General features: G+C 40.0%; 1 protein-coding gene across 1 annotated transcript; it reads left to right on the forward strand.

Annotated features, from left to right (window-relative positions):
- Positions 1-28,792: 28,792 nt before the first annotated feature.
- On the forward strand, positions 28,793-50,277 carry ASB15 (ankyrin repeat and SOCS box containing 15). Its single transcript, XM_006859335.1, has 9 exons — positions 28,793-28,899; positions 31,205-31,257; positions 31,347-31,478; positions 32,586-32,744; positions 34,768-35,013; positions 36,056-36,227; positions 38,325-38,895; positions 41,226-41,379; positions 50,105-50,277. Exons 1-9 carry the CDS (start codon positions 28,793-28,795, stop codon positions 50,275-50,277), a joined length of 1,767 nt encoding a protein of 588 aa, XP_006859397.1.
- Positions 50,278-69,590: the final 19,313 nt, after the last annotated feature.

The following is a 69,590-nucleotide window of genomic DNA, read 5'->3' on the forward strand; positions in this document are numbered from 1 at the left end:
ATGACCTCTAAATTCAAGTGGGAGATGTTCAAGGTCATATTTTGACTCTCACGGACTCATTTTCTTTTTCTTCAGCTTCGACCTGAACTTGCATATGAGAAATTGATGGTCTGTTTCATTGTTGGTGCATAAATTTAAATAATAATGCTATTAACTGGTCTTTCTTATTGTTGTTGTTGTTGTGAAGTGCCATCAAGCCAGTTCCAACCCATAGCAACCCTGTATAGGGTTTCCTAGGAGCGACTGATGAGCTTGAACCGCCGATCTTGCAGTTCAAATGGCTTTGCAGTCTGGTGCATTAACCCACAGGGTCACACTTGTTGTTGTTATTAAGTGCTGTCAATTCATTGCTGACTAAAAGCAACCCTGCATAGGGTTTCTGAGGAGCCTTTTGTGGATTTGAACCAGGATGTGGAAGAGGGGGATTTTCACACAGATATATTGGTGTAGGGATGAGCACTGGACTGCAAACTCAAGGTCGGTTGTGAGAGCCCACCAGCAGTTCCTTGGGAGAAGGATAAGGCTTTCTGTTTCTACAAATATTTACAGCCTGGGCAACCCTACACATAGTAGCTATGAGTTGGAACCTACTTGTTAGCACTTAACAACAAAAACATATTGATATAAAATGACCTTAAGAAATGTTCTTTTCATAATAAGGATATTGGAACAAAGCTTCAAAACAAAACACCTTGAACTTCTAAAGGTTTCATGTAAGTAAGCAATTTATAAAAAGAGAGCTTCAGTTCTGCTTCTTTATTACCAGCTGCTGCTTCAAAGACTATCTCCATCAACTTGGACATTTTTATGACTTGTTCTGAGAAGTATACATTGTAATCATTCTGATATTATTAGCGTAAATTTTGTAGCCCCACCTTTTCTCACTTCTTTAACTCTCCCTTCCTTTTGTGATCCCAATCAAAACAAACCTAGCAATTACTTAATTTTAATCTCTGTTCCTTCTTCTCTAACAGCCCCTCTCAGGACTCACTCTGAAATCGCCACGTTTTTGTCTGTGTAAACCAGTGATTTTCCATCTGGATGTTTCTCTAATGCTGAATAAAGCCTCTTAGTCTTCATTTAAGGTCTAAGTGGTTTCCCCCTGTGACAGTGTGCATGATTAAGATTTTATATACTATGGTCTACTCTTCTCATAAAGGCTCAGGCTACGAAATCATTACTGTCTTTTCTTTAAACTTTATGCAGTCTTATTTCTTTTATTTAAGCTACTTCCCTGAAATACAAAACACAAAAAATAGGTTTGTGTTTCTTCATGAACATAACTCTCCGATGACATAATTTGTGACTAAGTTATTTTGTATGCAGAGTCAAATAATGAACAATTTCCAGTGTATAAAGTTGACTCCTGGTGTTGTGCTGTGGATCAGCACTAGATTGTGAATCACAAGGTCAGTGGTTCAAACCCACTAACTGCTCCTCAGAAATCCTGCACAGGGTAGCTATGAGTTGGAATGACTTGATGACACTTAACAACAACAACAATGTATAAAATGTGAGTCATATTTATTTCACCAGTTGTATTTGAACACATCAATTCCATACTAATAGTATATTTTCCCTTGGTAATTTCAGAGTTTAATTGGTAATGTCTTAGACAAAAATATTTTCATTATAATTTATGAAAAAGGATTATAAAATTACTTTTAATACATTTTTTTGTGTGTAAGTATTGTTAAATTTTTCTGTTGTTTACTTCATTGCTGAGACTACAATTGGTATATGTTCTATGAATTATTTTTTTATTACTAATTCACTTGACTGCAAAATAAACTCTCCATAGTAATTCTCAGAAATACCCTGATTGGGTTTTCTATTTTTTCCTTTTAACCTAATTTCTGCTTGATTCTTGCCTGTGTGCTTGATAGATAATTGTTGGCAAACAAGTTAAAAATTAACTAAAAACTAGCTTGCAACCTGCTTGGTACTCAGGGATTTTCAAATCTATAATTTCTTCATCTCCTGAGAGCTGAGCTAATTATGGTGAATCACCCTAATTAAATTATTCACTAAGTCTTTATTAAAAACAAGTCCATCATGCAACTGAGTGCCTTGTGGATTTGGCTTAAACTCCTACTTTGCCTTTTGTGAAAATCCTATATAACTGTTTGGTTAAACGTGAGTCTGGAAAGAGTGCAGCGGGGTCATCTCTGGCCCCAGGCCTTCAGTTCAGCTCAGGTTTTGTTGATAGCCCCATTGTAAGAAGCCTGCCCGTCACACTCCCTCTCCTCAAAAAAGTAAGAAATTTGCATAATTGATTACCACACACGGCAAACAAACAAGATATCATAGGAACATAAAAGCATTTATGTGATCCTAGGAACTCTGGAAGCATTGGAACAACTTCATGGAAATGGAGAAGAGAGACTAGGTCTTAATGGAAGAGTCAGCCTTCTACAGGAAAGGGGGTAAAAGTTGTCCTCCAGACATTTCTGACTCACAGGACCCCATAAGTTGCAGAGCAGACCTGTAGTTCGTAGGGTTTTCAAGGTTGTGACCTTTTGGAAGTACATCATCAGGTCTTTTTTTCCCAGGCACCAATGGGAAGATTTAAACTACCAACCTTTCCGTTGTTAGTCAAGCACCAATACTCAGGGTATCGGAGTAGAACTGCGCTCTGTAGGGTTTTCTATGGGTGTGATCTTTTGGAAGTAGGTAGCCAGGTCTTTCTTCCAATGTACCTCTTTGTACCAATAACTCAATTAAAATTAGTCATCATTGCAATTATGTAAAACACTTGGTTAGAAGTCAGTAGGGAACCATCTGGTTAAGTCTGTTATGAAATGACATCAGAACACTGTGTTCACAATAGGTATTGAAGTTGTAGAAAAGAATTCAAAGCACTGACTTGAAAGGCGAACCGTTCCTGTGTGACCGTCCCCCCACTAGATGGCGCTAGCTTTCAGGCCTAAGCAACTGCAGCCTGTGATAGAACTGACTTCAGGTTAGAACGAACTCCAGTTTACCAATGACAAGCACACATTTCCTTCTGCTCTTTAGGGGGAGGTGGTGTTACATCTCTCCCAGGGCATGGGTATTTTACAAGGCATTTAAAACACTTCTCAGAAGGTGTGGTACTGTGGGTTAATGCACTGGACTGCAATATTGGTTTGAATTGCAAGGTCAGTCTTTCTAGCTCACTAGCCATCTTCAGAAACCCTATACAAGCTTACCATGAGTTGGAACCCAATCCATGGCACTTAACAACAACAACAGTTCCTGCTATGGCACTGTAGATGTGCACTAGACTGCTAACCACAAAGTCAGTGGTTCAAACCCACCAGCCACTCCTCAGAAACCCTACACAGGGTTGCTATAAGTCAGAACCAACTGGACAACATTTAACATGAAGAACCAGTTCCTCTGTTTAAGCACTTGGCTGCTTACTGAAAGGTTGGTGGTTCAAATCCACCAGTTGCTCCATGGGAGAAAGATGTGGCCATCTCCTGCTATAAAGATTTACAGGTTTGGAAACTCTATGGGGACAATTCTACTCTGACATACGGAGTTGCTATGAGTGGGAAACAACTCAAGGACAACGGATTTGGGTTAGGCAGAAGGCAACAGAGTTTCTGACAGAAGCTATGGGGAAGATCCGTGAACTTCTTCACACTTAAAATTCAAAGCCAGAGCATCATCAATAACTAATTTACTAAATAACAGCAGCACATTGCTGTTTGATCACCTTGGCATTGTTAGAGGATGGGAGTGGAGGCAGAAGGTGACAATTTGGCTGTGTAATGAGGAAATAAAGTATGCTCCATGTATCGAATATCCACGCCAAGCACGGGGACATTGTTCAACTTAGGTCCAAGGATATATTCACTTTTTCTATCTTCATCTTTCTGATGTATCTGATTCTGCAGGACTTGTCAGCAATTCTTCATAGTAGATATGTTTCTGATAGTCTCCTAGTTGAACTTGTGTACATGAAATTATAAGGCAAACTTGCTATTTAAGAAATGATGTAAATAATGACTATGAAAAATGAAAATTTTCTCTTTTATTGTTGTTTTAGTCTAGTTTTAAATATACCATATCTACTTGCATATTTTCTCCCTTTCCGTCACACCCCAAGTTGGACAAGTTTTAAGGAGAAAATATGAGGTCTCCAGAGTATTTGTAAAAATGTTTCTGCAAACCACTTAAAGCAATAGGAATGAGCATTTTAGGTAAAGCAAATGGAATGATTCACGAACTGTAAAATGCCTTTTACCTTTCACCCTTTACCCTGCATTCTGGGGCTGAGCTGGCCTGAAATTGTACCGCTGCTGTTTCTGCTTCATGTTCATTGCTGAACAGAGAGCAAAGCCCCAGGCCAAACCCAATGTGACTCACAGTGACCCTATCGGATAGGGCAGAACTTCCCTTCCCCCAAAAGGTTTTCAAGGCTGCAGTCTCTACAGCAACACACTGCCCATCTTTTTCCTGCAGTGTGGCTGGAGGGTTCAAAATGCCAACCTCCTTTTTAGCCCACCACAGTTTTCCTCCTTGGTCTTATTGGTTCCTCCTGCTTGTATCTTCTATCTCTTAGCTTTGGTTAGCCCCTGGGATTGCACACTGAACCTTTTTGAAAGTTTATTTAAGAGCTCTGGTGGTGCAGTGAATTAAATGTTGGACTGTGAACTGAAAGGTCAACAGTTTGAACAGGCTGCTCTGCAAAAGAAAGATGAGACTATTGACTCCCATAAAGAGTTACATTCTCAACCTCTGGCAAGATGGCGGACTAGGCAAACACGCTACGTGGACCCTCTCCAACAAAGATATGAGGAACCAAAGGAAACAGACACTGATGAAAATCTGGCATCATGAACTTCACAGGAAAATTTAGAGCTGATCAGGGACTAGGAGACAGGGATATTGACTAGTGAATGGCTCATCAGATGCAGCATGACCATCTTGTGTACAGCTTTGGCAACAGAAAGTGGCCTGGCAGAGCAGATTCACCAGGTGACAGGAATGGTACAATTCTCCACCCATACTTCCCTGGTGACCAGAGGTGTGGCTAGCTCCTACCATCATCTACCTTTTCATTGCTGATTCCTGGTTTGTTTATTGTGTTTTGTTTTCTTGTGTACAGGGAGGAGTTTCTCTTTCCCACGCAAAAGGTGACAGCAATCATGCCTATACAGCCCAGCTCAAAATGTAATCTCCACTCCACCTACTGGACAAGAGCCAATACTAACTCCTATACCATCTGATTAACTATAGACAGTGGCCAACACGAGCCACACCCACTCTACACTGAGGTGCACAAATGGCAAATGACAACAGTGTACATGTGTCCATTCTCTAATTTTATCCACAGGCAACAGTTGGTGAGATCCTAAGAACACATTAACATGCAATCATCAATTAAATACAAATACAACAACCCCATAATGCCCTGGAAACAGCCGATAATTTTAGCTCACATGAAGAAACAAGAGTGAAGTCTCAAACAAATGACGCAGAAACAGAGCCAGAAAACATTTCTGAGAAAGAAAAGGTAATGGAACTAACTGAAAAAGAATTCAAAAGAATGATATTTCTGTACCTTCAAATAATTGACAAGAAGATTGAGGAAAGCAAGGAGAACACAGAAAACAAACTTTAGAAGAATTCAGGAAAACACAAAATAAATGTAAAGTTTGAAACAATACAAAGCCTGTAATTAGAAATCCAGAAAATTAATACTGAGATCTCATAAATAGACAATACATTAAAAGAGCAAAGGAGTAGATTCACAGCAATGAAAACCCACATTAGTGAGCTTCAAGATAAAGCTCTTAATACTAATGTGCCAGAAAAAAGTATGAAAAAAATCTGACGAAAGCCTAAGGATCATGTGGGACTCCATGAAGTGGAATAACTTACAGGCGATCAGAATTCCAGAACAGGATGATGCAATAAAAAGTACAGAGAAAATCGCTGAAGTGTTGTTGGAAGAAAACTTCCCTACCATTATGAAAGACGAGAAGATAAGCATATATGAAGCTGAACAAACCCAAAACAGGATAGATCCCAAAAGAAAATCACCAAGACATATCATAATCAAACTTTCCAAAACCAAAGACAAGAACAGAATCCTGAAAGCAGTTTGGGAAAAATGATAAGTACCTACAAAGGAGAACCAATAAGACTAATCTCTGATTTCTCAGCAAAAACCATGCACGCAAGTTTATACAAAACTTTGAAAGAGAAAAATTGTCAATCAAGAAGCATATATCCAGCAAAGCTGTCCCTCAAATATGACAGAGAAATTAGGACACATCCTTATAAACAAAAATTAAAGGAATTTTCAATGACCATATTAACTTTACAAAAAAACGCTAAAGGATCTTCTTTGGACTGACACCAACAACAGCAAACAACAACCTGAGATTACCATACGTGACAACATTACCCATAACTCAATCCAGATACAGATGTATTTAAAGTAAAACAGACCTATAAGACTAAAAATAGGAAACCAGATATATCAATTTATAATTATGTAAACTACAAAGTAAAAAGAGGGAATAGTGTTATACAGAACTTCCAAATGGCAAGGAAATCAAGTAAATTTCAAGATAAAATGGACTGTTTTAACTAGGGGAATAAATAAGTTATAGGGTAACATTAAAGAAAATTAATACAACTATGCATCAAAAAATTTTAAAAAAGAAAATAAAAAGATTTAGCATACATTGTTGTTGTTGTTGTTGTGAAGTGCTGTCGAGTCGGTTCCAACCCACAGCGACCCTGTATAGAGTTTCCAAGGAATGACTGGTGAACTTGAACTCCCAACCTTGTGATTCAAACCTACTTTGCTGTCCAGCACATTAACCCACAGCACCACACCAGGACTCCATTTAGTATAAATTATGTATACATTTAGTATACACCAATGTATAAATTTAGTATACATAGTTGTTGTTGTTAAGTACCATGGAGTCGGTTCCGACTCATAGTCACCCTACAAAGAGTTTCCGAGGCTGTAAATCTTTACCAGAGCAGAAAGCCTCATCTTTCTCCCATGGAACTGCTGGTAGTTTCAAACTGTCAACCTTGAGGTTAGCAGCCCGATTCGTAACCACTATGCTACCAGAGTAAGGAGCTCTGGTAGCGTAGTGGTTACGAATCGGGCTGCGAACCTTAAGGTCAGCGGTTCGAAACTACCAGCTGCTCCGCGGGAGAAAGATGAGGCTTTCTACTCCCGTAAAGATTTACACCCTCAGAAACCCTATACAGGGTCGCTATGGGTCGGAACCGACTCGATGGCACATAACAACAACAACAACAAATGCTACCAGAGTATACATTAGCACAACAGGAATGGCAGTGAAAGGAAAACCCACAAGCAATATGGGCCCAGCACAGAGAAACCAGCAGCATCACAAAAATACACACAGCAAAAGGACAGGAATCAATTCATAACTATTGATGATTCCTTAAATGTAAATGGATTAAAAGCTCCAGTCAGGAGACAGCAGAATGGATAAGAAAACAGGATCTTTCAATATGCTATCCATAAGAGACACATCAAAAAGAGGGAGACAGCCTAAATGCTCATTAACAGAAGAATGGTTAGATTAACTTTGGTACATCCACGTAAAGGAATAACATGAGATGCCAGAGAATAACGATGAATCAGTAAAACGACTTGTAACTTGAATGAACCTGGAGGACACTATGCTGAGTGAAATCAGTCCATCACAAAAGGACAAATATTGTAAGAGACCAATGGTGTTAAAAGTTAGGAAAAAGGTTTTTTGATAAAAGAAACAGTCTAGGATGGTTACAAGGGGAGGAGAAAGGGGAAATCATTTGTGGTTTAGAGGGTAAGCACAAGTTAACATGGGTGACAGGCAGGCAATACCCAACAAGAGGAAGGTTAGTAGAGGAAAGATGAAGGTAGTGGGAGACAGAGGAATGCAATGGTGAAGTGACTAGAGGTAGATACTGCTGACTGTTGGTACATGGATGGGGTTGCAGTCTTTGTAATGAAGCAAAGTGCCTGATTTGTTGAATGTAAAGCTGAAGATCTGCTCTGTAAACCTCCACTCAGTTCACAATAAAAATTTTTTTTTTAATTTATGTTCTTGGAAACCGTATGGTCTACTCTGTTCTAGAGAGGGTCACCATGAGGCACAACCAACTTGATGGCAGTGAAGGCAGTGGATTGTGGTTTTTGTTGTTATTGTTGTTGTTAAGTACTGTGGAGTCAATTCTGACTCATAGTGAACCTGCACAGGGTTTTCAAGGCTGTAAATCTTTACGGGAGCAGAAAGCCTCATCTTTCTCTTGCAAAATGGCTGGTAGTTTCCACCTGCCAACCTTGAGGTTACCAGCCCAAGTCATAACCACTACATTACCACAGCTGCCATCAAATTGGTTCCGACTCATAACAACCCTGAATAGGGTTTCCGAGGAACTGCTGGTGGGTTTGAACTGTTGACCTTGTGGTTTACCATCTAATGCTGGTCCTACAGCATCATACCAGGAATAATGGGTATTTATTTGGTGAACTCATTCAGCCTCAAGGCTTTAAATATCATCTCAATTACTTCTCCAGCTCAGACTGTAATTTAGACTCCACGTTCACTTACGTACTTTAATTTTCCTCAGAATTTAACAGGTTGTGTTGATTGAATTCTGCTCCTGTAAAGATTTACAGCCTTTGAGTCAGAATTAACTATGAGTCAGAATCAACACTATAGCACTTGGCAACAACAACATACATTGAATTGTGTGTCCCCCAAAAGATCCATTGAGGTCTTTACTCTTGGTACCTGTGAATGTTGCGCTGTTTGGAGGTGTTACCAGTTAACGTGAGGTTCTCCTGCAGTAGGATAGGTACTCATCAAGTATGACTGGTGTCCGTATAAAAAAGAAGACACACAGATGGAAGAGGGTCATTGGAAGATGGAGTCAGAGATTGCCATTATCTTGTCACAAGCCACGGAATAACAAGGATCCCAGGAACCACCAGAAACTAGGAGGAGCCAGGGAGGTCTTTCTCTAGAGCTTTCAGAGAATGTGACCTTGCTGACATCTTGGTTTCAGAATCTCAGCCTCCAGGGCTGTAAGACCATACATTTCTGTTGTTTTAAGCCACCATGTTTGTGGTACTTTGTTATAGCAACCCTAGAAAAACCAATACAATAGATATCTCAAACTTAACAGGATCAAAACTAAGCCCCTTCTCCTTCCATACAAACTGGCTCCTTCTGGAACCTTCTTCATCTCACCTGAACTCTGCAACTGTATCTTTCCAGTCATTTAGCCTCAGTCCTGATTTTTCCATTCACAAGCATTACTTTCTATCCAAGACATATATTGTCAGTTTTGCCTTCAAATAAATAAAAGCCTGGGAGCATTAGATGGGGATGTTTTGTTCATTGTTATACCCTGAGTTTTTAGAATATTGTTCAACAAATATTTGTTAAATGAATTCATAAGCTTTTGAAGTCAAGTAGGAACAGGAATAGGTAAAAATGAGATTTTTCTATAAAACCAGAAATTAAATAAGTGAAAGAAGAAAGTTAACAATTAGGAATGGAAGAAATATGTTTTTTGCCTGACCGAGTCTGTTATTCTAGATCACTCTCTATAGATGGTTCCCAAGTTTGGTTACTCGCTAGAATCTCTTGACGCCTAGGAGTTATATCAGAGGACCTGGGGTTGGGGTCCAGTTCTGGTGTTATCTAAAGCTTTCCACATGATTCCAACGTGAGCCAAGCTTGAAAATCACTGCATGATAGAAATCATACTGAGAGCTAGTATGTACACATGATTATTTGTTCTCCATATTTCATAGAAGAATCTATGTCTCTCTCTGTCTCTCTGTCTCTCTCTCTCTCTCTTGCTCACGTTTTTCTCCTAGCAAGCTAGTCTAATATTTCTCCTAAGATTTCTAGTCACTGAGCATTGGAGCAGCAGACACAGAAGTAAAAATCCAAGAAAATTAACTTAAAATCATTAGAACAAATAAAAGTTCAGACTATACATATGAACTTCACCATATGGTACATGCATAAATCAAATTGACTACATCTGTGGAAAGAGATGGTGGAAAAGCTTCATATCATCAGTGAAAACAAGGCCAGGCAGGAGAAGACTGTGGAACTGACCATCAATTGCTCATATGCAAATTCAAACTAAAGCTGAAGAAAATTTAAACAACTCCACGAAAGCCAACATGTGACCTTGAACATATCCCTTGAACATTTAGAGATTATCTGTAGAACAGATTTGATGCATTAAACACTAAAGACCGAAGACCAGAAGAGTTGTGAGATGACATCAAGAACATCATACAAGAAGGAAGTAAAAGATCATTAAGACAAGAAAGAAGCAAAAGACCAAAATGAAAGTCAGAAGAGACTCTGAAACTTGTTCTCCAGTGTAGAGATACTAAAGCAAATGGAAGAAATGAGGAGGTACAAGAGCTGAACAGAAAATTACAAAGGCCAGCTCCAGAAGACAAAGTAAAATATTACAATGAAATGTGCAAAGATCTAGAATTAGATAACCAAAAGAGTAGAACACGCTCAGCATTTCTCAAGCTGAGAGAACTAAAGAAAAAATTCCAAGCCTCAACTTGCGGCATTGAAGGATTTTTATGGGCAAAGTATTGAATGATGCAGAAAGCAACAAAAGAAGATGGAAGAAATATACAAAGTCACTGTATGAAAAAGAAATGCTCTATGTTGAGCCATTTCAAGAGGTAACATATGAAACTGAAGGAAGAAGTACAAGATACATTGACGGCATTAGCAAAGAGCAAAACTCTGGGTATTATGGAATACAAATTGAAATCTTTCAATAAAGTGAGGCGGCACCCACTCATCTATGCCAAGAAATTTGAAAGACTGCTACCTGGCCAATTGGAAGAAATCTGTATTTGTGCCCATTACAAAGAGAGGTGACCCAATGGAATGTGGGAATCATCAGACAATATCATTGATATCCCTTGAAAGCAAAGTTTTACTAAATATAATACAAAAATGGCTTCAACCATACAGTGACAGAGAACTTCCAGATTTCAAGCTATATTAAGAAGACAATGTGAAATTCTTATCTGATAGCATTGCTGATGTCAGATGGATCTTGGCTGAAAGCAAAGAATACCAGAAAGATGTTTACCTGTGCTTTATTGACTATGCAAAGGCTTTTGATTGTGTGGATCCTGAAAAGCTATGTACAACATTGCGAAGAATGAGTATTACTGAACACTTAATTGTGCACATGAGGAACCTGTACATGGACAAGAGGCAGTTGTTCAAACAGAACAAGGGAATAACAAATGGTTTAAAATTAGGAAATATATGTGTCAGGGTTGCACTGTTTCACCATACTTATTCAATCTGTATGCTGAGAAAATAATCTGAGAAGCTGGATTATTTGAAGAAGAATGTGGCATCTGGATTGGAGGAAGACTCATTAACAACCTGGGATATACAAATAATAAAACCTTGTTTGCTGAAAGTGAAGATGACTTAAAATACTTACTGATGAAGACCAAAGACCTCAGCCCTCAGTATGGGTTACACCTCAGTGTAAAGAAAACAAAAATCCTCACCACTGGACCAATAAACAACATCCATATAAATGGGGAAAAGATTGAAGTTGTCAAAGACTTCATTTTGCTCAGATCAACCATCAACACTCATGGAAGCAGCAGTCAAGAAATCAAACAATGTGTTGCATTAGGCAAATCTGTTGCCCAAGAGCAAAGTTCTCAGTTTAAGGACTAAGGTGTGCCTGATCGAAGTCATGGTATTTTCAATAGCCTCATATGCATGCAAAAGATGGGCAGTGAATTAGGAACAACATAGATGAATTGATGTATATGTGTTATGGTGTTGAAGGAAAATATCAAAAGTACCATGGACTGCCAAAAGAACAAACAGGTCTTTGTTGGAAAAAGTACAGGATGGCCAGACTTTGTCTCTCATACTTAAGACATATTATCACAAGGGACCAGTTCCTGGAGAAGGGTATCACGTTTGGGAAAGTGGAGTGTTGGAGGGAAAGAGGAAGACCCCCCAAAACATGGATTTGCACGGTGGCAGCAACAATGGGCTTGGGCATAGCAGCAGTTTTGAGGTTAGCGCCTGACAGGGCAGTCTTTCATTCTGTTGAGTCGGTACCGACTCAATGGCATCTGTGAACAACAAGTGAGTCAGACTCAAAGGCACTAACAACCACCACCACTAAACAACAAAACAACAAGAGAAAACGGAATGGGGCTTTTCCAGCTATTTGGATAATAACATTATGCACAGAAGGCAGTGTGAACGCTTCAGTTCTGATGACCTTTTATCAAGAAGGGGTAGCATCAGAAAGCAAAAAGGAACAGAAGGAATGGATTTGTGGGAGGCTGGGTGTGGCTAATCATAGCCAGAGCTCTATGTTGCATTCCCAGTCAAAAGCAGCAAGACATTCTTGTGTTCAGGAACAGAGTCCATGTGGGCAAAGAAAAGTATAGCAGCATCATACATCTTAAACACTAAGGTTAAGCTCTGCCACATTGCTCTGTGGGAATAAAGTCATGTAAATGCTACCCAAGTCCCTTGTTCTGAAAATAAAAATGGGTGGTGCCCTCTAACACTGTGCTGTAACGTTTCAATCTCAGGCTCCCACGCCAGTTGCTATAATTGACATCTGGAACAAAGCACACATTTTTGGCTATTTATAAATAGTAGGGATGTGTATTTGGATATCAACCTCAAACAACAGTATGAACAAGGGGAGTCGTCAACAGTCCCTCACTGTTTAAAGCACGCCCATCTCTGAAAATCACTCTCACCAAACAAAAGAGAGGCAGGCTGTCCAAAAGTCTTTGATTCATTTTATTACCACAGTGCCATGGTCATTGTACTATTATTGCTACTGTCATTTACATATTAAAATGAATCAATTAAACCTCAGGAAATTTAAATAACTAAGAGGACAGAGACTGTGTTAGAGCAAGACTTGTTCACAGGTCTATGTTTTCAGAAACCTGATCTTAATTCTTTTTCCACATAATTTCTGTTTTTCCATTCTATTTATTTCAAATACTGCATGGTAAGTAAGGAGCCTGGTAGCACAGTGGTTAAGCACTTGGCTGCTAACTGAAAGGTCGATGGTTTGAACCCACTAGTCACTCTTCAAGTGGATATGGAAATGGTTTGGTTTAAGATACAAGTCGGTCTATGTTGTTTTGATGCTAAGTGCTATCATGTCAGTTCTGACTCATAGTAACCCTGTACAGGGTTTCCAAGGATCCACCGGTGACTTCAAACCACCGACCTATAGTTCAAATGGACCTTGCAGTCTAGTGCTTATCCTACAGTGCTACACCATGACTCCTATGTAGATCTATATTGTTGTTAAGTGCTGTTGAGTCCATTCCAACTCTTAGCGACCCTGTATAGGGTTTCTGAGGAGTAGCTGGTGAGCTGAACAACCAACTTTGTGGTACAAACTGACCTTGTAGTCTAGCTCATTAATCTGCAGCGCCACACTAGGACTCCTAGTAAATCCATAGTACCTATTTTATAATTGCGTGGTGGTGTTAGGTGCTGTCCATTCCAACTCATAGTGACCCTATGCACAACACAAAGAAACAATACCCCGTCTTGTGCCATCCTCACAGCACTTGGTATGTATGAGCCCATCATTACCACCAGTCCTTGTTGTTGCATCTCTTCCTCCTTTTTCGCTGACCCTCCTCCACTTTACCAAGTCCCCTCCAGGGACTAGGCATCCAAGAGTCTCACCATCCTCTCTTGTAGGGAACATTCTTACTGTACTTCTTCTGAGAGATTTGTTTGTTCTTCTGGCAGTCTGTGGTACTTTCTATATTCTTTGCCAGAACCATAATTAAAATGCATCAATTCTACAGTCTTCCTTATTCATTGTTGAAATTTCATAAGCATATAAAGCAATTGAAAACAGCATGGCTAGGGTCATTCGCATCTTAGTCCTCAAAGCAGCATCTTTGTTCTTTAACGCTATAAAGAGAGCTTTTGCCACAGATTTATTTAATGCAATAAGTCATTTGTGTTTTTCACTGCTGCTTCCATGAGAGTTGATTTGGATCCAAGCAAAATGAAATCTTTTGTCCTTTCATTATGATGTTATTTATTGATCAAGTTGTAAAGATTTTTTGTTTATTTACACTGAAGTGCTATTCATACTGAAGGCTATATTCTTTGATTTGCATCAGTATTTCAAGTTCTCTTCATTTCCAGCAAGCAAACTTGTATCATTTGTTTATTACAGGTTGTTTATGAGTCTACCTCCAATTCTGATACCATGTTCTGTTCAATATAATTCAGTTTCTTTGATTAGCATGCAGATTGAGTAAGCAGGGTGAAAGGATACAATCCCAATGCACACCTTTCCTGATATTAGCCATTCAGTATCTCTTGTTCTGTTCGAATGACTGTCTCTTGGTCTGTGTACAAGCTCCTCATGAGCACAGGTAAGTTCTGGAATGCCCATGCTATGCAATATTCTCCATAGTTTGTTATGATCCACACAGTTGATTGATTTTGCATAGTCAATAAAACATAGGTAAACATCCTTGTGGTATTCTCTGCTTTCAGACAATATCCATCAGACATCAGCAAAGACATCCCTAATTCTATATCTTTTTCTGAAACTGATTTGGATTTCTGGCAGTTTCCTGTTGATATATTGCTGCAATTATTTTTTAATTATCTTCAGCACAACATTACTTGCATGTGATATTAATGATATTGTTTGATTCTTTCAACATTCCACTGGGTCACCTTGCTTTGGAAAGGGCACAGACATAGTTACTAGGTTGCTGTTGTCGTCAAGTGCCATCGAGTCGATTCCAACCCATAGCGACCCTGTATAGGGTTTCCAAGGAGCAGCTGGTGAGCTTGAACCGCCGACCTTGCAGTTTAAACAGCTTTGCAGTCTGGCACATTAGCCCACAGCGATGGTTACTAGGTTAGTGTCTTCCAAATTTCTTGGCATAGACAAGTAAGGGTCTCCAGTGCTATTTCAGTTTGTTGAAACAATTCGATTTATATTCCGTCCATTCCTGGAGCCTTGTTTGCAATGCAACGTGGGCCTCTTCCCTCAGTATCATTGGTGTTTGATCATATGACACCTCTTGAAATGACTAAACATTAGCCAGTTTTTTTTGGTACAATGACTCTGTATTTCTTTCATTTTCTTTTGATGCTTCCTGCAGCATTCAATATTTTGCTCTTAAAATCCCTCAATATTGCAAACCAAGGCTTGAATTTTTTTCTTCAGTTCTTTAAGTTGAAGAAATGCTGACCATGTTCTTTCCTTTTGGTTTTCTACCTCCCGGTCTTTCCACATTTTATTATAATACTTGACTTCATCTTCTCGAGCTGCTCTTTGAAATTTTCTGTTCGCCTCTTTTACTTCCTCAGTTCTTCCATTTACTCTGAAGAGCAAGTTTCAGAGTCTTCTCTGACATTCACTTCGGTATTTTCTTTCTTTTCTGTCTTTTGAATGACCTTTTGCTTTTCTTCATGAATGATGGTCTTCATGCTATCCAAAACTCCTCTTTGTCATTAGTGTCTAATGCATCAAAACTGGTCTTGGGATATACTCAAGGTCACACTTTGGCTGTCATGGATTTGCTTCTGCAGCTGAAGTCTGAATTTCTATATGAACAATTGTCAACTCAGTCAACTCCTAGCTTTCTTTTAGTTGATAATATTGAACTTCTCCATTGTCTTGTCCCACAGTTTGATCCCTGTGTGTTCCATCTGGTGAGGGCTACATGTAATGTCACCATTGTTGAAAAAAAAAAAAAGATATTTACAATGAATAAGTCATTGGTTTTACTCTATCATGCAATCTTCAGCATCATTTCAATCACATAAAGCCATATTTTCCAATTATTGATCCTTTCTCTTTGTTTCCAACCTTTGCATTCCAATCGCCAGTAATTATTTATACATCTTGATTGCATGTTTGATTAATTTCAGACTGAAGAAGTTGGTAAAAGTCTTCAATTTCATCATCAGAGGTTGGTGTGTAAATTTGAATAATAGTGGTAGTAACTGGCCTCCTTGGAGGCATATGGATATTATCTTATGACACACAGTGTTTACTTCAAGACAGATCTTGAAATGCTTTTGACAATGAATGCAACACCATTCCTTTTGAATTTGTCATTCCCAGCATAGTAAACCATGATTGTCTGATTCAAAATGGCTGACACCTGTCCATTTCAGCTCGCTAATGATTAGGATATCATTCTTCATGTATTCCATTTCATTTTTGACAACTTCCAATTTTCCTAGATTCATATCTTGTACATACCACTTTCTGAGTATCAGAGTCCCTTATGGTTCCTCATGATACCATATCCAAAGTATGAGAGACAATGTCTTGCCATCCTGGTTTCTCAGGAGCCTTCTGGCTGCACTTCTCCAATACAGATTTGTTTGTGCTTCTGGAAACTCCATGGTACTTTGAACATTCTTCTCCAACATCACAACTCAAATGAACCAATTCTTCTATGGTCTTCCTTATTCATTGTCCAACTTTCACATGCATATAAAGCTATTGAAAAGGCTATAACTTAGGCCCTATAGTGTATCTGTAAAGTAAGAACTGAAAAATATTTCCAACCTTGGTAATTAGGGGATCACTGAGAGCCTCAGGAAGGGTGGTTTTAGTGGAGTGGTACAGACAGAAGACAGATGGCTTTGTGAAAGTGACCCAATTAAATCCCAGAAGAGTCATGTCTAAACAAACTTAAAGCAGATTATTTACAATAGCAAGTCAGTAAGACACTGATCTTTATATTTTATTTTTGCTTTTACTGAAAACAAACAACCCTCCCCCATTAAAATCCTTACTGTCTTCTTGCTTGACATCTGCTACTCATATTTTTTGGACTATGTGTACTTGGCAACTTACCTAAATTTTTGTAATCAGAGTAGATGTCACTTTGGAATATGTCCATCTGTGTATCAAACAGTTGCAGTTATTAAATACAACTCAAAGACAATAAACTGGTCTAATAAGATTGTATTTAATGAGATTTCACATAAACCTAAAAGATGATAAATGAAAAAAAATATTAATGTTAAAATTTATTCCTAATGGTTTAGGATCAACCCACACAAACAAATTTGTCTCCTGAATAAATCATTCATATATTTTCATTCTATTTAAGTGATTTTATTTGTTCCTCCAAAAGGAACCTTCACCGCAGCTGAATTGGCAGATCATTTGTTTTCAGGAGAGCTCTTTGAACCAATCAGGACACAAATAATCTTATTATATCTCTGTGGCTTGAGTTTCTTTTGATGAGAGTCTAGAACAGTCATGGGTAATACTTTCTTGTGTGCCAAGAACTTCTTATGTTTCAGTTGTACAAGGTCAGATCTTAATTTAACCACCAACTGGATGCTTAATTTTAGATACACAGAGGAACACACTGACACCAGGACACTTCCTCTGGTTTAGGAAGGCAAGTCCCTGGATAAGAATGTCAAGATGATCATTCCAAAAGGTGAGATTATGAAATATTTGATCTGTACCTCACCAGATAGCTTCATGAGTAGTTTAGTATTGGGGATATTTTGAACATATGGAAATACATATTGCAGTAGCTACTTGACACTTTCTTTTCAGATCAATCACCTTTGGGTTTGCATGTCTAGAGCTTTTTAAATTATAGAATAAAGCCAGGGCTGCCTGATTTGTTTAAAGAATATAGACTCGATTGCGTAATTATTAAGCACACTAAAAAAATCGGATCAAGAGTGAATATGCTTTTTGGAAGTATCAACTTATATACTTTGGAATGCTATGAGAGTCTTAGCTAGCCCTTGGTTTCTGAGAAAAAAAATCTCAGCAAATAATTTAAATAACTCTATCAAGGTTGTTTCATCACTTATTTTTTATAGTAAAAATTGATGTTTCTGCTTCTGGTTGGATATTCAAATTAGATGGAAAAAGGAACTCACTGGAAACTTGTTTCTACAAATTATTCCATAAAATCTTGAGGCCGCTTTAAAAGCTCTCTCCTACCATTTCCTATATGATTCATAAATAAGCAGATAACCTTGAAGGAGGCATCTACATCTGAGATGATGTGATTTCCATGAAACAGATGCACTGTGGATAGGTACATCCTACCACGTCTGTTTTGGAAGAAGTGCAGCCAGAGTGCTCCTTGGAGGCCAGGATGGCTAAGCTTCGTCTCTCCTACTTTGGACATATTGTCCGGAGGAAACAGTCGCTGGAGAAGGATGTCATGCTGGGTAGGGTGGAGGGTCAGAGAAAAAGAGGAAGACCCCCAACGAGATGGATCAGCCAGGTGGCATCATTGATGGACTCAAGTGTGGCAGCGGTAGTGAGGTTGGCCCAGGATCGAACATTGTTTTGTTCTGCTGTGCATGGGGTCGCTATGAGTCGGTTCCGACTCGATGGCACCTGACAACGACAACAACAACCACGTCTGGTGCTGAGGGCATTAAGTTAATGTAATAAAATTGTTCAATTTTCATTGTTTTATAGGAATATCTTATTTTAAAATGTCAATTTGCCTAAAATCTTTATATTTCCAATGGGGTTGTTGGATGCATATACTATTTATTAATTTTAACTCTTTCAGAAAACTTTTACTGAGGCTTATCAATTTCAGGTAACCAAATGGGATGAAGGTGTCTCTTTTGTCATGAATTCCACAAGAGTAGCTAGGTTGTCAGCTATATTCTAGTAGTCAAGCCTCTATTGCCAGACAACTGGGTTTTATCCTAAACCTCCCCCACCTCCACACTCACTAGATATCTGAGTTTGACCAAATCACCTAACCACTCTGTACCACACTTTCATCATCTATAAAATGGTGGGGGTGGGAAGCTGTGAAAATGATATACATAACCCATGTAATGTACTAGCATAATGCCTATCACAGGAAAACCCTCACTAAATACCAATTGTAATCATTATTAAATTTCATACAGCAAATATGTGTTAAAAACCTGTTGTGTGCTTGGTTCTGTGCTAAATCATGGGAGGGAGATGATGATGATAATAGATATTTGGTATCATTTCTGATGAAATATCTAGAATATATTATTTATAAGTACCAATTCCCTGAGGGCATGGATCCTGGAAGCAGCAGATATTCAGTACATATTTTTGCATTAACTCATCAGTGGTTTAAGGAGCCCAAGTAATGTAGTGGTTACTCATCATTGGGCTGCTAACCGCAAGGTCAGAAGTTCAAATCTGTCTACAGCCATACCAGCCTGACGGTGCCCAATCTCGTCTGATCTTAGAAATTCAGATGTACCAGCTGCTCTGCGGGAGGAAAATTAGGCCTTCTGGTCCTATAAAGATTGACTGCCTTGGAAATGCTCTACAGTTGAGAGCCGACTTGACGACATACCACCAACACCACCACCGCCAGAATGGATGGCTTGCCAACACTTAAGAAAAGAAACCCTAATCACTAAGAGCTGGTGGGTGGACTCTTCTCCTTTATCTTTTTGATTAGTGGAGAGGGGACTGGAATAGATTTGACTAGCTCTCTTACTAATGTCATTATTATCCTAAAGGGACTGTCAGGACTATATGGCAGGGTATTTGGGGAAATTTGTAACTGGATAAAAAGTTCTTTCTCAATAGGTGTTCAAAATGCTCATTGCCAACCTGGTGAGCCTCTGTCCTGGGCCTATTTCTGCTCAATATTTATTGTTATCAACAAAAGAGACGGACATCCAGAGGCTATTCAAAGTCTGAAATAGCACAATGGTGGTGATGGTGGTTATGTGCCATGAAGTCAGTTTCGACTCATAGTAATCCACATAGGGTCTCCGAGGCTGTAAATCCTTATGGAAGCAGAAAGTCTCATCTTTCTCCAATGAAATTGGTGGTAATTCAGCCTGACTCGTAATCACTACCACAATACTTCGATAGAAAATACATTCAATCTTAGCTGATTGAAATATGGGTCAAATCTGAAAAGGATGAAATATAAAAAGGATAAAAAGTCTTGCACAAGATTTGCACAGCAGCAACATGGGAAGAAATATGATTTGTAGAAGTTGAGCACAGAGATCTGAAGTAAGCATGTAATCTGACAGCCCTGAATTCCTCTGAGCTCGGGCTACCAACAGGTGTATGGCGTCTAGACACAGGAAGGTGGACGTGTCCACTAAATACGCTGCTCACATGGTACCTTTTATGCTTCATTCAAAGGTCACTTTTTAGAAAAAGCTGATGTGGTTTAAATTGTGTCCCCCGTCCCCCCAAAAAAAAACAAAACCATGTGCTAGAAATCCTAATCCCTCTACCTGTAGTGAAGTCCAGGTGTGGCTCTGTAGAATAAGCACTGGGCCATAAAAGTCAGTTTGAACTACAAGATCAGAGGTTCAAACCCATCAGCTTCTCCTAGAAACCCTACAGAGGGCTCTGTTGTGCATACAATCACTATGAGTTGGTACCAACTCGATGGCACCTAACAATTATGTGAGTAGGAACTGACTCAATCACACATAACACCAACAAAATCCGTATAGTGATCATCTCATTTGGGAATGGGTGTTTGTTATGTTAATGAGTCCATTTAATGTAGTGTATGTTTTAAATCCATCTCTTTGGAGATATAAAAGAGTCTACTAAGCAAGTTAGCAAGCTAGTAGAGTTGGGGGAAGGCAGATGTCATAGAACAGAAGCTGAGAAGAGGTCAGGGCCATCCCCGAGAGTTGGCAGAGAGACGAAGCTTTTCCCTAGCGCCAGAACCCTGAATTCAAAAGCCTAGCCTCCTATTCTGTGAGATGTGAAATTTCTGTTTGTTCACCCACTGTGTATTTCTGTTAAAGCAACAGCACAAGAGGACTAAGACAGACGGGTAAGCACAACTGTGTTTAAAGAAAAGAATCAAGGTAGTTACGGGAATAGCATTTCCTCAGTGTGCCTCTGGGGCTTTGAGCTGGGACCAGCAAATGGCAGTCAGAGAACATGGACTCAAAGTTCGTGTTTTTCTAGTGATTACATTTGACTGCGTTGGGGAGCTAGAAAGCTCTTGTTCACCTTGCTATTCATGTTGAGGCTGGACAATTACTTGTTGGGCATTTGATCAATGGGTGGGAGCACCAGATGGTCTTTAATTCTGAAGTTTGGTAGCTCTAGGGAAAAAAGAAAAGCAAGGAAATAATAGGTGTGTCCGAGCACCTGTTTAGGGTGGAAGACTAGAAGTAAACGAGCTAATAGAATTATACTTCCCCACTCCACGTATATCACAGAATATCAAAAAGCATTGCTTACTGGTTACTTAATACAAGTCAAGCACAGCTAATTACAAGACAGGCCAGGATTTGAAAGAGGTCTAAACACAAACACAACCGCTGCCTCCAGCAGAAAGAAACCCACTGCCTGTATGTGATTTCAACACCAGGTGGAGGGAGACGGAATGGTTCATTTCCGTTTTGAGTTTCAAATGGAAAAGGGTTTGACTAGAGCACCAGAAAGAAACCTTTGCTATATCAAATGAGCAGTTTGAATCCACCAGCCTCTCCAAAGGAGAAAGATGAGGTTTTCTGCTCCGGTAAAGATTTATAGCCTCGGAAACCGTATACAAGGGTCACTATGAGTTGGAATCGACTCCACAGCACACAACCACCACCACATCCATAAATGTGGATAAATTCCTCTTTTCTCGAGGTCCTTAAAATATCCCAACATTCCTGATCTGCCAGAAGTGGCCTACCTTGCTTTCTGTAAAGCTGGGCTCTGTAAGCCATGTACTTGGTCAGTTTCCCTGGAAAGGCTTTGGATATAAACAATCCATCTTAGTTCCTTAAAAGTGAATGGCCATATCTGATCAATGCACATCATTCTCAAATATAACAGACTTTACCCATGACGACAAATATTCTCCAATGGTAGAAATTTTAATAATTGCCAACTATCCATTTGTTTGTGCACATAGTAATTTAATGTATTATAGAAATTCCTATTGGACATCTATGTTGTTTCTAGTGTTTTGGCAGTTTAATTACTGTTGGGATGAATGTTCTCAATTTATTTTTCTAAATCCTTGATTATATCTGTAGGGTAGATTTATAGGCATGGACCCATAAACAAAAGGAAGAGCAATTTAAAACTCATAATATCATGGTAGCTATTAGTAAGTTGCCTTGTCAAAGGCCATTCTCCCTCTATTCTCTTTATTCTATGGTTCATATTCCCCTAGAAATCTATGTACTTATGAAAATAAAGTTCCTATCTACACTGTTATGTCATTTTCAAAAGCCAACATGCATACTCCTAATTTCTGTCATTAGGGAATTCAACTTGGAAACTGAGAAAGGAGAGTAAAACTGTATCATTTTGCTATATGGAATGAGAGAAAAGCAAAATTAATATGACCAGTTTTATGAAACTACTACATGTGTGGTGGAAATTAAACATTAATTAGTTACAGCTCCAAAATAAAAAGTGAATTTGCCAAAAACTGTATGCCTGACCCAGAGAAAAAGCACAAGCCTTAACTAGTATGTTGCTAATTTTAAGAGAAGTGTACATTTGACGATTCAATTGTTCATTCATTCAACAAAAAGTCTGAATCCCCATTATGTGCCAGGTACCTGGGTTAGTGTGTCTAGAGACTGATACATTCAGTTTGCCTTTTCGTGTCTTTTGTAAATTGTCCAGTTGTATCTCTTTGAGGTAGCATAAGAGCAGTGCTCTTATCCTGGACTGAAATTGTGTGTGGTGTTGAATTACAGCAAAACAGATGGTGTGGTTAAGACAACAAGTGTTTGATCTGGGCTCCCTGTCACCCACAGGCGTTCCATGTAGAAAGGACAAATCCCCTACAGCGGGAGTGTCTGTAATGTATTACTACTCCCACATAAAAGTTACCTGTGGTGTGGATTACAACCTTACTCTGATAAAGCTTTGCCTCTCTTTAAAATCTTTTGGGAGCCAGTTGACTCTGCTGCTGAAAGTAGTTTACTGAATCCACTTAGCTAATTTGCCACTTTGGTGCTACTAAACCAAGCAATCAAACCCACTATTAGTGAGTTGATTCAGACTCATTGCAACCCTAGGTAGGGTTTCTGAGACTATAAATACTTGAGGGCAGGCAATCTCATCTTTCTCCCACGGAGCTGTTACTGGTTTGAAGTCCAATGTCTAACCCAAAATGAAGTGTATAGCCGCCACATTAAAAAAAGAAATTTGTAACATAACTCACATTATTAGTCAGAGCACTGAAGGCAATTAGCATTGCTTTTTAACTGCGAACTATGGTAACCAAACAATGAACATATCTTTTACCTCTTGTTATTCCTGTGACAGGACACACCTGGTGATTTTCTCTGGGGGCTTCCAGTAGATGAGCTCATCATTCAAAAAGAAAAGCATAGCAGTTTTAAGGTAAAAACAAAAAAACAAAAACATGCCTCAAGGAATCAGATCCCCCTGGAACTGCCAATTTCTTAAGAACCCCAGGATTTGAGTCTGGGCTAGTCTTTTATAAAATTGTGAAGGAAACAAAATTTTACCCCATTGCCCTTTCTTATGCCCTCTCATCAACTCCATCAACACCCTTGGAGTCACTACTATCTTCTCAGTCCCACCCCACCCTCAGTAACTATCCAGGGAGTCAGTTCCAACTCATAGCGACCCTGTATAAGGTTTCCAAGGACTGGTTGGTGGGTTTGACCACTGACCTTGCAGTTAGTAGTCCCGTGCTTATCCTACAGTGCCACAGCAGGACCATTATTAGGATAAGCACTGGACTGGTAACCACAAGATCAAAGATTCAAACCCACCAGTCACTTCCTGAAGCCATATATGGTACAGATGGGGAACATACAGTCTATGGGCTATATAAAGCCCTCGAAATCATTTGGTCTGGCCTTGCCACGGCAACCACAGTTCCAGTCATCACTTTAGGGTGAGTTAATGAAATGTTTGATCAAATAGAGCCTAATTTTTAAGTCGATCGTTTTGTATGGTCCTTTTGTTGCTGTTGTTGTTGTTGTTAGGTGCCATCAAGTCGTATGGTCCTTAAATGATATAATAAATTTTTACATAAAAAAGGTTCCCCACCCCTGCTATACAGGGTGGCTGTGAGTGGGAACACAATGATACTTAACAAGAAATGGTGCTGACGTTTAAAAGGGACACTGGAAGATGGAACAGTAAGCGCTAGAGGACACAATCTCTCATCCTGGAATGCAGGGATGCGACAGGTGTTGAGGCAGGGTGATATTTACAAACAGGAAGCCCTTCTATGCACTCTATGTGCTCTTCAGGCCAGACCTACTGAGGACCGGTGGAGACAGTTTACATCTTGTTATGCCCAAGGCAGTGTGTGAGGGTGGGTGGGTAAGAAGACAGTTTACGGGAACGAGGTTATTGGTCTTAGTTCAGGGAAGGGAAGGAGGACACAGGTCCCGTGGTCTAAGTGCGCCCATGTTCCCAAGGAAGTTCTGATAGGCCTCCCAGACTTGACCATGCAACATTAAATCAGATGTCAACATCGGTCATGGATTTCAAGAATTGGATGCAGAGAGGACCATGCATTCGTGTTTACTTCTGCCTCCTATCTTGCAGCCCTGACCACCCCAGTCTCCAGACCAGTCAGGCACCAGCTGCCATGTGGATCCTTTTCTGTCACTGTCATGCTTCGACTCCAAAACAACAAGGGCCTGCTGACAGCAGACGTAGGGCACCTCAGACCCCCTGAGCCACACAAAGCCTCCTTTCTCAGGGTCAAAGGAAAAGATTTATGTGTCCCTGGAAGCTATTTTTTTATTTTTAGAAGTTATTGTCATCAAGAGCTGGCTGTTAAGAGCAAGATCAGAATGTTTTCTTTTCAAGGAGACAGACTGAAGACTATTTTCCTGTAGCTTTGGGAAGACCTTATATATGAAGCCATGGCCCTGCTCTGTGCAGACTCTCCTCAGTCTCTCTGTGATATTGGGGGAAGGGGGGTCTTTTAATCATGTGAAGCCTAAGTTTCTGCTTATGAGAAATGAAGCTATTATATCAGATCTAAAACATAGAATTGAAGTGAGGATGAAATAAGGCAGCGTGCATAGGGTACTCAAAACCAAGCAGGTATTCCATAATTTGTGATTATTGTCATCATCACTTTTATTATCATCAAATATATTCTAGGAGCTTACATGATCATCAAACATTCTCTTTTCCCACTACCTAAATTCAGAATTTTTCAGTTTGTTTACAAGTAAACAAACAATTATTGATATCTGAATAATACATTTCACACATAAAAATGCTAAATGTAGTGACTAATTACCTGGAGTACATGAAGAAAACTTCAGAAGATCCATAAATTCCAAAACATTATATGCAAAATTTTAAGTGGATATTTGTGCCTATGGAAGAAGAATCCATAGCCTTCATTCAATGGAACCATGATCCTAAGCAAGATTAACCAGTGCTTAAATGAAAGGCAACTTGATCAGTATCATTGTTCCAACTACTTCATAATCTCACTTACAGGTTTCTCCAGCACAACAATAGTACTAAATGGCAAATTACTACTCAGGAAGAAATCATGAATTTCCCTAGAATGAAAAGTCGGACAGCTATGAAGAAGAGGTCTTGAACGATGTCAAAATATTATTTGGTCTGTTTCCTCAGATTCCTCTGTAGGGCTTTATTTAAATAATTCACAATAGGCTGTGGCCTACCTTCAGCTGGAAATCAGTTCTATATATTTTAATTTTGAGGTACAGATACATTAAGTTTCCTTCTGCCTTCCTCATTTCATCTCCAAGTCTCTTGGGCATTTTAGTACACTCTGCAGACAGATCTTCATTTCATCCTAAATTTTCAGTACAACGTTGCAAACCACCTGTATGGTTGTTGTTGTTTGGTGCCATCAAGTCAGCTCTGACTCATAGCAACCCTATACACAACAGAATGAAACATGCCCCCAGTCCTTTTGCCATCCTCAAGTTGCTAAGCTTGAGCCCATTGCTACTGCCAGTGGGCCAATTCATTTCATTGGGGGTCTTCCTCTTATTCACTGACCCTTCACTTTACCAAGCATGATGTCCTTCTTTAGAACATCCTTTCTGATAACATGTCAGAAGTATAAGAGGTGAAGTCTGGCCATCCTGGCTTCTAGGTAACATTCTGACTGTACTTCTTCCAACACAAATTTTCTTGTTCTTCAAGCAGTCCATGGTACTTTCAGTCTTCTCTTCCAGTACCAGTAAAACATTGAAAACCTCCTGTTTAGGGGGTTGTTACTAAGTGTAACAAGTTTTCCCTCAGTTTTACCCTGGTGTCTTTAGGAATACAAAATATCCTCCTTAATAGTTGTTGTATGCCTATGCCAACGGGTCAGTTCTGACTTGTAGCCACTCTGAATAACATTTTTGAGAGCTGCTGGTGGGTTTGAACTGGCAACTTCACAGTTACCAGTCCAGAGCTTATCCTACAGTGCCACACCAGTGCTCTTCTTAATAGTAGTTATATATAAAAAACAAACAAACAACAACCCACTGTTGTCGAGTTGATTCCAACTCTTAGTGCCCCTACAGGACAAAGTAGAACCCCCTCCATTGGGTTACAGAGGAGTCCTGGTGTGGCGCTGTGGGCTAATGTGTCAGACTGCAAAGTCGGTGGTTCAAGCTCACCAGCTGCTCCTTGGAAACCCTACACAGGATCGCTATGGGTAGGAATCGTCTCAATGGCACTGCACAACAACAACAACAACAACAACAATCTTTACAGAAGCAGACTGTCATATCTTTCTTCCACAGAGCAGTTGGTGGGAATTGCCAACCTTTTGCTTTGCAGTCGAGCACTTTACCGAATGTGCCACCAAGATTCACTACAATAATGTTGTTGTTATGTGCTGTGGAGTCAGTTCTGACTCATAGTGACCCTGTACAGGGTTTCCAAGGCTGTAAATCTTTACGGGAGCAGAACACCTCATCTTTCTCCCGTGGAACAGCTGGTAGTTTCGAACTGCTGACCTTTCGGTTCACAGCCCAACTCGTAACCACTATGCTACCAGAGCTCCCTAGGACATTTAAAAAAACATTCCATAGATCAACTCAGTTCCCTAAGGAGAGTCTCATCCTGTGGTATTTTAAGTACTGGAAGCCCAAATTTCAAGCCGGGTAGCGTTAAGCCAGTGATTTAAATAGGTGAAAGGCTCAGTATCCCATTACTAATCCCAAAGCCAGGCAATGCCCCTACCATCACCACAGTGTTAGTGAGAAAGGCAACAGACACTGCAATAGGTTTAACTTCATCCTCTAACTGTGCCATCTAAAAGGTTCAGTGTCTGTCCACAGTAATGAGTGAGCAATTTTTTCCCAGTGACCGTCAAGAGCAGCCATTTGCAATATAGTTGGCTGGAAGTGAGAAAAGAAGAAAAAGGTAAAAAGGAAACAAACAAAAACCTAAGAGCTTTTCTTTCCAAAAACTTATTGTCCAAGTGAACACATAAACATGCAAAGTAAATGTAAAATGAATGTCAATGCAGCGGGTGGAAAAATATTACATAAGAGAGAGATTCAGGAATGGGAAGAATGAGAGAATGAGCCAGAGTTTCCATTGGAGAGATGTCGTGATCCAGGCTTGAGGTAGTATGGGTCATGGTTGTGAAGCCAGGGGTGGATCTCATGAATGAAAAAGTATAAAGGCAGATACATGGGAAAAATGAAGCTATGTCCAGGATGAGAATTCAAATTTGTGTAGCTATAACAGACTGTATACCTGAGGGAACTGGCCCATTGTAAGAATAAGGCAAAGGCTAGATGATGGTACCGTGTTTGTTTACTCACTTGTTCATTCATCGAACCCATTTAATGCAACAACCAGCTGCTGTTTAATTGACTCCAACTCATAGGGATGCATGTGTGTCAGAATAGAACTGTGCTCCTAGGGTTTTCTGTGGCTGATTTTTCAGAAGTAAATGACCAGGCCCTTTCTTCTAAACCCTCAAACTGACATCTTTGTTCTTTAACACGTTAAGGAGATTTTTTGCAGCAAATGTGCCTAATGCAGTACATCATTTTATTTCTTGACTGTTACTTCTGTGAGTGTTAATTGTGGATTCAAACAAAATGAAGTATTTGACAACTTCAATTTTCCCCCCATTTATTATGATTATGTTTATTGGTCCAATTGTGAAGATTTTTGGGTGTTTTTTTGTTTTGTTTTGTTTTTTTTACATTGAGGTGAAATCCATACTAAAGACTCTAGTCTTTGATCTTCATCACTATTTTAAGTCTTCTTTGCTTCCAGCAAGCAAAGTTGTGTCATCTGCATACCTATGGTTAATGGATCTTCCTACAATCCTGATGCCACGTTCTTCATATTATACAGTTTCTCAGATTATTTTCTCAATATACAGACTGAATAAATATGGTGAAAGAATATAACCCTGCCACATACCTTTCCTGATTTTACATCATTCAGGATCTCCTTGCTCTGTTCTTAGTTCATGTACCGGTTCCTCATGAGCATAAGTAAGCGTTGTGGAATGTCCACTCTTGGCAGTGTTGTCAGTAGGTTGCTATGATCTCTAAAGATCACAGAAAATCTTATGAGGCAGTCTTACTCGGTCACAGAGGATCACTACGTGTCAGAACGGACTCAGTGATACCAGGTCTTTGATGTTGCTGTGTTAAATATATATTTAAATTGTATTTGTAGTTCTTAAATGGGGATAGATGAATGAATTTTAGTTTTCCATTTTGTATCCTTTGTATTAACCCTATATGCTGATCTGTGTCATTTGCTGATAATAAAACTGGCTTTTTCAAAATTATAGCTAGGTATGAATACTAACGATGATTCTGATGAAGACCATCTTACAAATTATGATATTCAACTCAGTATTCAAGAATCCATTGAAGCCAGTAAGACAGTATTTTATCCTGAAAGGTAATGTTGAAATGGGCTGTCCTCAACAAAGCATCTTTATGCCATTCCTTTTGTTGTAAGATGAAATTAACAACATGTCCTAACTTTTCCTTAGGAAAATACTTACCCTTCTCTTCTGGCTAGGAATCTGATGGATTTACAATGTTTTATACTGTACCTAGGTTTTGGCAATCTGTTCTTTAACAAATCACCATCTCATGGGAAACAGAAATAACTTAAATGGGAAATTCCAAGTTGAATTTGTGGTTATATTTTCTAAGTTACTATGGAATCGAGAAGGACAATGGTAACTTGAACAGATTTGCAAGTATAGTTACTACAACTAAATAGATAGGGGAGATCTGTATAATCTAGAACCCATTCTACTACGGACCCAGGTAGCCCTTTATGTGTTAGATATTCCATTTTTGCGTCTTTAAAATGTGGGGGGAAATGCAAACCCACTTTATCCAAACCCAACCCACTAAATTCAGTGAAAGGGAGGAGAGTTGTGAGTTTTCACTATATGTGATGAAGTAACATGTAAGCCACTGCTTATCTAATTATTATCTAAATAATAAAAGTAAGCTCATAAAACTAAGCATAGAGTTGATGTTTTATGTTAGCAGGAGTTATATGCTCTAAATGTAAAAAATTTCTGTCGTGAATAATACATTATTATCTGACAAATACAAACTTTAGCTTACTTATACATTATACAAATATAAAAATATTCTTTTACATTGTAATATAACATATTTTATTGTAAAAACCCTATGCCAATATTCTAATATTTACAATCTTTTATTATGAAATTTACAGGATCATAAAGGATTATAAATGATCAAGATTGTTCTGTGGGAAAAGCTCTCAACTGCTGACCACAAGGTCATCGGTTCGAGCCCACCAGCCTCTCCTTGGGAGACGAATGAGATTTTCTGTTTCTGCAAAGATTCACAGTCTTAGATACCCTATGCAGGATTGCTGTGAGTTGGAACTGACGCTACAACACTTAACAACAATTATGAAAGCAGTGTTTTTGTATAGACCCAGCACTTTTTAAAACTGAACATTTGTTGTTGTTATGTGCCGTCGAGTCGATTCTGCCCCATAGTGACCCTGTATAGGGTTTCCAGGGAGCAGCTGGTGAGCTTGAACCACTGACCTTGCAGTTGAAACGGCTTTGCAGTCAGTCTGACGCATTAACCCACAGCACCACACCAGGACTCCAAAGTAAAAAAATGAATATATTACATTTAAATTTCATTTTTTGCCTTGGTTATTTTTTGTTCAGTCTTTCCCTTAATCTCCAACAGATTTTAAAACTCTAGAGTTTCCAGGAACACAAGAGGAACCCTAAAACGCTAGCCGATATTTCTGATTTTAATAGAGTAAACTCAAGCCAGTTAAGCCAGTTGCTGTCCTGCTGACTCTGACCTGTGGTGGCCCCTGTCAGGGCAGAGCTGTGCTTTATAAGGTTTCCAGTGGCTGATATTTTGCAGGTCAATTGCCAGACCTTTCTTTTGAAGAATCTCTTGGTAGACTCGAACCTCCAACCTTGTGGTTAGCAGTCGGACAAGACATCCTTTTGCACCACCCAGGGACTTCAGAGTGACAGAGAATAGTGGTGAAATATCTGTCTTCATTGAATAAACATGCACACCAGCGAAGGTCGTGAGGATTGAACCTGTAGCCTCCCGGGACAGTGACTGGGAGTTTGGAATTAGCTCAATTAATGCAAACCGGGTTTTACGTAAAACTCAACTGTTAAACAGCTCTAGCTGCAGTATATAGACCATACGCTTCCAAGCAGTGATTAAGTTCAAAGCAAAAAAATGTTTATTAAACATAGGTTGTTTTTGTTTTTAAGTTGGAAGAAATCTTAGAGATCTTCCTATTTACTCCCATCATCTTATTGATGAGGAAACCAAAATCCAGGAGAGCTAACTGGCCATCTCAGGATCACAAAATCCAAACTGAACTGTGGTTCAAACTCAAGTCCTTTGATTTCAAGGCCAATTGTTTACTCCTTTTTCATTGCTTGGAACTAATCCTTGACATCAAGTTGTTATCTAATATTTTCTGTCTACTAACATCAAGTTGTTATCTTATATTTTCTATCTTCACTAATGTTTCTAGCTTCCATGCATCACAAATACATTTTGGATCTGACTCCTAGACATTTGCATTTTTAAGTAGACAAAGTGTGGGCAGTTTCTGTAGATCTTGATTATAACTATGTACAAAAACTCAATGTAAATGAAAATTTTTTAGTTCTTTCACATATAAATAGCATAAACCTTGCTTATTTTTCTTTCTCGGGTAGATTTGTACCTCTAAGTGACCAAAACAGAAAACTTGTGAAGGCCATAAAACAAGGTAAATGGGTGCACTGTCTACAGTGGATAGATTGGAGAGTCTGCCTTGCCAAGACAAAGATTTATTACCTGCCCATGTGTCTAACTTAGGTCAGATTCTTGAGCTCCAAGACTATGTGAAATATAAAGATGCATTGGATGAAGCTGATGAACAAGGATGGTTTCCATTGCATGAAGCTGTTGTCCAACCTCTTCAACAAATACTTGAAATTGTTCTGGATGGTAAGGAAACATAAAACCTCTTTGACCAAACTGGAGTAAGTATGCAGAGTTATGAATGTTCCCAATGAACATAGCAAGTGGGCGAAAAAAGAAAGAAACCAGAAAATATTATTTGGCAGTATTCATGTTTTAAATTCAGAGAATAAAATTAGCATATTTTGTCAGGTTCCGGGTTTATCTTTTGCTCCTTTCTAAGACTGTGGCATAGAGTCCTGGTGTGGCACTCTAGGATAAGCACGGGACCACAAGATCAGTGGTTCAAACCCACCAACTGTTCTGCAGAAACCCTATAAAGGGTTGCTATGAGTTAGAACCAACTCAACAGTACTTAACAACAACAATAAGACTGGCATGTGTTGGTGGGAAGATGTGGATGTTGCTGAAAAGCAATAAAAGTTTATATATATAATACATTCATTTACTTGAATGTAAAGCTCTGTTCTTTTGGAAACCAGTTTTACATTCTTATCCTGAACTATGTTCTAAGTTAATAGATTTTCAAAGACTGCTATATAGTGCAAGAAGTAATTTAATGTTTGACTGTGTATTACATTATTTTTACATAAAGCATCATTAACAAATATGATAAATCAACCCAGTGTTAAGTATAAATAATTTTGATGTTCTATTTATAAAATGTTACACTGTATTTTAACCTTCAATGTTGCTCCCTACTTCTATGTTTTTGTTGTTATTGTTAAGTGCCACCAAGTTGCTTCCAATTCATAGAGACCCTGTATAGGATTTCCAAGGAGCAGCTGGTGGATTTGAACTCATGAATTTGTGGTCCACAGTCCAGTGCTGATCTGATAGTGCCACACCAGTATGATAAATGCCTGATACTGAAAATTAGCAAACAATTGAAATGAAACAACACCCCTGAAACACAGATAATGGTTTCCTAGCTGTCAATTTGATCGTCAAATCCATGTTCATCTACTTATACTCAATACCACTTGGTAAACATTAATCAGATCTTCTTCTAGTCTTACTTTTTTTTTATCAGTTGACTACTCAGTGGGATGTATGAGTTTATAATAGTGGGTTCTGTGTAATATGTTTTAAGTAAAAGTTTTAACTTTTCTGCACAATGCTATCACCCCTCAGCATCCTATCAAACACTCTGGGAGTTCAAGACTTGTAATGGAGAAACGCCCTTGACTTTGGCGGTCAAAGCTGGTCTGGTGGAAAACGTAAGAACTTTACTAGAAAAGGGTGTGCTAACCGACACCAAAAATGACAAAGGAGAGACACCCCTTTTGATTGGTAAATGACCTTTTTATCTGGAACTGTGATCTTTTGAGGCAATCATAAATATTTTATAACTATGTGTTAGAAGCCACTGTGTATTGGCTAGAATTATAAAACCTCTTCTCTTCCCAATTCCCAAGTCCCACATTGCCTGTCCTATGGTTTTGTTTTTCTATCATACACACAAAAAAGTCCAATGTGAAAAATAACTACATCCTTCAGTACCAAATTGTAGAGTACAACTAACCAGGTGGGAGCCAAATTAGTAATTTTATGAGGTCAGTGCCTTAGATGAACAAAAATGTCACTGCTTGTCCCTCCAGGACCCTTCTTCCCATCAGCCATCTGGGCCTGACCTTTATTTAGGGAACCATGGTGTATTGCAGCCAGACCACACAGGCATTGTCGGAGCAATCTGTGATGAACTGACACTTGTTGAGGGATTATTTTTTTCCCTGAAACTCCCTCTTCGCCCATCCCCTGAAGTTGGTGTCACCCTTCTCTAACTGGACAGCCCCAAGATTATCCTGGACAGTGGGCCCAGGCTAGGGATGAAGCCTAACTGTTTGATGTCACATGTCAGTTCTGTTGCCCTACATTACCCTCAATGACTTTGTACCATTTACAGCTCAGTTAATTTCACGTTAGACATTTTCTTTTTCATGAATCGATACACATTCTTATTCATCCTAGTTTCCTCTTTCAGTTTTCCAGTCCTTGTTGAGGAGCCATGGAAACATTGTTCTTCATTTGTATGTTTTATGAGTCAGGAAATAATCCAACCCACAGCTGGAAATAAGTACATTGCATAAGCAAAGCACATCCATCAAAAGAAGAAAATGACAACAACTTAAAATAAAAAAGAATGTATCATCCAACTCTAAAGTGTTCAAAAGAGCCTAGAATCTTTGTAAAAATTTCTAATTCCTTAAACTCTTAAGCTTAAGCATAGCTTTTGAGTATTGGGATTAAAGCTATTTTTTTAGCTTAAAGTGGTGTGTTTTTGAAATATATTTTATTTTTTAATACCTATGCCTTAGTTATATTGCATTAATATGGATGTTTTTGTTGTTAAGTGCCATTAAGTCCATTCAACCCATAGTGACTCTGTATAGGGTTTCTGAGGAGCAGCTGCTGAGCTTGAACTGTGGACCTTGCGATTTAAACCAACTTTGCAGTCTAGCGCATTAACCCACAGCCCCACACCAGGATCCCGTTACACAAATATTATGCTCCACTAATTTTCATTATTACAGCCATTTCTTTGTAAAGAATGTTTCTGTGGGTTAGCTTGGGAGGGGTTCTCTGCCATATACTTTATTATTTCTATGGTTTTCTTAGCATCCAAGATTAAATTGCAAGTATTTTAGATAGATTTAAAAACAAAAAATTAAGCTGAAGACAACTTGTTTATGTTGTTGTTTTCACTACGAAAGACAAATGTCTTGAATCAACATGTTCTCTGAGTCAGACACAAAAAGATGAGGGAAGTCATACTTACCTGATAGCTTTCTCCCTGTCTTTAACACTCCTGTGGATAATTCTGTGCACTTTTCTAACTAGAAACAATGCAGTAGGAACAAGAAGATAAATGAGGACACGTTCCTCCCTCTTAGTTTATTAACTTGCTTAATGTGAGCTCTGCACCAACAGGAGCTAGGATGAGGTCATTCCCTGTAATTACAGTTGCAGTGGCAGCTGGGTGATTCAGAGAAAGGCATTTGTCACTAGAATCGGCTTGAGACTGTCAGCAAGAGAACAACTGAGATCCCACTGCAGAGATGGCTTGCTTGCCTGCTTAGAGCAGCAATAGAGCAGGCAACTTTTCCTTCATCCTCCTAGCATGCTTTTTGGAGCCTTTTCCCTCACTTGGCCTATGCCTTTCAGTCAGCATTTGGCCTCCTGGCTGCCCTGAACCATAGAGGTAAAAAGAATAGTTGTTACCTATTACCTACGTTCGGCAATTAGGTTAATATCATCTACGGTATTCTTGTCGTGAGGCCTGCTGTTGACTGTTGTTTTTAAACAAATTTCCCAGCTGTGAAAAAGGGTTCCTATGACATGGTGTCTGTTCTGATTAAACACAACACCAGCCTTGACCAACCCTGTGTCAAACGATGGTCGGCAATGCATGAAGCAGCCAAGCAGGGTCGCAAGGACATCATTGCTCTGCTTCTAAAACATGGCGGAAATGTCCACCTGAGGGACGGATTTGGAGTCACACCCTTGGGTGTCGCTGCTGAGTACGGCCACTGTGATGTGTTGGAGCACCTAATCCACAAAGGTACTGCGCCTCTCTGCCTCTCTCCTCTCCATTTCCTCCTCACAGGCTCTTCTTCCACCCCTCATGTGAGTGGCCTCAGGCCTTCAACCCTGTCCCACACCTAATTAAACAGTACATACATCATGGCACCCAATTCAATGACCACTCTCTGGAAACAGCCAATTTTCACCAAGATGCCACACCAGGATCTCACACTCATTTTCTCCTCAATCCTCCTCTCTTCCCACTTCCTGTATAATAATTTCTCTCAGCCTAACCTTGAGTTTTTTCTAACTCCTCCATCACCCTTCAGTCTGTTAAGTCCCATCACCTGTCCCCACCTTTGCAATCCCGCTGTCATCTTGGCAGGTCCTCTTGCATCTTCTCTGGAGCAGTGCTTTGTGTCCTTGTCATCAGAGAATCCACACAATTCAGCTCATTGCACTAAGAGTTGTTGTTGTTAAGTACTGTTGAGTCAGTTCTTACTCATAGTGACCCTGTATAAGGTTTCCAAAGAGCAGTTGGTGGGTTTGAACTGCTAACCTTGTGATTCACAGTCCAGGGCTGATTCCACAATGCCACAGCAGAAGTCTGGCGTGACCTCTGTTCACATGACCACATGACCAGCATTTTCTCCCACCATCTGCCAGCAATAAAATGTACTTCACACGTTCAAACACTTTGAAATAGGTACCACCACTTTTAAGAGCCATACTGGGTACCTTAAGTGACCAATCATTGATGCTAAGGCACATGATGCTAAGTTTACATAGGGTCACTAAGGAACAGTTATAATAATGTTGAAAAACCTTCAGTGATGCCCCACTGACTCACGCACACACTCCCACCCATGATCGTAACGTGATTCTCCATGTTTATCCCCCATTGCCTCTCAGAGGCACCTCCAAAATAAAGGCCTAATGATCTGCTTCTGAAAAGTCAGCCACTGAAAACACTGTGGAGCAGAATTCTACTCTGGTAGACATGGGGTCACCATAAGGTGGAATCATGGTCTTGACATTCTCGTCCAGTTATCATTATGCTGTGTGTGTTGTGCTGCTAGGTGGTGACGTATTTGCTTTGGCGGATGATGGAGCGTCAGTGTTGTTTGAAGCAGCAGGAGGGGGCAATCCAGACTGTATTTCACTCCTGCTGGAATATGGAGGAAGTGGAAATGTACCTAATAGAGCAGGACACCTCCCTATACACCGAGCTGCCTATGAGGGTCACTATCTGTGAGTAGTAAATCATAGTCATTGTTTTAGGTTAAAAATGCAAGATTATATATATAGTCACAAGTCTCTCTATAATACCCTCCCAAATCCAAATAACTGACAAAATATTCACAATGGTTTATGTAGATATTTAAAACTCATCTGATTTTTTGCCTTCTTTTTATCTTCCTATATTTTATAAAATTCCCATGATGCATGTAACTACTTTTGTAATGAAAGGAGAGTCACTTTTAGAAAGAATTAACCTGTAAGTGAGAATTCTACAGAAGCCACCACCCTCCCTTCCTACCACTTCCCCCATCCCGAAGTGACTCTTAAATTTTTAACAAAAGACATAATAAATTTGCTTTTTGGCTAAGGATTATGACCATACTGTCAGCATTATTCCAATTTTCAGTAAAACCTTCAGACTACTAGAGTAAAATGTCAGCTATTCTTGAGTAGATGAGCTTCATTATAAGTGTGTTCTTCTTGTTGTTAAGTGCCATCGAGTCGGTTTCGACTCACAGCAACCCTGTATAGGGTTTCTGAGGAGCAGTTGGTGAACTTGAACCACCGACCTTGAGGTTCAAACTGACTTTGTAGTTCAGAGCACCACATCAGAACTCCTAAATTTGGAATTATAAGTTTAGATTTCTTTATTTCATAAAAAAATACCCATTTTTTTAAGTCACAAAATGTGCCAAAATAAACACATCAGAAGAAGCCTAGAATCATAATATGAAACTACCCAACATGATGATTCTAGGCAATAAAAAGAATTTCACATGTTCAAACACTTTGAAATAGGTGCTGACACTTCTGCTAGCCACATTGGGCACCTTATATGGCCAATAATTGGTGCTAAGTGACATGATGCTAAGTTTACTTGGATTTACTCCCAGTGTTCATAAATTCACACATGGTAGCTCTGAATTAGGCACAAGAGATCAAGTTGTCCTTGCTTGTGGCAATATATGACTATTGGTCAGTCAAGTGTGGAATTCACAACTATTTATCACATGTGCTTAGAAGCATAAACCATAGACAGTTATCTCAAGCAGTCTAATATACAGTTGTTATTGCTAAGTGCCATTCAGTTGGTTCCGACTCATAGCGACCCTGTATAGTGTTTCTGAGGAACAGCTGGTGGGTTTGCAGTCTGGGTTGTATCCTACAGTGCCACACCAGGACTCTGAATATAAGGTTGATGGAATAACAAAGACCCCTTTTGGTTAATACTTAAATTGCAAGTTATATGGAGGTAGACAAGATGTGCATGGCCAATATTAAAGGAGAGATTGCTCAGGAAGCAGTGAGAAAGGAATGGTGGTGTTGGTGTTGGTGTGCTGTGGAGTCGATTCCAATTCATATGACCCTGCATAGGGTTTCCGAGACTGTAAATCTTTACAGAAGCAGACCGTCTCATCTTTCTCCCACAGAGCTACTGGTAGATTCAAACTACAGACCTTTCAGTTAGCAGCCCAACTCATAATCACTATGTTCATGAATTAGAATTCAAAAGGCCTTAATTCTAATCACTGCTCCATATTGACATGACCTTGAGAAAGTCATGTTAACTCTATGGACTTCACATTGTTTTCCTATCACATGAAGGCTTGAACTAAAAGACAGCCAATGTCACTTCCAGCTCTCCCTTCCTATGACTCCATAATTATGGTGGTCAGGATTTTGAAGCATTCTCCTATAGCATCAGATAAGCTTACTTTAATTTGTGGGGACTTTTTGAAGTCCTTTTGTAATTTTTTTTATTATTAATGAGCATAAATTGCATATACATATTATATTGTTAGGGGAAGACTTCAAAGATGGCAAGGATTCCTGGGGAACCATAACACCCAACAAAACATATAAGATCCAGCATATCCCCCAGGGATTTTTTAGGAGGAGCTAAATCACAACTAAACTAAATTATTTAAACTAAACTCACTGGTAGTAGCTTGATGGACAAACGTTAAATGCATTAGTAGAAGATTATCTAGAAAATATAAACAAAACTGAACAAACTGTATTCACTTGCATCGTGAGGAAGATGGTTTATTTTAATCTCTTGATTTTTCTTAACACAATGTGGACATTTGACTTTTTATTTTTTAGTGCTCTGAAATATCTTATCCCAGTAACATCCAAACATGCAATCCAGAAAAGTGGGCTAAGTCCAATTCACTCAGCAGCAGATGGACAAAATATACAGTGCTTAGAACTGCTCATTGAAAATGGTTTTGATGTCAACACTCTGCTGGCTGACCACATTTCCGAGAGCTATGATGACGGAAGGAAGACAGCGCTCTATTTTGCCGTTTCTAATAACGATATCCGATGCTCTGAAGTCCTGCTGGCTGCAGGTGCTGATCCCAACCTGGATCCGCTCAACTCCCTTCTTGTGGCAGTGAGGGCCAGTAACCACGAAATCGTCCGGCTGCTTCTCTCCCATGCAGCCGATGTCAACTGCTACTTTATGCACGTGAACGACACTCGGTTCCCCAGTGCCATTCAGTATGCCCTAAATGACGAGGTAATGCTCAGGCTGTTGCTGAATAATGGCTACCAAGTGGAGTTGTGTTTTGACTGCATGCACGGGGACATCTTTGGGAACTCTTTCGTGTGGTCAGAGGTGGAGAAAGAGGTACTGCCCGGGTGGACGTCTTCTGTAATCAAAGATAATCCGGTGAGTCACATGCTTTTCTTCTTCATATTGGGTCATCATCCTCACTCTTATTGTCACTCATTTAGGGATCTCACAAGGAAAGGAAGATTCAACTCTAACTTTTGAATCTTTGTGTGCAATGATATGGGAATGTAAATGTAAAGATTGGCCAAAAAACAAAACAAAAGATGTTCTTTATTTTTCTTGAAATGAAATTTTGATATACTGTTGTTGTTGTTAAGTGCCATCAAGATGGTGTAGACTTATAACAACCCTGTGTAGAGCAGGACAAAACACTGTCCGATCCTGGGCCAACCTCACTATTGTTGCCACGCTTGAGTCCATTGATGCTGCCACTTGACCAATCCATCTCTCTGGAGGTCTTCCTCTTTTTCTCTGACCCTCCACCTAACCAAACATGATATCCATCTCCAGGGACTGGTCCCTCCTGACAATATGTCTGAACTATGAGAGACCAAGTTTGGCCATCTTGGCCTCCAAGGAGCACTCTGGCTGCACTTCTTCCAACACAGATCTGTTGGTTCTATGGGCAGCCTATGGCACTTTCAATATTCTCCTTCAACACCATAACTCAAAAGCATCAATTCTTCTATGGTCTTTCTTATTCACTGCCCATGCATATGAGGTTATTGAAAATACCATGGCTTGAGTCAGGCGCACCTTAGTCCTCAAGCTGACATCTTTGCTCTTCAACACTTTAAAAAGATCCTGTGCAACAGATTTGCCTAATGCAATACATCATCTGATTTCTTGACTGCTGCTTCCATGAGTGTTGATAGTTGATCCAAGAAGAATGAAGTCCTTGACAACTTCAATCTTTTCTCCGTTGATAAGAATGTTGTTTATTGGTCCAGTGGGGAGGATTTTTGTTTTCTTTACATTGAGATGTAATCCATACCAAAGGCTGTGCTCTTGGATCTTCATCAGTAAATACTTAAAGTCTTCTTCATTTCAGCAAGCAAGGTTGTACCATCTGCATATCGCAGGTTATTAATGAGTCTTCCTCTAATCCTGATGCCACATTTTTCTTCATATAACCCAGCTTCTTGGATTATTTGCTCAGCATACATGTTGAATAAGTATGGTGAAAGAATACAAACCTGACATACACCTTTCTTAATTTTAAACCACTCAGTGTTCCCATGTTCTGTTCAAACAACTGTCTCTTGGTCCATGTACAGATTCCTCATGAGCACAATTAAGTGTTCAGGAATACTCGTACTTCGCAATGTTGTCCATAGCTTGTCATGATCCACACAATCGAAAGCCTTTGCATAGTCAATAAAGCACAGGTAAACTTATTTCCGGTATTCTCTGCTTTCAGCCAAGATCCATCAGCAATTATATCCCTCATTCCATGTCCTCTTCTGAACCAGTTTGAACCTCTGGAAGTTCTCTGTCAATGTATGCTTACAGCCATTTCTGTAATACCTTTAGTAAAACTTTACTTGTATGGGATATCAAACATATTGTTAGATGATTTCCACATTCTGTTGGGTCACCTCTCTTTGGAATGGGCACAAAGATGGTTCTCTTCCAATCAGTCGGCCAGACAGTTGTCTTCCAAATTTCTTGGCAGAGAAGAGTGAGTACCTCCTGTGCTGCCTCACTTTCTTGAAAGATTTCAATTTTTATTCCATCAATTCCTGGATCCTTGTTCTTTGCCGATTCCTTCAATGCACCTTGGGCTTCTTCCTTCAGGATCATTGGCTCTTGATCATATGCTACCTCTTGAAACGGTTGAACATGAACCATTTCCTTTTGGTACAGTGACTGTGTATTCCTTCCATCTTCTTTTCTAATTTCTGCATCATTCAATAATGTGAAAATGTATGAAATGAATGGCTTCTGCTTACTTGGTGACAGACTGGAGTTAGATGGAAAGAAGTCTGATTCTTCTATGTTGTGTTGACTGAAATTGCATCTAAAACCCAAACCAAAGCCATTGCCATGGAGTCTATTGTGACTCATAGGGGACCCATAGACAGAGTAGAACTGCCCCAGAGGGTTTCCAAGACAAAGTCTTGAGGAAGCAGACTGCCACATCTTTCTCCAACAGAGCAGTGGGTGGGTTTGAACTGCTGACCTTTTCATTTGCATCCAACTGCGTTAACCACCATGCCACCAGAGTCTGATAGTTCACAGGAACAAACAAGCAATTTATTTTTCATTTTTGTTTCAGTATGGGGAGGGGTTTTATTTCCTGTAAAAGAAAGAATGAAAGAAAAAAAAAAGATGGCAATTTTTCATGACAAAATTGAGTATTGATGTATATGTTATACATATATGGTATATGGGAGTCCTAAACTAAATGCCACCCCTTCTCTCAGTTCTGTGAGTTTATTACAGTTCCTTGGATGAAGCACTTGGTAGGCACCGTTATCCGCATATTAATAGATTACATGGATTATGTCCCTCTGTGTGCCAAGTTGAAGTCTGCACTAGAAGTACAGAAAGAATGGCCAGAAATCCGTCAGATACTAGGTAAAAGTTTCCCTGAAAATTTTTATTGAAGTATGTGTATGGGGGAGCTTCTTACTGCCTTCTTTGATCTTATTTCAGTGTTAGTTGCCTCTGGTTTCAGAATATCCAGGTTTTTAAAAAATCATTCATAATATTTCCTCTGATGAGAGATACAAATTCTTCTTGATATTTTCCAACTCTTTAATTATATAATGAGTAAGAATATAACTATACGAACATTCTGACTTGAATTCATTTTCTTAGTTAATTTCTATACTATTGTACAGTAAGTATACTCTACCTGTTTTGTTTCTGTATTCTCAGGGCTAGCATGGTACTCAATACTAGTACTAGTAAATGCTCAATAAATCCTTACTGAACCGATGAATGAATGGAAGGAATTAGAATTGTCTTTTTGATATGCTCTCTTTCAAGGTTTTACTGGACAAATTCCTACCACCAAAGTTTTATGTTACAGGCAGATCATTTCGGTGTTGCAAGTTGAGTGTTCTTAATTATCATCATAAAAAGAGGTTCATAATTTAAAGTTTCAACAAAAATGCATCTTAATTATTCCCAAAAAATGCAAATTAGAGAAAAATCATAGGCTGAATATGTTTTCTGTTTCCAAATATAAGCTTGGAAAAATGAACTTTCAAAATCTACTTGGACATTAACGTCATGGAGGATAAAAAGGATTCATAGAATTTTCCATGACATTTAAATAATCTGGCACTCTTAATATATCTAAATAGGACGTAAATATAACATAAAACTGCATAACCATTGTTATGCAAATCTAATAAGGCCAAGAAGATGAAACTGAAATGTGAAGCTGACTTCAATGCCACATTTGTTCATTATAAAGATGTGGCGCTGTAGGGTCAGCACTGGACTACGAAATACAAGGTCAGCAGTTCAAACCCACCAGCCGTCCTCAGAAACCCTATACAGAGTCGCTATGAGTTGGCACTGACTTAATGGCACATATGTTTTCACCAAAACATTTTGTTTTAATCAAAGTTTTACACATTTAATGAATTGATCTGAATTCAGACTGTTTTGACTATGTATAGGCTAGTGCAGACTTTGATGGGCTAGAAAGTATGATCATTCATATATTTGCAGACGTGAAGCCTTGGATGCTTCTCCACTGGCTCTTCCTCTGGAATGATTTCTACAACAGGACTTTGTGAACACTGAAACACGAGCCTTACAAAATCCAATGAGCAATGTAATATTGTGAACCAAGGGACTGCGTGGTGGGTTCAGCTCGACCTAGGATGCAATGGAGTTCTGACCTTTCCTGGGAGGAAGAGTCCTGAATTGTATAATGCCTATGTCTTTCAGAGCTGATGGCATTCCAGAACCAATCATCTTGTGTTTTGTTTTTTTTACATTGGGAGGAGGAGTGGTTTTATTTCCTGGTGAATAGTCATGCCAGCTGTGTAACTTTAACAGTGGTCTCCTACTGCACATTATGGCATGTTGTTTTTGTTGTTAAGTGACATCAAGTTGTTTCTGACTCAACAACCCTGTATAGGGTTTCCAAGGAGCAGTGCGTGGGTTTGAACTACTAACCTTGTGGTTAGCAATCCAATGCTTATCCTACAGTACCACACCAGTATTCACACATTATGACTTTGTTGTTGTTAAGTGCCATTGAGTTGGCACAACAGAACAAAACACTGCCTGATCCTGGGCCAGCCTCACTACTATTGCCACGCTTGAGTCCATCGATGCTGTCCCCTGGCCAATCCATCTAGTTGTGGGTCTTCCTCTTTTTCTCTGACCCTCCACCCTACCAAACATGATATCCTTCTCCAGTGACTGGTCCCTTCTGACAATATGTCCAAAGTATGAGAGACGAAGTTTGGCCATCTTGGCCTCCAAGGAGCACTCTGGTTGCACTTCTTCCAAAACGGATCTATTGGTTCTTTTGGCAGCCCATGGCACTTTCAATATTCTCCTCCAACATCATAACTCAAAAGCATCAGTTCTTCTGCGGTCTTCCTTATTCACTGTCCAGCTTTCGCATGCATATGAGGCTATTGAAAATACCATGGCTTGGGTCAGGCGTACCTTAGTCCTCAAACTGATGTCTTTGCTATTCAACACTTTAAAAAGGTCTTGTGCAGCAGATTTGCCTAATGCAATATGTCGTTTGATTTCTTGACTGTTGCTTCCATGAGTATTGACAGTTGAGCCATAAAGAATGAAGTCCTTGACAAGTTCAATGGTTTCTCCACTGATAAAGATGCTGTTTGTTGGTCCAGTGGTGAAGATTTTTGTTTTCTTTACATTGAGTTGCAATCCATACTAAAGGCTGTGCTCTTTGATCTTCATCAGTAAATGTTTCAAGTCCTCTTCACTTTCAGCAAGCAAGATTGTATCATCTGCATATCACAGGTTGTTAACGAGTCTTCCTCCAATCCTGATGTCACGTTTTTCTTCATAGAACCCAGCTTCTCAGATTATTTCCTCAGCATGCAGGCTGAATAAGTATGGTGAAAAAATACAACTTTGTTGTACACATTTTTTAATTTTAAACCATTCAGTGCCCCCATGTTCTGTTTGAATAACTGCTTCTTGGTCCAGGTACAGATTCCTCATGAGCACACTAAAGTGTTCTGGAAAACTCATACTTCGCAATGTTGTCCATAGCTTGTCCTGATCCACCCAATCGAAAACCTTTGCATCACCTGTAAACTTGAAAAGCTGAAGTGGCCAGGCTCTCTTTCATGACTGAGAGCCAAACTGGGGGTCAAGCAGGACCAGGACCAGAGACAGTCCAGATAAAGGGGACGAGGGAGAGTAGAACCAGGATACCTCAGGGAGCAAGTCACCCTATTTTGAATCCTTGCAAGAAAACAACAGAATAGGGAGCTCTGACGTTAGAAGAGCTTTCCTGAGCCAAGCGTCCTTCTAAAAGTTCAAGGACACAAAGTTCACATTAGAATGGACAAGAGCAAAGTTGCCCAATGTTCAAACCTGCAGAGTATGCAAAGCACACAGAGTATACAATATCAAATCCTACACAAATGGAAGAGGAATGGTTTTATATTCATCAATAAAAAGAACATTTCAAGATCTGTCTTAAAATACAATGCTGTCTGTGATAGGATAATAATATCCATAAGCCTACAAGGAAGACTGGTTAACAATATTCAAATTTACAAACCAACCACTAAAGCCAGTGATGATGAAATGGAAGAATTCTACCAACTTCTTCAGTCTGAAATTGATCAAGTATGCAAAGATGTATTGATGATTACTGGTGATTGAAATGCAAAGATTGGAAACAAAGAAGAAGGACCAGCAGCTGGAAAACATGACCTTGGTGACAGAAACAATGCTGCAGATCACATGATAGAATTTTGCAAGACCAGTAAATTATTCATAGCAAATACCTTTTTTAAACAACATTAAAGATGACTGACTATACACATGTACCTCACCAGGTAGAATGCACAGAAATCAAAGTGACTGCATCTGTGGGAAGACACTATGGAAAAACTTCATATCATCAGAAAAAACAGGCCAAGGGCAAACTGTGGAACAGACCATCAATTGCTCATATGCAAGTTCAGGCTGAAGTCGAAGAAAATTAAAACAAGTCTATGCTGAAATTTGACCTTGAATATATTCCAACTGAACTTAGAGATCATCTGAAGAATACATTTGAGGCATTAGATACTAATGACCAAAGAGTAGTAGAGATGTAGGGTGACACCAAGAACATCACACAGGATGCATGAATCATGACAATCTATGGACAATATTGCGAAGAATGAATACTCCAGAACACCTAATTGTGCTCATGAGGAATCTGTACCTGGACCAAGAGGCAGTTGTTCAAAAAGAAGGGGACACTGAATGGTTTACAATCAGGAAAGGTGTGCACCAGGGTTGTATTCTTTCACCAAATTTATTCAACCTTTATGCTGAGCAAATCATCTGAGAAGCTGGACTAAATGAAGAATAGCATGGCTTCAGGATTGGACAAAGACTCATTAACAACCTGTGATATGCAGATGATACAACCTTGCTTGCTGAAAGCAAAGAGGACTTAAAATACTGATGAAGATCAAAGATCACAGCCTTTAGTAGGTTATACTTCAATGTAAAGGATACAAAAGTCCTCATAACTGAACCAATAAATAGCATCATGATAAATGGAGAAAAGAGTGAAGTTGCCAAAGGTTTCATTTTGCTTGGGTCCACTATCAACACTTACCAACACAGCAGTCAAGAAATCACATGATGTATTGCATTAGAGGTCTGCTGCACATGACCTGTTTAAAGAGTTCAAGAGCAAAGATGTCAGTTTAAGGAAGAAGGTGTGCCTAACCCAAGCCACTGTAATTTCACTAACCTCATATGAATGTGAAATAAGGAAGACCATAGTAGAATTGATGCATTTGAGTTATGGTGTTGGAGGAGAATATTAAAAGTACCATGGACTGCTAGAAAATGAAACAAATTTGTGTTGGAAGAAGTATAGCCAGAATGTTCCTTAGAAACCAGGATGATTAAACTTCATCTCTCTTACTTTGGACATATTATCAGAAGGGACCAATCCCTGGAGAAGTACATCTTGCTTGGTAGAGTAGAGGGTCAGCAAAAAATAGGAAGACCCCCAAACAAGATGGATTGGAGCTATGCAGCAGCAATGGGCTCAAGCTTAACAACAATATGAGGAGGGTGCAGCGCCCGGCAGTGTTTTGTTCTGTTGTGTATAAGATCACTGTGAGTTGGAACTGCTTGATGGCACCTAAAAACAACAACATACAGAGTTACTATTATAAAGAACAAAGAACAGAATAATATCCCTACAGACACTGAAACATACTAGAAGGGTGACCTCAGAACAGATTAAAATTGAAACCTATTTCAAAGCAAGCTAAAGCATAAGGAAGGTGATACAAGACATGAACACCCTCCACCCCACAAATTCCAAAACAACCCAGTGTCCTCAAATCGATTCCAACTCACAGAGAGACCCTATATCCAGGGTAAAACTGTCGCGTAGCATTTCCAAGGCTGCAATCTTTATGTACGAAGACTGGGCAGTCCAGAACCTGTGTCAGCCAGCCTCCACAGAGAAACTTCCTCTGCCAACAACTAAACAAAGATACATATTATTTAAAGAGTACAATTTATATGAACAAGGATTGAACTTGTCTGGGGAGCAGGTGTTAAGTTTGAGCCACTGTTAACCTTTTGGTTAACAGCTAAGTGCTTAACTTCTGCATTACTAGACTCTTACAAGACATGAAGATTAGAAAAGGCCGGTAATGAAGAAACAGATCTGAGAAAAGAACTAGAAATAAAAAGAAAAGATTAATTGAAAAATTGAAGGCTAGTCTACCATGACCAGACACAGAACTAATAATGCAATAGATACTGCCTTAAGAAAAGTAGATGAAAAGGAACAAAAATTTAAAACTGAAATCAAAATGAAGGGACAGATAAAAACATCTGAGAGAGAGTGAAAAATTTTTTGAAGTGAGACCATGAAGGGTAAACATATGAATGAATAACAGAATTTTGGAGACAGAAGACCACATCAAGGAAATAAAACAAAATTATTTTAAAGACTGTATTTTAAGAAAAATTTGTTGTAATATAGTAGATTTGAAACTACAAATTTCTGCCCACATACTTTGGGGAGAGAAGATTAGATTTGTATTAAACTTGTCTTCAACATGCTTTATTACTAAAAACAACAGAATAACATATTAGAGCACCCATGGCAAGAACATGTCAGCCAGGGATGGATACACAGCAAAATTGACGCTCAGTGATCAATTGTCTACATACAACAACTCAGACAATACATGACTGTCTCCTTTGTTGTTGTTGTTAAGTGTTGTCAAGCTGGTTCCTACTCGTAGCAACCATGTAGAGTGTCTCTGAGGAGCAGTTTGTTGGGTTTGAAGTACTGACCTTGCGATAGGCAATACAGTGGCACACCATGACTCTTACAAATAAGCGTTGTTGTTGTTGTTAGGTGCCATCGAGTCGGCACCGACCCATAGTGACCTTATGCACAGCAGAATGAAACACTGCCCGATCCTGGGCCAAACTCAATACTGTTGCCACACTTAAGTCCATCGATGCTGCCACTTGGCCAATCCATCTCATTGGGGGTCTTCCTCTTTTTCTCTGACCCTCCACCTTACCAAACATGACATCCTTCTGCAGTGACTGGTCCCTCCTGACAATATGTCCGAAGTAGGAGAGACGAAGTTTGGCCATCCTGGCCTCCAAGGAACACTCTGGCTGTACTTCATCCAAAACAGATCTGTTGGTTCTTTTGGCAGCCCATGGCACCTTCAATATTCTCCTCCAACACCATCACTCAATGACTAATGAGCTACAGCCTAAGGGCTTCCCGTCAGTGGCTGTAGAGACCATTCAGAGTCACGGTAACCCCGTGTATGTCAGAGTAGAGAAGTGCGCCATAGGCTTTTCAGTGTCTGCTTTCCAGCAGCAGATTGCCAGACCTGTCTTCCAAGGCACCACTTACAAACCACTCAGGGACTCCATTCCAGCCATTCATTGTTGTTACATGCCCTCACATCAGTTACGACCCATAGCAACCCTGTATAGGGTCTCCGAGGCTACACATCTCTGCCAGACCAGAAAAGTCTCATGTTTTTCCCATGGAGCAGCTGGTGGTTGGCAGTCCAGTGCAGGAGCACATCATTGTCGATACAGAGTGCAAATCAGTTGCTTGCTATGAGCATCACTAACCACTGGAGGGCAGCATCACTCCAGGTATCGATAAGGCAATGCCTTTGTGAAGCAGAAAATGAAGTGGCAATTATTTTATAAAATGGATTTATTCTGCCGATTTGGGTAATAAATCTGCTTCAATGATTTTTAGGAAACATTGTTTGAACAGACAGTAAATGTTGATAATTATAACAGAAATGTTGAAAATATAATGGAAATGTAGTCACTTTTATTATTGAATTGAGTGATTTTTACCATTTATTGAGCGGTTACAATATACAAAGAGCTTTAATAATATTTTGCATGAATGAATTAATCTTCAAACCATCCCATGAGGTTATCCACATTTCATAGAAGAGATTACTGAGTTCCCAGGGTTAGTAACTTGTCTAAGGACACACACAATTGGCAGAACCAAGATGTGAATCAAAGGTGACTTAGTTCCGAGCTCACAGTCTAAAACCATATACCATGCTGCCTTTTTATTCCTTCATGAAAAATAAAAACCAGCAAAACAAAACAGACACAGTTAGCATCAAATTAATTCCAACTGGTGCCAGCGCATGTGTGTGTTAGAGTGGAGCACTGTGCTTCATAGGGCTTCCAATGGCTGGCCTTTTGGAAGTAGATTGTAAGGTCTTTTAGAGTCACCTCTGGGTGAACTTGAGTTGGCAACCTTTTGATTATTAGCAGATCCTACCACTCAGGGTTGCCATAGAGTTGATTCCAACCCATAGCGACCCTGTATAGGGTTTCCAAGGAGCAGCTGGTGAGCTTGAACCACTGACGTTGCCATCAAACGACTTTGCAGTCTGATGCATTAGCCCACAGAGCCACAACAGGACTCATGGAAGCAGCAGACAAGAAATCAAACGACGTATTGCATTAAGCAAATCTGTTGCACAAGACCTTTTTAAAGTGTTGCAGAGCAAAGATGTCAGCTTGAGAACTAAGGTGTGCTTGACCCAAGCCATGGTGTTTTCAATAACCTCATATGTATATGAAAGCCACACAGTGAATAAGGAAGACCATAGAAGAACTGATGCTTTTGTATTATGGTGTTGGAGGAGAATATTGAAAGTGCCATGGGCTGCCAAAAGAACCAATAGATCTGTTTTGGAAGAAGTGCAGCCAGAGGCCAAGGTGGCTAAACTTCATCTCTCATACTTTGGACATATTGTCAGGAGGGACCAGTTGCTGGAGAGGACTATCATGTTTGGTAAGGTGGAGGGTCAAAGAAAAAGAGGAAGACCCCCAACAAGATGGATTGGCCAGGTGGTAGCATCAATGGGCTCAAGTGTGGCAACAGTAGTGAGGTTGGCCCAGGATCGGGCAGTGTTTCGTTCTGCTGTGCATACGGTTGCTATGGGTCGGTTCCAACTCGATGGCACCTAACAACAACAACAACCAGTCAGGGGCTCTTTCATATTGCAGGTGTACTGTATTGGTTGCAGGTGTACTGTATTGGTATTCTAGCGTAACATAGATAACAAAGTAAGAATTGAAAATAAAGACTAAAGTCAGATATTTGAGAAATGTTAGTAGTTTTGGGGGGAGAAATGTAAAATGTTTGTGCATCAAACACTGGAATTAAACTTAAGATTGTATCATTTGCATCTGACATTTTCTGAACAATCATTCACCAGAAATATGGGTAGAAGAGAGAGTAAGGAAAGAAATATATCTCTATAGCACTCTAAAAAGTAAATAGCAGGAGATGTGAGCATTTACTTTCTTACATCAAGTCCATTCATTCATCATTCATCAAATTCTAGTTGATTATCAACCATGAACTGAACTCTCTTCTTGGTACAGATGGACTAACTCTGGGTCCTCGAGGAGCTTACATTCTTGGGGAGTGGCCTAGAATGCTTCATTATCATGTGAATTTCACTAAGAGTCACCAGTTCCTAAAAGTGTGCATACATTTTTTCAGAATATTACTCTAAAGCAGTCTGTATCTAACAGGTCAATCCACTAATACTGGTTTTCCCATTCATTCTAGAGAATCCTTGTTCACTAAAGCATTTGTGTCGGTTAAAAATTCGAAGACTAATGGGTCTCCAGCGCCTCTGCCAGCCAGTCTCCATGGAAAAACTTCCTCTGCCAACAACTATACAAAGATACATATTATTTAAAGAATATGATCTGTATGGACAAGGACTGAAGTTGCCATAACTTAAAAATAACGTTTTATAATGTGATTTTTTTTCTTATTATAACTTATGCCCTCAGGGATGTCTTTGGAATTGTCTGATATCCTTAAGTATATAGAGATCCACTGACAATTATATGGGTGGATTGTGTGTTCTAAGGGAACACCAACTTTTATATCTTAAGAGGACTTTAAATTGTGATAATTTTTTTAAGATAGCCAGTGAATTTCTAATGATTATCTTCACCCGCTTTAAGTCTTCAAACCTTCCCTATCAAATGGCTCCTACCTATAAACATTATCCATAATAAGTCTCTACTATATTTTTTAAAAGGAGCTCTGGTAGCGTAGTGGTTACGAATCGGGCTGCTAACCTCAAGCGCGGCAGTTCGAAACTACCAGCGGTTCCGCGGGAGAAAGATGAGGCGTTCTGCTCCCGTAAAGATTTACAGTCTCGGAAACCCTGTGCAAGGTCACTATGAGTCGGAACCGACTCCACGGTACTTAACAACAACAATATATTTTTTTAAAACAAAAAAGCAAACAATCAGTTTCACAAGCTTGCATCTTCTGTTGCTGGTCTGTTTGTCTCTGCTCCTGAATCACCGCACTAAGCAAAAAAGCGCCTCCTGCCTGCAGGCTCACACACTGCTCCCTCCCCTTCTCTGCCCAGGGTCCTAACGTCCTCCTTGTTAAATGCAGTGAACACTCTTCAGTCCTCATTCCATTGATTCTGACAGCATCCCACATTGTTGCCTGCTCCCTCCTGGAAACTGTCTCTTCTTGGGTTTTCTGGACTCCTCGTCCCTGGACGCTCTGGCTCTGGCTCCTTACCATGCTGCTCATTTCCTGCCAGTTCTTTAACGCAGGGCTTCCCAATAATATGTCTAAAGTCACTCTCTCTTTTTATACTATGTTCACTGGGAAATTCCCAGGATTTTGATGAGAGGTTCTGTGCTCGTGACTACAAAATTTATATCTGAAATTCAAGCCTTGGTCATGCTGCTTCAGCCCCATGGACAGCTCAGATTCAATATATCCAATATGAACTCACCATCTTCCTTCACCAACCAGTTCCTTAACTCACATTCTCTAAACTCAGTAGTTAATCCAGTTTCCCAAAGCAAAAGTCAGGGCATCAGTTTGGTTCCTACTCTCGCGATCTTCCATACACAGTATACACCAAATCCTCCTCTAAGTGTTTCTCTTGACACTCTATCTGCTTCCATTCAGTTTCACAGATTCTCTCCTAATGGGAGAATACAGAAGTGTATTCTCTGAGTCGTGATTCCCAGACTTCTAGGTTTTAAATATCTGCAGTTCCTGTTAAGTTTTAAAATATGACATTCTCTATTTTAAAGTGCCATCTATTATCACAGCTATTTGCTAATAAGGAGTCATTTTGTTTGCTATTAAGTGTCTTCGAGTCGGTTCTAACTTACAGCAACCCTGCATAAGGTTTGCAAGAAGCAACTGGTGAATTTGAACCACTGGCCTTGTGGTTCAAGTCGACCTTGCGGCCCAGCACATTATCCCATAGCGCCACACAGGAGTCATTTTAATGCCAGATAATGAAGATGACCATGAACTTGTTCACTAAAATGGAATGACTTTTGCTTTGAAAAGGCTGACCACACTGTGCTCATTTTCCCATGGATGAAGAACATTTCTTTCTGACTCACAAGTATCTAAGACTTCTCTTTGGGAACCACTGCTATAGACTAAACTCTGCACTCCTCTACCTCAGGCCCTTGGATTCCTTTCTCCCTCTGCCCACAACTCTGCTTTCACCTCCACCTGCCCAATTCCATCTTACCCTGTAGGACTTGCCTTACATGTCACCTCCTGTAGGAAAGGAAGCCTCCTGACAGTACTCTTGAGCTGTATGATGTTCCCACCTGGCTTCCCCACTAGACTGTAAGCTCTGTGAGGACAGGGTCTATGTCTCTTCTATTTCTAAGTGTTTCTCCAGAGCCAAACACATTCCCCAGAGTACAGAAAGAGTTTAAAAATGACCTGTGAATGCTATATGAGACCCCTACAAAAATGTTAGTGATCTCATGGTAAAATCCCCGGTTTTAAATCTCCGATTTGGTTATGAGGTTATAATGATGTCATTATTTTAGATTTTTTCCCTTAGATTTTAATTATGTGTTATTTGTATAATTATTTTTAATCTTAAGACTACTCATTCTTTCCATAGTAATACCTTACTGGTTTGTGAATTTTTCAAATAGTAGATTTTTTCTTTTAAAGATATATAAGCATGAAAAAAACCCAAAACTGTATAATTGAGACTATGATTTTAGCCTCTAGTATTCCCTAGAGGATACTTTTTATATACATTGTAATGTATGAGGGGACTTCCAAAAGTTCATGTAAAAATTAAATTGAAAGATAATGGAATTTCTTCAACGGACTCTTTGAGGCCCCCTTGTTTTCAAGGTGAACTGTAATCTTTTGTGTATAATACTTCATGATGTATCTGTTTCTTTCCTACTTGTGTTAAAATACATTGTTCCCTAAAAATATTGCTACAAATAAATGAATGATAATGGTGATGTAAATCTGATATATAATAGTCCAGATATCAAATAAATTGTAGTACACTAAAGTTTTGACATTTCCCTTAATGTATTTTTGTGCAACTATTCTCAAGACACTACTGATAATAAATAAACTCTAGTACGTTGAAGAATTTGACATTGTCTTTACTGTGTTTTTGTATCAAAAGATACTTGGATACTAACATGAGAATTAAATGCACATGCTATAGATATTCAAAGTCATTCCTTTAATATTTATGAACCAGGAGGAAAATAAAATGTGTCCTCTGAAACGGATTAAATTATAGTATTCAGAACAGATTTGATCTTTCTCACTGTATTTGGGCTTTTAAACTGTGGTGTGTTTTTGTTTTTTGTTGTTGTTATTGTTGTTGTTGCTGTTAAGTGCCATTGAGTTGGTTCCCACTTAGAGTGACTCTGTATAGAGTTTTCAAGGAGCTTGTAGCTAGCAGTCCACTGCTATAAGTACTTAGCAGTTAACTAACCCCAGCACACAAAGCCCTGCCAAGCTTTCTCCTTTTGCTTAGGAGGGAGCTGACCATCAGTGGCTGACAAGGGCAGAAAGGGCTTCCTGGGTGAGAAGGTGCATAGGAGGAATAGACTTGCTGGCTCTCTGTGAGCTGTGTTGTGCAACCTCAAGGAGTGCTGGAAGTGTCTGGGGATTTGCTGTTTTCGGAAGGAGACAGTCTAGTAATTTGAATTGGGGCACTGGGAGTGCCTGAGTCCTAATGCTGGATTGGCCAGTGGCCCCAGAAGAGGCACTTATCGGGTGCTTGCATCCTGTGCTGCAGATTCCAGTAAACTGGGAACAGCCATTTCTCTTGCCCTGGAAGTCTTCCATTCTAGGCTTTCCCAGTGAGATTGATGGTAAAACCTCTTGGAAGCTGCCCATAGTCCTGGATTAGGTTGAAGGCATAGAGAGTGCTAAATGAGATACTACCTCTGGGCGGCCAGGTGTGAGATACCACTATCTGTTTGAAGTGAAGTCCCCACCAACTTCTCAAAGAAGCTTTTTTACTTTCATGCTTTGTAGAAGCCAAATAACATGCATGACATGCTGTGGTCAATAGTTTGCATATCCCTAAAGATTTATTTATTGTAATTATTTTAATATTTTAATGAAACCACAATTTTAATTGCCTTTGACTAAGGAATCCTGATATGGCATTGCGGGTTAATGTGCTGAACTGAAAGGTTGGTTTGAACCTCAAGGTAGCAGTTCAAACCCACCAGACGCTCCTGGGAAACGCAGGGCCACAACTCAACAGTACTTACCACCACCACCACCAATAGATACTAAGATCTCCTTAGGCTTTGACTCATTGGAAGTGCCTCGGTTTGGATCCAATCCTATAAATGGGGACCTGCACGTCACCATGAGGTCTAATTGAGTCTGTATAATGAAGGGTGCCGGGACGAAATCTGCACTCGAATGACACTGAGTTCAACTTCTGAGAGTGCTGCTCAGGTCTCTGAAGACCCTTTTTTCAGCAGGAAACAAAGCCTTTTGTTCTACAACCAAAAATAGGTTTAAAATCTTTCTAGATAATGTACTTTGTGAAGGGAAACAGTAAGAACCCCAAGTCCACAGAAGAAAAAGGGTAAATACTCCTTGCAGAGGATTAATCACTAGTTCTCTAAATCTGGAGAGAATCTTAAGAAACATCTGGAACATTTGAATAGGTTCTGGAAAGATGATTCCCAATGCTGTGCTTCTCGCTTGTCCTGTGTGGTGCCCTTTACAAAGCAGCCCCCACACTTCTTCTCACCCAGTTCTTGAACCTGTAGGCAGGGGTTAATTACCTGTCTCCCCCTCGAAAACCCTATACAGGGCAGCTAGGAGTCAGAACCAACTCAAGGGCACTTCACAACAACAATCCAGTAGTAAGGAGATCAATCTTACAATTAACTCACTTAGTAAATGGTATAGTTGGGACTCAAACTCAGATTCCCGATTTCAAATACCAAGTTTTTCCCACCCCATCATTTTTAGTTTGTTGTTGTTACTGCTGCTGTTGTGACGTACTGTTGAGTCGGTTCCGACTCATAGCAACCCTGTGTAGGGTTTCTGATGAGCAACTGGTGAGCTTGAACCACCGACCTTGCAGTCCAGCGCATGAACTTGCAGCACCACACCAAAAGTCCATTTGTCAAGACTTAGTGGGTGTTGTTCATAAAAGCCAAAAAGGGTAAACATCCCAAATGTCCATCAAACTGTTGAAGAGATTAACAATCTCTGGCCCATCCATACAATGAGGTAATATTTGGTCAACACGCTGTAACATGGAAGAATGTCAAAAACTATTGAGTGAAAAGAAGGCAGACACAAGAGACCAGATAGTGTACGATTCTATGTATGTACAATGTCCCCAAACAGCAAACTCTCTAGAGAGAAAACAGATAGGTGTTTGCCTGGGGTATGAACAGGAGAGGACTTCAAATGGTCACAAGCGATCGTTTGGGAATGATAGGAATGTTCTAGAACTGGATGGTTGTGACAGCTGCACAACTCAGTGAGTTTATTCTGAAAGCATTCAGTGTTACACTTAAGATGGGCGAATATTACGCTGTGCAAATTAAGCCTTCACAAAACACAAAGAGAGAAGAGGGGCGTGTGACGGCTTGTTTATGTCTCTGCTGCTGCGGTGGTCCAGCTCAGCAATCGGAACACCAGGCTGTGGAGGGCATGCGGCGCTTGTGCTAGCAACATGTGATTTCTGAGTTTTGCTCTGCTGATAAGACCATTAAAAGCAGATGATGAAACAGTTTTCAAGGGCAGCACTATGTTTGCTACCTACACCGATCTTCCTGGCCCTCAACCCAGGCAAACGCAGATGTCTCTGACATCTCATGCCAGTTGTAATATGACTTCCCCACCTGTTTGGATTATTTAAAGAACAAAACAAAACACACACACACATAAAACATATAGATTAGAGAATCAAAACATAATGGCTTTCTGTCTTCTTAAAGGTATTAATCAGCAAAGGATAATGTTACCAGGGAGTCCTGGCATGGTGCTGTAGGATAAGCACTGGCCTGCTAGTCACAAGGTCAATAATTCAAACCACTCCTTGGAAACCAGATACAGGGTCAGTATGAGAACTGACTCCACAGCACTTAACAACAATAACAGCAATGGTACCAGTTGTTGTTGTGTTGTTAAGTGCCATCACGTCAGTTCAGACTCATAACGACCCGGTATAGAGTGTCCAAGGAGCAGATGATGGATTTGAACTGCCGACCTTACAGTCCAGTGCATTACCCTGCAGTGTCTTTTGTAACATGTTTGCCAACTCGCTTTGATTACCTGGGGTTGCAGAAAGGAGAACAGAAGAAATGGAGCAAGAGAAACAGTATGCTAAACCGAGTGCAAATCCCAGGCTGCAAACTCCCAAAGAGCTATGGCTCTGAAGAACACAAGGGAGCCATGGAAATAAAGACAAGGGAAACCTGTGAGTCTTTGTGAAAGGGCAGCGGCTTTGATTTCATGATAAAATAGCAAATGAAAACGATCAGTAACCAGCTTTTGAGTACTCCCATTATCATTATTGTGCCCACTGGGTCTCTATACACCTGTACTCTGCTTGCATGGAGAGTTTACTTTCCAAGCCCTCTTCTCTAGCAGGACCTCAGCTCATTCACCCTTTAAGGAACCATTCCCTTGCAGGACATGCAGTTTTCTAAAGTGATGGCATTCATGAAACTCAGCAGAGGTCTAGGTGTCCACTCTTCCCATCATGCCCCCAATGCCACAGTAAACAAATGTGCCCCAAGCCGTAACAGCAACACTTGGGCTTGCAACTAAACTGGTTGCTAAAATGAATAAAAACCTCAGACGCTCTTATCCATGCCAAAATGTTCTTTATTGGAACGTGAGATGGTGTATATCAAATCTGTTTTGTGTTTCATCAGTGGTGTAAGTCCATAGTGGAGCTCTTCACATGGGTGAAATTCAGCTATTCTTTCCATCTTCATTTTTATTTTTTTTTTTGCATTTTACTTGAATTCACAATCAATGCCCATGGAAGCCATAGTCAAGAAATCAAGTAAAGTATTGCATTAGGAAAATCTGCTGCAAATATCTGTTGTTTTTTTAAAAAAACAAAACAAAGCTAACACTTTGAGGACTAAGGTGCATTTGACCCAAGTCTTGATATTTTCAATCACTCCATCTTCATTTTTTATTTTGTTTGTTTGTTTGTTTGTTACATTGTTTCTGATATCTTTATTCTTTAGAGTTCTAACCTTACCAGTTTATATTTGCCTCAGACTCATGTTTTATGTTCAAAATAGATCAGCAGATAATAAATCACCTACTATACATCTGAGAGAAAAGCACTTGATACTCTCACAAATGGCTTCCATCCATCCTTTGGATCCATTTTGAAATGGCAAACTACCCACTGCCATGGAGTCCACACCCCATAGGATGGAGTAGAGCTCCCTATGATTTCTGTATAATTTCCCTATGAAGCTGTAAGTCTGGACAGCAGTCTCCAACAGAGCAACTGGTGGGTTTGAACTACTGACTTTTCAACTAGTAGTCTAAAGCTTAACCCAGTGTGCTACCAGGACTCCTTGACCATGACAAACTAGTAAACCTCTCCATGATGAGGCATTTGACTTACAGAACACAATTACATTCATCAGTTACTAGCCGAGTATACGGAAGGAGGTTTCTTAGCCTCTAAGCAACTCAGAGTCCTGGGGTGTTGTGGATTAATGCGCTGGACTGCAAGGTTGGTTGAACTGCAAGGTTGGTCGTTCAAGCTCAACTGCCGCCCCCTGGAAACCCTATACAGGATCCCTATAATATAGGAACCAACTTGATGGCACTTAACAACAACAAAACATGTCAGGCAGTATAACACAATAATACTATTATTCATTAAATAATTGTTTGCAGCTACCACTCACCTGTTCATGTACAGATTCCGCATGAATACAATTAAGTGTTCCAGAATACTCAGACTTTGCCATGTTGTCCCTAGCCTGTCATGATCCACACAATCAAAAGCCTTTGCGTAGTCAATAAAGCACAGGTAAACATCTTTCTGATATTCTCTGCTTTCAGCCAAGATCCTTCGGATATCAGCAATGATATCCCTCATTTCACGGACTCTTCTGAATCCAACTTGAACCTCCGGAAGTTCTCTGTCAATGTATGCTTGCAGCCATTTCTGCATTATCTTTAGTAAAACTTTACTCGAATGGGATATCAAAGAGATTGTCTGATGATTTCCGCATTCCATTGGGTCACCTCTCTTTGGAATGGGCACAAGTGGGCACATGGACCAAGAGGCAGTTGTTCGAACAGAACATGGAAACACTGAATGGTTTAAAATTAAGAAAGGTGTGTGACAAGGTTGTGTTCTTTCACCATACTTATTCAAGCTGTATGCTGAACTAATAATCCGAGAAGCTGGGTTCTATGAAGAAAAACATCGCATCAGGATTGGAGGAAGACTCATTAACAACCAGATGATACAACCTTGCTTGCTGAAAGTGAAGAGGACTTAAAACATTTACTGATGAAGATCAAAGAGCACAGCCTTCGGTATGGATTGCATCTCAATATATAGAAAACAAAAATCCTCACTACTGGACCAATAAACATCATTTTTATCAATGGAGAAAAGATTGAAGTTGTCAAGGACTTCATTCTTCCTGGATCAACTATCAACACTCATGGAAGCAGCAGTGAAGAAATCAGATGACGTATTGCATTAGGCAAATCTGCTGCGCAAGACCTTTTTAAAGTGTTGAAGAGCAAAGACGTCAGCTTGAGGACTAAGGTGCCTGACCCATGCCATGGTATTTTCAATAGCCTCATATGCATGTGAAAGCTGGACAGTGAATAAGGAAGACCATAGAAGAATTGATGCTTTTGAGTTATGGTGTTGGAGGAGAATATTGAAAGTGCCATGGGCTGCCAAAAGAAGCAACAGATCTGCGTTGGAAGAAGTGCAGCTAGAGTGCTTCTTGGAGGCCAGGATGGCCAAACTTCATCTCTCATACTTTGGACATATTGTCAGGAGGAACCAGTCACTAGAGAAGGATATCATGTTTGGTAAGGTGGAGGGTCAGAGAAAAAGAGGAAGACCCCCCAATGAGATGGATTGGCCAGTGGCAGCATCGATGGACTCAAGCGTGGCAACAGAAGTGAGGTTGGCCCAGGATTGGGCAGTGTTTCGTTCTGCTGTGCATAAGGTCACTATGAGTCGGTACTGACTCGATGGCACCTAACAATAACAACAACAACCACTCACCAGGTTCCAGGTGGCACTTACTGAACTAGGTAACTCTTATTTCCATTTTACAAATGCTAAAAATGAGTTCTGAGATGCTTGTTACTGTTGTTGTTGTTAAATGCAAACAAGTCGGTTCCAAATCATAGCGATCCTGTATAGGGTTTCCAAGGTGCAGCTGGTGGGTATGAACTGCCGACTTTGCAGTTAGTAGTCCAGTGCTGATTCTAGAGTGCCACACCAGCTCTATGTAAAAGCATACTAGCTTTGTGTGAAAGCATTTAATAAACTCTAAAGGTTATACAATTGCAAAATATTCTTATTATAAATAGCTCCAATAATTTTAAGTTTGACTCATGCTCACTGCTACCAGCTGACATAACTAGGAAATATTCTTGGCTGCCAAGCCTGACAGTGGAGTCTGATAAGGTATTGCCAGTTCTCATCTGATCCCTGTGTCCTATTTGGTTGTTGTCTGTCCAGAGGCCGACCTTTGCCTGACATTCCCCCTGGGAGGCTCTCTCCAGCTATCTGAGAAGTGCTCAGCAAGAACAGACTGATAGAAGTCAGAAGCTTAGGGACCTTTGCTTTGTTTGCTTCAGCAGCCTTCTTACAAACCATCCCATGGAAATGTTGAAAGCCCAAACTCTCCTGTGTATGTGGGAAACAGGTTATGTCTAATCCAGGAAACAATCTCCCACTTGTACCGTGAAAGAGATTGGGTACGAATTTAAAATAACCCCCAAAATACAGAAGACAGGGGTGGAAAGAGGGTGAATGTTAGCAATGTCAATAAATAAGACTCTTGATATTTATGAGAATGAATTCGGAGATTTTCCAGTTTCCCAAATTTCCCAGTAACATTATGGTTGATGGTTTCCATGTTTGTTTGTTTGTTTCCATCAGCAAGTTGAGGACAATGTAAACAAGGAAGCCGTGCATGAAATGAACAAAAACACTGTCCTAATATATGAACACTTAGTGTCCAGCCTCCTGATCCCTGAGAGTGCAGAGGGCTTCTATGAGTGTGAGTGATCTGGGTGAAGAGGAGAAACCAGGTGACAATTAGGTACCATTTCCCTGTAAGCACTTTTTATCAATTGCCCAAGAGATCTCAGATGACAGAAATACAAATCACTAGGACCAAGTAATATGTCATGATTTTTAATATTATTTTAAATATCTTCTCACTTTCATAACTTTGTATTTATAACCTTGGATATTTTTCTCTAAGAGGCTCCTGACACTGTGTCCCCACTGGATTCCCCACCTACATACCCTCCAACTCTTGTGTTTATTTTTTCAAACATACTTCTTGAACACCTAACAAGTATGCTAGGCCTTGAGGATGGTGAACGTGACAGTTATGGTCCATCTGGAGAGACCAGCCTTCCTCTGAAGATGACTCTGAAACAAACTCTGAATACTGTCATGGAATAGGGCTTTGTGGAAGCTGCAAGACCTAACAGTCCTGGATATTGGGAAGGCCTCTGCAAGAAAGGGTTACTTCAACCTAAGGAAGGAGAAGAGGCAGAGGCATTCCAGGCAAAGATAGCAGCATGAGCAAGGGCTCGGGAATAAAGCAAGTGTGGAGAGTTCAGAAGCCCAGTGAAGTGCAATTCTGACCAGTGGGGGAGGTGGCCCAAACTGACACTTGAGAGGTGATCAGGGGCTGGCCCTCAGGGGCCAGAGTAAGAGTGAGCTCCTGTCTGAAAGGCAGTGGAAACCATTTGAAGTTTGTAGATAAATGGTGCAATTTGTGTTTTTAAAAGGTACTGTGGCTTTATTGTAGAAAAAGGATGAAAGTCGAGCAAGAATGCATTACAGAGCTAACCAGTCACCTGTTGCAGTCTCGCAAAAAAATGAAGACAGCAAGGGAACTATAGGTGAGACGAGGAGAAAATTCAGCAATGAAGTAGGAACTCAAGAGCTGTTAGCACATAGGAGTCCAGGTCTTGTGATTGGATTTGGCTATGGAGCTGAGAGAAGTAGGAGCCAAATGTAATACCCAGACTGTGGCAAAGGGCTGGAAGAGGAGACCACCTGTAGAAATGTGGATCTCTGAGGGTGGGCAAAGGGAAATCAAGGTTTAGATTTGGAGCAGGTTGAGTTTTATGTGTCAGTGAAACACTCAGATGGAGATATTCTAAGGGACTTCCTGAAACATGTTTAAGCTTGAGGACACAGATTTTTTTAGCTCATTAAAATGACATGCCATTGGAAGTCTGGCACCATTGGGGTCCCTGTCAAGTCACTGAAACTAAGCATATTAAATCTGTGAATGACAGCAGCAATAGATATGAAGTTTTTAATTAACTATATTCACGTGATACATTCATTTACCTGGTTTGTGGTTGCTAAATAGAATGTCTTTTTTAACATTTAAAAATATAAACAATTCCTGGCATTGTTAGTGAACGCAAACATACCAATCATCATGAAAATGGCACAGGACCACAACAGTTGTGGTGGTCAGAGCCGGGCACAGTGCAGCCAATGAACACTTCCATAAATAGAAAATGCTAATGCTAATGCTCAATGTTTCACACTATAGAAAAGGTTGCAAGGAAATCGTAGGTATTCATAGTACTTGAGTCTAGCTAAGGACAGATAATGATGTTAGGCCCATTCAGCAGAAGTTTACCAAACAGATTTAAAGTTTCCAGTGAACTAAGAATATCCATGAAATGTGATTACTAACAGAAGAGTGGTCTTTTTAAAAAAATAATACTGGAATTCTACATGACCATTGTTCTTAAATTTTGTCTTTGAGAGCCCATGACATATATATTTTCTTCCCCCGTGATGTTGGGACAGTGCAAAATACTCTACTGTATTCTCCTGTGGAATCATCTCCAGATTGATTCAGGAACCACACAAGACCAGAAGAAGCAGCGCACATAAGAATAAATGTGTTCTGGATTGTTTGAATGAGAAAACTACACCATGGAGACTGACTTCTCAAGAGATCTGCTTCAATACAAGGAAAGAAGAATTGCGTAATGAATCGAGTCACCAAACCATGGAATGAGCTATTAGAAAATGTACTATTGTCATTGGAGGTGTGCAAATAAACACTGGGTGGCCACTTGCAGAAATGATATGAGAGGATTAGTGTACCTGAAATCTGAGAATCTGCGAGGCTATGAGTTATGAAATTGTTGTTGTTGTTAAGTGCCTTCGAGTCGATTCCAACCCATAGTGACCCTGTATAGGGTTTCCAAGGAGCAGCTGGTGAGCTTGAACCACCCATCTTGCAGTTCAAACAACTTTGCAGTCTGATGCATTAGCCCACAGTGCCACACCAGGACTCCCAACTATGACTATGTCATGTTGTTGTTGTTGTTGTTAAGTGCTATCGAGTCAGTACCGACCTATAGTGACCTTATGAACAGCAGAACAAAACACGGCCCGATCCTGGGCCAACCTCACTATTGCTGCCACGCTTGAGTACATTTGTGCTGCCACTTGGCCAATCCATCTTATTGGGGGTTTTCCTCTTTTTCTCTAGCCACACTAAATATGTATGATAATTTGCATGCATCAACCCCTTACTTTTCCGGGACTGTATTAAAACATTGCCTGAATAGAGAGATCTTCCCTACATAAAATACTCCCAATACCATCTCCCCTTTCGCTCTATTCTTCTCCACAGAACTTCTCTCTAGATGGTATGTTCTAGGTTTACTTTTTTATGTGTATATGAGATTTGTCTACCTCCCACAATTAGAATGCAAGCTTCATGAAGGAAGGACTTGGCTTGGTTTTCTGCTCTAACCACAGTACCTAAATTAGAATCTGACACATAGTGAGTGCTCAAAATACCAAATAGAAATAGAGATATGTCTGCTTACCTTCCATTTGGGCAACATCTAATCACACACACACACATCTGTAGTCCCATTAGTTTTTTGTTTTTTAGTAAAAAGCAACTCTTCTTTTGTTTATTATTTCCCTCTAATGAATAAGGAAGGACATAGAAGAATTGATGCATTTAAGTTATGGTGTTGGAGGAGAATATTCAAAGTACCATGAACTGTCAGAAGACTAAAAAAAATCTGTGTTGGAAGAAGTACAGCCAAAATGTTCCTTAGAAGTAAGTATGGGAAGACTTTGACTCTCATACTTCACACACGTGATCCGTAGGGACCTATCCCTGGAGAAGGATATCATGCTTGTTAAAGCAGAAGGTCAGTGAAGACGAGGAAGATTGACACAGTGTCAACAGTGGGCTCAGTCGTAATAACAAGTGTGACGGCGGCACAGGATGGGCAATGTTATGCTCTGCTATGCACATGGAGGTGAGAGAATATGAGCAAGCACTAGAGTGCTAACCACAGGTAGGTGGTTCAAAACTAACTACCACTCCTTGGAAACTTTATACAGGGTCACTATGTGTTGGAGCTGAGTTGGTGGCACCTAACAACAATACCAACAACACCAATGGTTTTAAAGACCCCAAATCAGACTCTTGCAGCACTGGACCGTGAGTGGGATACAGGCAGGTGAGGCGGAGGACATGGCTCTGGGTGCAGGCTTTGCTCAGGGCAGTTAGGCAGGCAGCAAGGGTGAGGGGATGAGGGCCTAGAATGTTCCTGTTGCTCAGGTGTGTGCAACAGCAGGAGGGGCTGAGCATGCTCCACTCCCTCCCAGCCTCCTCTTGCTCAGCTCCAACACTTGTCCTCTCAGCTGCTGCCACCACTGCCCATTCCTCAAGTTCCTACCAGCAATTCCAGTGGCAGTAGCAGTAGCAACAAGGATGACCTGCAACCCACTCCCATGAAGTTCTAGTATGGTGTTAGCACAACGTCCAAATCATATAACATCCGGTTTCACAGAACATATCATGAACATTAAGGGACCGCATATCTGTAATATAAAAATGTTATAGAAATTTTATAAATCCAAAAGAGAGTAAAACACAAATTCACTATTTTTTGGTTGTTGTTGTTGTTAAGTGCCGTGGAGTCGGTTCCGACTCATAGCGACCCTACACAGGGTTTCTGAGGCTGTAAATCTTTACGGGAGCAGAAAGCCTCATCTTTCTCCCACGGAACCGCTGGTAGTTTCGAACTTCTGACCTTGCGGCTCACAGCCCGATTCATAACCATTATGCTACCAGATCAGCGTATCATACATGCCCAATAAATAATTGCGCAATGAAAGAATTTGTACTATAGTTTACACATATTTTCTTCTTTTTATGCATTTGTTGTTGTTGTTGTTGTTAAGTGCCATTGAGTCGGTTCTGACCCACATTGAGGAGCAGCTGGTGAACTTGAACCACCGACTTTTATGTTCAAACCAAGTATGCAATCCAGTGCATTAACCCACAGCACCAAACCAGAGTTCCGATGGATATATTTATGCTGTTGCAGTTAAGTGTCATCAAGTTGGTTCTGACTCATAGTCACCCTGTATAGGGTTTCCAAGGAGCAGCTGGTGGGTTTGAACTGCCGACCTTATGGTTAGCAATACAGTACTTATCCTACAGTGTCATACCAGGGCTCATGCGCATATAAAGCTATGATTATAGAAATAATAACAGCCAAGATATACTCTGTAGGATACACACTGGACTGTGAACCACAAGGTCAGCCGTTTGAGCCTGCCAGCAATTCCAACGGAGAAAGATGAGGCTTTCTCCTCCTGAAAAGATTACAGCCTCTGAACCTCTATGCAAGGCCCCTGTTAGTCAGAACTGACTCGAGGGCACCATACACACACACGGTTTACTGATAGGGCACCACTTTGACAAGTTTAGTTTGGGATTATTCCTCTGCTGAGAAGCAGGCTGGGAGGAGACAAAGCTGGATAAAGCTGGGCCTTAACCACTCTGTCTTCCTCCTGTGCTGGGTCAGAGCTTTTCCAGAGAAGCCACTGCCAGGGCTCCACTCCCACCTCTGCAGAGCCTGGTCTGCCCTCAGAGCCTGGCAGGTCACTTCCTGTGAGGACTGCTGGGAGCCAGCTGTCCACTCAGTCCCACCGAGGTGGAGGCTTCAATCCAGTTATTGTTAAACTTGCACTCATTTCTTTCCAACACCTTCTCTGTTGCCTCTTTTCTTCCCTCCTTCTTGTCCCACAGTAATTTTGAGGTGTAGGACCTTTGGTTGGTGCTGCCTGCACACCCACCCAGAGTGTTGGCCACTGAGGAGGTCAGCCCCGCATGGCAGCTGGACATAGTACCCCCACCATCAGGAGGGTCATATGGGGCAGCTTCACCAGCTTCCTGGAGACCACCCACATGCCCTCCGCAAAGGAAGGGAGGCTCCACAACCATGGTCACCCTGCCTGTGGCCTCATTAAGGTGCAAAACAGTCAGATAGTAGGGGTCTTTTTAATTATCTTAAATGTGAAGTGTCAGATGAGATAGTAAGCAAGGAATTGTTGTTGTTGTTATTGTTATGTACCTTGGAGTTGGTTCAGACTCATAGCGACCCTGTACAGGGCCAACGCTGTAAATCTTTACAGGAGCAGAAAGCTTCATCTTTCTCCTGCAGAACAACTGGTAGTTTCGAACTGCTGACACTGAGGTTAGCAGCTCGATTCTCGTAACCACTACGCTACCAGAGTTCCTTAAGTTAGGAATAGTTGTATGTATACAAAGGGGCTTCAAAAAGTTTGTGGGGAAATGGAATTAAAAGACAATGGGATTTACCTTTACTGAATTGATGTCATTTCAAAACATTAAATTCATTTTAAAGTAAAAAAAAAAAGATGTATCACCATTGAGAGTAAAAAGATTTATACTACAAGATGTAGAACACAATGAAAAGAAGGAGGCCAAACTCCTGTCTAAAGGAACATATTCCACACCATTCCGTCACTGTTATGGTTGTGAAGAGCTGTCAAGTCAGTGTCCACTCATAGCAACCGACCTTGCGTGCGGTGCAGTGCCTTCTGCTCCAGGCTGCAAAGATCAACTCAAATGAGAAAGTGTCCTCTGCCTCAAAGTCGTGGGCAGCCCGTTCAGAATGTGAGGAAAAGCTGAGTTAGAGGCAGGTGGAAGATCCTATGGGAGTCCTGGTGTGGCGCTGTGGATTAATGCGCTGCACTGCAAAATCATATGAGCTTCAAGGTTGGTGGCTGAAGCTTACCCGCCACTCCTTGGAAACCCTATACGGGATATCTATGGGTTGGAACTGATTTGACAGCACTTACCAACAACAACCTGTAGCGAAGGCATCGATACAGTTCTGGAGAAGATAGGACTATGTTTTCTGGGAATGTCTCTGAGACAATTAGATATATGCTTGCAAAATGATCGATTTAGACTCTTACTTACCAATACAAAAGCAAGTTAAAATGGACAATAGACCTAAATTTAAATGCAAAATCTATAAAACTCTTAGAAGAAAACGCAGGAGCAAATCTCTGTAACTTGATTGGGGAAAGACTTCTTGGAGACGACACCAAAAGTGCAAATAATAGAAGAAAAAAATGAGCTTTACCAAAATCAGAAACTTTTGCTCTTCAAAAGATACCAACTGACAATCTGACAGAAAGGGAGAAAATATTTGTGAAGTACATATCTGATCAAGAATCATGTTCACAAGATATAAAGAATTTTAATAAATCATTAAGAAGACTATTGATCCAATTTTAAATTGACTGTAAGATTTAAATAAATATTTTACCAAAGAAGATACCTAAATTGCCAATAAGCACATACAGTAATACAAAACATCATTTCTTTGTTGTTGTTGTTAAATGTCATAAAGTCACTCATGGTGATCCTTATTAGGGCTTGTTGTTGTTGTTGTTAAGTACCGTGGAGTCAATTCCGACTCATAACATGGTTTCCGAGGCTGCAAATCTTTACAGGAGCAGAACGCCTCATCTTTGTTCTGCGGAGCAGCTGGTAGTTTCGAACTGCCAACCTTGAGGTTAGCAGTCCAATTCGTAACCACTACGCTACCAGGAGCTCTGGTAGCGTAGTAGTTACGAATCGGTCTGCAAACCTTAAGGTCAGCAGTTTGAAAGTACCAGCTGTTCCGCGGGAGAAAGATGAGGCTTTCTGCTCCCGTAAAGATTTACAGCCTCGGAAACCCTGTACAGGGTCATTATGAGTCGGAACCGACTCCATAGCACATAACAACAACAACAACAACAATGCTACCAGAGCTCCAAGGCTATAAACCTTTTCCGTAGCAGAAAGAGCCATCTTTCTCCCAAGGAGTGGCTGGTGGGCTTGAACCATCATGGTTCATAGTCCAGTGCTAGATATTAGGAAAATTAAAATGGAACCTACAATGTGATATTACTTTACACCTATTAAAAAAAAAAAACAGACAAACAAGAACAAGTAAGAATGCGGAGAAATTAGAATGATCTTCCATTTCTGATGTGGATGTAAAACAATGTAGTCATTTTTAGAAAAGAGTCTGGCAAAAATTTTACAAAGTTAAACATAAATATACCACATTGTTGTTGTTAAGTACTAACAAGTCAGTTTTGATCCACAGTGACCCTATATAAGATATCTGAGGAGCAGCTGGTGAGTTAGAACTGTTGATGCAGACCTTGCAGTTAGCAGTTCAATGCTTATTCTACAATGCCACCGCAGGACTCCAAATATACTATACAACTCAGCAATTCCACTTGCATGCATCTACCAAGGGTAATGAAAACATAGGACCACACAGAGACTTAGCAAATTCTCATAGTAGCATTATTCATAATAGCCCAAACTGAAAACAATCCAAGTTGTTAAGATATCTGTATGTGTTAATATACATATGTTCATATGGGCTCATAGACATACATATTTATATGCATACACATTCTAATAGATATTTATATGTCAGCATTAGACTGTGAAACACAAGTTGATGGTTCAAATCCAGCAGATGATCCTTGGAAACCTATAGAGGGTCGTTATGAGTCAGAACTGACTCAATGGTGCTTACCAACAACAATGCTACCATGGAATTATAATTATGACATAGGGTACAATATGTCCTGGTGTGGCACTGTAGGATCAGCATAGCTAACTGCAAGGTCGGTGTTTCAAATCTACCAGTCATTCCTAGGAAACCCTAAATACAGTCACTATAGTCAGAACCAGCTCTACAGCACTTAACAACAACAACAAGAATATGTGAAGATATGTGTTATATATACATTTATTACATATAACATGTTGTTGTTGATAAGTAGCATCGAGTCAGTTTCAACTCATAGTGACCCTGTATGGGGTTCCCAAGGAGCAATTGGTGAGTTTGAACTGCCGACCCTGTGATTTGCAGTCCATTGGTTATCCTATAGTGCCACACCAGGAATCCATATAACATATGGGAGGGCTTGGAAAAGTTCTTGGAAAAAATGGAATGAAAAGATTATGGAATTTTCCATAAGCTTTTGGAAGCTCCCTTATATATATACACCCTATTCTCACTTATCTATTATCTCATTAACTGGCATTTTGTATTTATGGTAATAGTGAAAAATCTATCCAACTAGTTTGCTCATTAATGACACCCATCTGGCAGTAACGAATGCTGCTGTGTGAGCTAAGAGCAATGCTGACATTGATGGCTATGGTTATGTGTCAACTTGACTGGGACCCTGGTTCTCAGCAGTTTGCCAGTTATGTAATGATGTGATTTGGCAGTTATATAACAATGGAGCCATCCTCTGTTTCGTGGTCTGACGTGGTCATCCTCCAAATGCAGCCTCATCTTTGGAACCTAACCATGTCAATAATTTAGAAGAGGAAAAATATATATGGGCTTCAAAAAGTTCATGAAAATTTTGAATTAAAAAAGAATGGAATTTTCCCACAAACTTCACTTTTTGATATATATATTATTATCATCACTGCTTCAATTTTTAATCAAGATACAAGGCTGGGTTCAAACTCCACCTCTCCCATTTTCTCACTTTTTAGCTCTGTGACCCTAGGCTAGTTACCTAAACTTTCTGAGTCTGAACTAGTAAAATACGAGTAATAATACACACTTTAAAGACTGTAGGACTAAATGAGATACAACATGAAAACTGCTTAGCACTGGGCTGCCACAGTACCCCTCCTCAGTAAACAAACAGTACTCAGTGTTATCTGACTTTTTTGCATTTTATTCACAAATCTAGCTTTTTACTAGATTTTTCCTTCCACCCATATCAGGTGGAAGGAAACCATTTCATACAGTGGGAAAAGCTGGTTCTGCTCTTCTAGTTACTGGACCTTGAGTTTTTCACTTAAGGTTTTGAGCCTCCATTGCTAAAAGTCTATAAAATGAGGATAAACATTATTCATCTCACACAACTATTGTTATGATTAAGAAAATTCTATAAAAAGTGCTTTGCAAATTACAAAGTACAATAAAAATATAAAGCACTAGGCTCTTGTGGTCGTGTGTCCTCCCTGTACCACCCACATTGTGTTTGGAGAAGAACCCGAATGTCTACCCCTGGAGTGATGTGGAGTCATTTCTCAGCTCCTGAGACTGCGATGAAAGGATCTCTTTATGGCCGTGGTGGTGTGGTGGTGGCAAGTTCTTTTCAAAATGCATTCTA

Source organism: Chrysochloris asiatica, unplaced genomic scaffold (assembly GCF_000296735.1).
Source record: "Chrysochloris asiatica unplaced genomic scaffold, ChrAsi1.0 scaffold00032, whole genome shotgun sequence".
Taxonomy (NCBI): domain Eukaryota; kingdom Metazoa; phylum Chordata; class Mammalia; order Afrosoricida; family Chrysochloridae; genus Chrysochloris; species Chrysochloris asiatica.

What these genes read in the sequence shown, in the direction of transcription:
- ASB15 (XM_006859335.1), top strand. Translation starts at nt 28,793, where the DNA reads ATGAATACTAACGATGATTCTGATGAAGACCATCTTACAAATTATGAT. An exon ending in GCCTATGAGGGTCACTATCT is followed by an intron (nt 36,228 to 38,324) that starts GTGAGTAGTAAA and finishes TTTATTTTTTAG; the next exon opens with TGCTCTGAAATATCTTATCC. An exon ending in AGAAATCCGTCAGATACTAG is followed by an intron (nt 41,380 to 50,104) that starts GTAAAAGTTTCC and finishes CATTCATTCTAG; the next exon opens with AGAATCCTTGTTCACTAAAG.